The sequence below is a fragment of the Pseudophryne corroboree genome, chromosome 2, assembly GCF_028390025.1.
Source record: "Pseudophryne corroboree isolate aPseCor3 chromosome 2, aPseCor3.hap2, whole genome shotgun sequence".
Classification (NCBI taxonomy): Eukaryota; Metazoa; Chordata; class Amphibia; order Anura; family Myobatrachidae; genus Pseudophryne; species Pseudophryne corroboree.
The window spans coordinates 610,735,429-610,807,517 of NC_086445.1; positions in this window are offsets into that span (position 1 = coordinate 610,735,429).

Sequence of the window (72,089 nt, forward strand, 5' to 3'; positions counted from 1 at the left end):
GAAATTGTGGGAGTCTGGGGGAGCGGTAGAAGAACCTTGTAAAGACCCTGGACATTAATGTATACTGTATGGAATACAGTATTATTATTAAACACTGTAGATGGTCTATATAGTATAGGCTGTATCACACATTTAAATAATATAAATAAGTGGTCAGGAAAAAGATTAAACATACCAGAATAAATAAATAAATAAATAAATACACAAACATAACAGAACCAGTCCTGAACTTTTTAAGCACACATTCTCCCACCTCATGGTAGGTTCCTGTCTTTTATTCCTGGTAGCTACTCTCTTGTCCAGTGTACTGATTGAGAATTCACACAGCAAACTTGGTAGAAGAAGATGCTACCACTGGGCATGTGCAGCAACTCTGCTCTGTCCCTTAAACTGCATTATGTGGTGATAGCTCTAGTTATCGTATTATATACCATTGCTATTGTTTTCATAATTTGATCCACTTGCCAAGAGGAGGGGGGTTTCTGGGCAACCGGAAACCCGCCCTGCGTTTGCCTATGCACATGCGACAGCCCCACTGTGACCCCCGGTTTTGGACAGGGAGATCCAATCTGCAGATGTGCATAATGTAACATTTAAATATTTCAAAAAAATTTTTTTTTAAAACCATATTAAATAGAAAACAATTTTGAAGGGAAAATGGTCAGTTAAGTGGTTAAAGTATTTCTTCATCTTGCTAAACCTGTTTGTTCTGTGATTCACAACAGAGGGAGATAGATTAAGCCTAAAATAAACCAGTTAGCTAACTATTTCTAAGTCTTATGTCACAGCGCCATCTACTGCTAGCAGTAGCTAGATACATTACATACTATTCCATTGTACGCAGCAGTGAAACACCTGAGATAGCTGCTTGTTCTGAATATTCCTGCTCTGTATGGCCTTAGTTACAGTAATGTGCAAGAAAGGTGCCTCATGGTGCCAGAATCCAAGATATTGCAGGTTTATTAATCATTAAAAAAAAAAGTATTTTATTCTCATATTTTATTTTTCATAAACAAATATTGTGGGCGATTCAGACCTGATCGCTACTGAGCGTTTTTGCACAGCGGCCGATCGGTGTTTAACTGCTCATGCATATGCACCGCAATGCGCACGTGCATTGACAAAAAACAACAGGCATCACCGGTCAGCGACAGGCTGGTGTGAAAATTCTAATCGCACAGCCATTTGCATGCTGATTGACAGGAGGAAGCCGTTTGTGGGTGGTAACTGACCATTTTCTGGGAGTGTCAGGAAAAACGCAGTAATGCCCCTGCGTTTTCAGAGAGGGTGTGTGACATCAGCTCCGGCCCCGATCAGCCCGTTCTGATTGCACTGTAGGAGACAGTCCTGGGCTGCGCACAGACTGCATACACTGGTAAAATTAATTCACTGGTAAGGGAGGTGCGAAAAGATTTGCAGCTGTCCGCTGACTGAGGGAATTTTAGCAGCTCGGCGTTAACATGCGATCGCACACTTGCACAGCGAATATACACTCCCCTTTGGGTGGCGACTATTTGATCGCAGGACAACAATTTTAGCAGCTCAGCGATCAGGTCTGAATTAGGCCCATAGTACATTGGGGATAATTCAGATCTGATCGCTCCTGTGCGTTTTCGTATGGCAGGCGATCAGATCTGAACTGCATATGCACCGCACTGCGCCGGCGCATCGCACAGCTACAACGGGCTTCACTGGTCAGTGATGGGATGGTGCAAAGGATCCATTTGCACGGGCGTTCACAAGGAGATTGACAGAAAAAGGCCGTTCGTGTGTGGCAACTGACCGTTTTCAGGGAGTGTCCGGAAACACGCAGACGGGCTCAGGCGTTTTCAGGGAGGGTGTCTGATGTCAGCTCCGGCCCCGATCAGCACAAAATTAGTTTGTGCAGCTCTGCTACACATGCGTTTGCACACTTGCACATCAATTTAACCCTCCCCCTGTAGACGGCGACTATCTGATCGCAGGGCAGCCAAAAACGCAACCCAGCGATCAGATCTGAATTAGGCCCATTGTTATGATGTAGTGTAGCAATTGCCACTGATGAAAGTTTGATGTGAAATACTGTATTACTCATTTGCAAACCACCTTGGTTTTGAATTGCTCCTTGACATTAAATCTCTGCAGGTTCATTATGCAAAAATGAAGAATGAACACATCTATTTCTGTCTACCCTTTCCAAACTCATTTCAGTAAAATTTACCCCTCCATCCTCAGTATACTTCATGTAACCATGCATAAGGCGAGTAAAAAAAAAACAGTGGTGGATTTCCCACTAGACACGTGCCTAGGGGTGGCACTTGCTGGAGGGCGGCACACCAGGCTGACAAGGCCAGGTGATTCTTTTTTTCAGACAGATAATATGGTGTGTCATACATTAGGCGCTGTTCTGTGTGAGCCACTGGGTGCATGTGCATGTGTCATTTTAATGATATTTATGGTATATGCTGTAATATTCAAATAATACATTTATTTATTGCATAAAACTTTATCATGACTAGAGATGTGCGGCTGGGACTTTTCGTGTTTTGGTTTTGGTTCTAATTCCACTTTCATGTTTTGGTTTTGGCTTGGTTTTGCCAAAACCACCTTTTCGTGTTTTGGTTTTGGTTTTAGATCTGGATGATTTTTGAAAATAAACCCCATAAAAACAGCTAAAATCACAGAATTTGGGATAATTTTGCTCCTACGGTATTATTAACCTCAATAACAATCATTTCCACTCATTTCCAGTCTATTCTGAACCCCTTACAAATCACAATATTGTTTTTAGGCCAAAAGGTTGCACCGAGGTGGCTGTATGACTAAGCTAAGCGACACAACCACCTGGCCCATCTTGTAGTGTCACGCAGTGGCTGAATGTCGAGAGTGTGCCGCAAAAAGAATTGCAATGAGGTAGTTGTATGACTAAGCCAAGCGACACAAACAATTGGCCCATCTAGGTGTGGCACTGCAGTGGCAGACAGGAGGGCAGATATAAAAAAAAGGCCCATAACAGCATATGATGCAAAGAAGAAAAAAAGGTGCACTGCCTCGTCACTGGAATGACTAATGGCCAGGACACTACCACTGTTCTGATGCAGCACAACACAGCACCACTGAAAGGGACTTATACGGCTACACTGGATATATGGCAGCAGAGGACACCACCACTGTGACTGGTCACTGGACTGATGCTGCACAAGACACTTCCCCTGGTCTAATGCAGGACAACACAGCACCACTGAAAGGGACTTATACAGCTACACTGGATATATGGCAGCAGAGGACACCACCACTGTGACTGGTCACTGGACTGATGCTGCACAAGAGACTTCCCCTGGTCTAATGCAGGACAACACAGCACCACTGTGACATTGGATATATGGCAGCAGAGGACACCACCACTGTGACTGGTCACTGGACTGATGCTGCACAAGAGGCTTCCCCTGGTCTAATGCAGGACAACACAGCACCACTGAAAGGGACTTATACAGCTACACTGGATATATGGCAGCAGAGGACACCACCACTGTGACTGGTCACTGGACTGATGCTGCACAAGAGAGACACTACCCCTGGTCTGATGCAAGACAACTCAGCAAAAATGCAAGGGACTTATACAGCAGTCAGCAGCACTGGGGACATTTAGCAGCAGAGGACACCAACACTGCGACTGGCTGGACTGATGCAGCACAATACACTGACTACACTGGACTGGACTGAGCAGCACAACACAGCACAAGACTCACCACCCCACTTTCCCGCCCACACAGACACTGAGGACACGTCCTCTCACTACACTCTCCGAGACTGGAGTGAAAATGTCCAAGACGCGCGGCTCCTTATATGAAATCCAAATCCCGCGAAAATCCGACAGCGGGATGATGACATTTTGCCTCATTCTGGTTTCCGAGTCAGGCGGTAAAACCCGAACCTGACTCGGATCCGGGCTCGGAGCGTGAGGTCCGGTAGGGTTCGGTTCTCAGAGAACCGAACCCGCTCATCTCTAATCATGACATAACATGAATGAAAATAAAACTATAGGATATAAAAAGACAAAAAAGATGAAAAAAGATAGAAAAGGAGATAAAAAAAGAACGCTTCCCAACATTAAAGTTCATACCCTGTGTAGGGGAGAGGTTCTGAAATAAACCAGTTTCTTTTAAACAAGTAGAATTGCAGAAAAACTTTCAGAACAAAATAGATTTAGTTAATAAAAAAGTAATGTATTGAATAAGTGTTCCAGAATGGATGAATTGTACCTAAAGAGGAAGATGGGAGCCTCATGTGTGAGTGAAATACAGGGTGCCCAGTATACCCTGCACCTTGCAATCAAGTGCTGTATCTTGTGGTGGACGAGATGTTCAACCGCACGGGGCACCTGCCGTGGCACTTTGTCCCCTTGCCACTCCCCCTCCTCCCTCCTCTCAGGGGTTGTCATTTCGCAGAATGACGCGGTTGCGTCGTGACGTCACGACACAACCCGTCATTCTGCGAAACTCCGCACCCCGAATGAACTACTAGTGAGTAGGGGGAGCATGATATCAATGAATCCCTTGGCAATGAGCATTCCCTTTGCCAACGAGCATTCCTCCTGGCAACAAGCATGGATCCCAGAACATGAAACCCCTGGCAATGAGCATGACACCCAGTTCTTGAACCCCTGGTAACAAGTATGACACCCAGCGCATGAGACCCCTGTCAACGAGAATGACACCCAGCGCATGAAACCCCTGTCAATGAGTATGACACCCAGCGCATGAAACTCTTGGCGATGAGCATGAGACCCAGCGCATTAAACCTCTGGCAATGGGCATGGCACCCAGCACATGAAACCCCTGGCAATGAGCATAGCATCCAGTCTTGAAACCTCTGGCAACGAGCAGATAATTTAAAAGTAATTAGAAGCTTTACTGTAGGGCATTATGTATCACGGGCATTGCGGTGTATGGCAAAATATGGTGCAGAGGGATAATATGGTGCAAGAGGCATTACTATGTGGAGCTTTTTATTCCTGGTGACCAAGAACTGTTGTTGCATGGTCAAAAACTAGTCTTTTCCTGCGAGGCCATGCCCTTTTTAAAGTGAGACCACATCCATTTTAATGAGGCCACGCCTCTTCACAGGGAGCGCACAATATAGTTTTTTTATGTCTATGGATGAGGGGGGGGCATTTTGACTGTCTATGAGGGAGGGGGCGCATTTTTTACTGTTCGCACTGGAAGCCAAATTGTCTAGAAATGGCACGTTGAGCTTTTACCAGGTGTGGTTGGTTCCAGTGTTCGGTATGATACAAGTTCAGATGATGCAGGTAAGTTGGGCAAACACGTTTTGAGACCTCCAGGGTCTCTTCTTCAAGGCTTGTCCACAAGTTTTTGTATCTTTTCTCGTCTTTATTGTCTTTTAATATCCTATATTTTTATCTTTATTCATGAGATGTCATGATAAAATTTTATGCACTAAATAAATGCATTATTATTACAGCATGTACCATAAATATAATTAAATGGACACATGCACATGCACCCAGTGGCTCACCGTAACAGCGCCTAACGTATGACACACCATATTATCTGTCTGCATCCATTTGGTTACTAGGGCACCATATTGTCATATTGGGCTTGAATAGTTCAGCAAAGTGCCTGTACACATCCCATACCTACAGCACTTTGCAATAGAGTCTTTTTTTTTTTGACATTGCGACTTATTATTAACATAGTTTTATTTAGCAGCTGACAGGAGTGGGACAATGGGCAGCAAGTTTTGGTCCAGGAGGTGGTAGTGGAATGAGGATGGGCTAGTTTGGTGGTCTTGAGGCATCTCAAATGGCCATGAAATGAAGGGGTCAGTGATGGGGAGGGGGCAATAATGTGTCTAGGGGCAGCCTGAGCCATAAATCTACCCCTGCTAGAAATGTGTGATATTGCACAGAACTCTTCTAGTTTATTTTTCCTTTTAGGAAGGTACAGTATTCATGTAACAGGTTGGGTACTGTACTGTTGACAGTCATGTTTACATGAAAATGTCAATATAGTCAGAATGTCAGCGTTGACTATATCGAGATTCATCATGAAGACAGTGATGAAATGTCAAAATGATAGAATTGTGAAATATCTTCCCTGGTGGCCCAGTGGTGACTTACCTGCTTCGGACAACTGCAGTGGTTCCAGTGCATCTTCTGGGTCCCAGCAGTCATGTTACTGTGACTTCTGGGTCAGATCGCCGATTCTTCAGAGTTCGGATGACTATTTCTCCCCTATCCCTAACCCTGATCCCTACACCTAACCCTATCTCCCATTTTAGCAATGACAAGATTTCACCTGTTGACATTCTGAGAATACAAGGAAAAGGCTACAAGAAGACTTTACTTGGGGGCACTATTTTACAAAGAGTGCTCCAAAAAAAGAGTCTTCTTTTCTGCATTTCCTTGTACAGTATGACCAATTTATTGACTCTTGGGAGTAACACCAACTGGGTAATGGTAGGGAAATAATTGTCCCAATATAAACAAATGTATATGTTGGTTACACGCATCCTTTGATACATAGAAAACTTGAGGGACTAGCTGGGCTGCTAAAATTGTTGTGCTGCGTTCAGATAGTTGCCGCCCAAGGGAAGTGTATATTCGCTCGCATGTGTACGCCGAGCTGCTAAAATTCCCTGTCAGCAAACAGCTGCAAATCCGTTCACACCTCACTCACAAGTAAAGGATTTTTCTACTGTGTGCAGTCTGTGCGCAGCCCAGGACTTACTCCTACAGTGCGATGAGAACAGGCTGATCAGGTCCGGAGCTGACGTCACATAACCTTCCTGAAAATGCCTGTGGAAACGCCTGCGTTTTCCCTGACACTCCCAGAAAATGGTCAGGTATCACCCACAAACGGCCTCTTCCTGTCAATTGGTATGCGAATGGCTGTGCGATTGCATTTTTTGCACCAGCCTGTTGCTGACCGACGATGCCTGTTGTTTGCCGACACACGCGCGCATTACGGTGCATATACGCATGCGCAGTCTATTGAAGATCGTCGCGCTGTGTGAAAACGCACAGCAGCAAACAGATCTGAATCACCCCCTAGGTCTGTGCAGAATCTCACCTAATTTGGCTAGTCATTATGAGAATGTCATTGTCAACCTTTTGACTACACAGTATATCCCACATGTGGTACATGACATGAGGTGCTGCTGGCTACAAGTAAAGGTGTGACCGTAGGTAGGACTGCAATAATTACATCAGATAATGATACCACATCAGCCATATTATTATTCACCGATTTTAGAAAAGACTGGTATCTGCATAGATGTCTGTGCTCTTTAGCAGTGGCTAACCTACCTATTGGGGCTAATTCCAAGTTGATCGCAGCAGGTTGTTTTTTAGCAGTCGGGCAAAACCATGGCCCTCATTCCGAGTTGTTCGCTCGTTGCCGAGTTTCACTATATTGCGATTAGTCGCTTACTGCGCATGCGCAAGGTTTGCAGAGCGCATGCGCTTAGTTATTTTACTCAAAAGTTAGGTATTTTACTCACGGCATAACGAGGATTTTTCATCGTTCTGGTGATCGGAGTGCGATTGACAGGAAGTGGGTGTTTCTGGGCGGAAACTGGCCGTTTTATGGGAGTGTGCGAAAAAACGCTGCCATTTCTGGGAAAAACGCGGGAGTGTCTGAAGAAACGGGGGAGTGTCTGGGCGAACGCTGGGTGTGTTTGTGACGTCAAACCAGGAACGAAACTGACTGAACTGATCGCAATGGCTGAGTAAGTCTGGAGCTACTCAGAAACTGCTAAGAAATTTTTATTCGCAATTGTGCTAATCTTTCGTTCGCAATTCTAAGCTAAGATACACTCCCAGAGGGCGGCGGATTAGCGTGTGCAATGCTGCTAAAAGCAGCTAGCGAGCGAACAACTCGGAATGAGGGCCCATGTGCACTGCAGGGGAGGCAGATATAACATGTGCAGAGAGAGTTAGATTTTGGTGTGGTGAGTTCAATCTGCAATCTAAATTGCAGTGTAAAAATAAAGCAGCCAGTATTTACCCTGCACAGAAACAAAATAACCCACCCAAATTTAACTCTCTCTGCAAATGTTATATCTGCCCCCCCTGCAGTGCACATGGTTTTGCCCAACTGCTAAAAAATTTCCTGCTGCGATCAACTTGGAATTACCCCCATTATACTAGCATTTGCTGTAGAAAGCAAACATTGCCATTTCCTCATTTGTCTGATTATGTCATTATTCTTCCTGGATTGTGTGGTCATACATGCTATTTCAGTACATTGAAACACTACAGTTGAATCTGCTTTCTCTAGTGCAGGATAATTGAGGAGGACTGGGCAGTAAAAGGCGCACCCTCTTGTTTTGGTGTCAAAGAGCTTCCTGCATGCACAGCAAGGCAGAAAAATTCTTCTTCTTGCTACTGAACAGGCTGAACATACAGTATGGGCATTCTATTGGAAAGCCAAAGTGTTAACCTAGGTACAGACTTGTACAATCACACTTCAGATGCGCTTTTACACTACTTTCAATTTCACTTACGTTCAGCAGTCTCAATCACAGTACCAAATCGTGTGTACACCTTTACATTCTAACTTGTGATCTTCGACCCTCATCCTTATAAAATATCAGAGAAAAAGACACAAAGACAGCAGCAGCATAGCACTGGCAGAATGGTTGGCAGTGCCCACACATTTTATTTTTAAAACCTGATCTACAGCTGCAACCTGTTTTCTGCCGTAAAACATGATTGAAGCATACTTGCCTACTTTTGAAAAAGCATATCAGGGAGATTGTGAAAGTAACACCTATAAGGGTGGACGTGTACTGATACATCTGAGGCGTGTCATAAAAATGAATTACATCCAAATGTAAAATGAGCCCCAAACGTAGTAAGATCTACTTGTTGAAGAAAATACACTGATATTTTCGTGGATTTGTTTGTGTATTGTGTTTTACAAGAGGTTCCATAAACTGTAAGTGGCCATCAGAAAACCTTATTTAAAATGTATGTAGTCATCGGGATCATTGTGCTTTATAACAAATGCAGTAAAATGTCACTGATGATCCAATTTAAATGTATGTATCTGTTTATTTTTTTCCCCAAGAATGTAATAGCTGCATAATGGGGGTAAGGTGCAATCAGGGAGATTACTGGTCTATTCAGGGAGTCAGGGAGATTGCTGCTATTTCACGGAGTCTCCTGCAGAATGAGGGAGGGTAGGCAACTAGGGATTGAAGGTGTGTACACACAAACTTAAGGTATTGCATGAACGGGTAGGAAATTAAAAGAACAACCCGACCATTGTACCCAGCTTAAGTGTTTGTGAAACAGTGTGATGTTTACAAAATATAACATACTCATTCTGCTGTTCCGGAGAATAATACTTATCACTCATTGAAATCAATCCAGTCAGCCATGATTTACTCATAGGTGTGAGTAAATGCGACTATATTTCACACTTTTGGTACCACCAGATTTATGGATTTTTGTTCGCACCCAAGCAAGGCTGCATACAAAAATCCATGAATCTAGGAGCTAGATAGGCAATTAGAGCTGAGTTCTGATGCCATTGCTGACGTTTTCATGCAGTTAATTGAACCGAGCCCAAAGAGTGAAACAACATGTCTTGCTAAATGTCCATATTTAAAAATAAAATGTAATGAATTAATAAAGATATTTATATCCGTTCATAAAAAAAAGTATGACAACAATTTAACAACCCAAAACATTGTTAAAAAACATTGTACAACAATAACACCATACAATAACCTTATTATGGGAGCAGCAGCATATTGTGCTTCCCTTAAAGCTGACAAATTCACCTACTGTAGCCCATAATTGGTGTTTCTGTCTGAATGATGTTTTGTCTGCGTGGCTTCCTAATATGAGGTCACTGAATGAATATTCTTCAACACTCGCCAATCGGCTTATAGTGTTTTTTTTTTGGCAAAAACTTTCCCACCTAACTTCACACCTCAAGCAGGTCAGCTAGTTCCATCATTGCTAAGTAATTTTGCAATTTGGGGTGTGTATAAGGTTATTGAGATGTCAGGAGTGCATGTAGTATAAGGAAACCAAATAGAAAAGCAGCAGGAAGTGTGTGTCGCTTTCTGTCAAATTTTAGGTTATTTCTGCCACTTTTGCAGCATCCTTTGATGATGGGTTCCATTGGAAATTATTCAACGGTGCTTTAGATACCAGTGAGCATCAATAATGGCTTTTATTTGGCAACCTCAAACCACCCATAATGTCCATCAGCTTGTAAATGAGCTAAACCTACCTGCATCGTCAGAGGCGGATTGGCCATAGGGTTTACAGGGAAGATTCCCGGTGGGCCGACGCACCCGTGGGGCCTGTTTTGTTTGAGGACATGTGGTCCTTTTTATAGACAAAATGAATAAGATGCAAAATAATTTGCATATATGAAAATTACTTTGCCACTTAGCCTGTGATTGCAGATGATCTAGTGTATGCTCTGTCTGCCTGCTTGGCTGACGTATAAGATTGAGTGAATAGTGATTGGGATGCGGTTGGTGTAATAAGCAAGAAAATATATCTGTCTAAAGAATGATATAGTTTCCTAAATTCTGAAGGTGTATCATATAATGTGCTCATAATATTTAATTTTATTTCTTTTTAACTTCCCCCTTGATGCTGGACATGCCCACTATCTGGAAAGTCTTGGGGGGGGGGAGGGTGCTGCTGCCATGGCCCATGGCTAGACCTTACACCTCTGGAGCTGCCCATGTGGGGCCACTAGTACAAATTTTTCCAGGGCCGCTGTTTGGGGGTGATTCTGAGTTGATCGCAGCAGGATTTTTGTTAGCAATTGGGCAAAACCATGTGCACTGCAGGGGAGGCTGATTTAACATGTGCAGAGAGAGTTAGATTTGGGTGGGGTGTGTTCAATCTGCAATCTAATTTGCAGTGTAACAATAAAGCAGCCAGTATTTACCCTACACAGAAACACTATAACCCACCCAAATCTAACTCTTTCTGCAAATTTTATATCTGTCCCCCCTGCAGTGCACATGGTTTTGCCCAACTGCTAAAAAATTTCCTGCTGCGATCAACTTGGAATTACCCCCTTTGTTCCCAATCCGCCCCTGTGCATAGTACATGTATCCCTCTATCTTGTCACCTGCAGGGGGTTATTCAAGTTTGTAAGCAAAAAAAAACACACAAAAAAAACACACATATGGGCAAAACCATATTGCACTGCAGGTGGGGCAGATGTAACATGTGCAGAGAGAGTAAGATTTGGGTGGGTTATATTGTTTCTGTACAGGGTAAATACTGGCTGATTTATTTTTACACTGCAGTTTAAATTTCAATTTGAACACACCCCACCCAAATCTAACTCTCTATGTCATGTTACATCTACCCCACCTGCAGTGCAACATGGTTTTGCCCAGTAGTGTGCTTTTTTGAATTAAACCTTATAGCTCCATTTGTCATTTTCAGTCAATTTGTACCACCTAGATAATTAAGGACAGAAAAGAAGACTCTTTATCTGGGGCACTCTTTAGTATATTAATTTTTTTAAATGTTATTGCTTTGTATTAGAAGTTACAAAGCGCCGTATCTGAGTTCACACAAGACAGATAAAACAAATCAGTACAATTTAGAAAAACATGTTTTGCTGGCAAAACAAAAACAATGTAAACAAATGTGCTAAGTTTATAAGACAACCAATTTAGTTAAAATATGTGCATGTATCAGCCAGTGATGTTAGTGGTTTACAATATTGGACAATAGAAACACAGAAACATAGAATTTGATGGCAAATAAGAACCACTTGGCCCATCTAGTCTGCCCCCCCCCCCTTTTTTTTTTTACAATATTTTTATCTCAAACCTTATTTGATCCTTATTTCTTTGTAAGGATATCCTTATGTCTATCCCATGTATGTTGAAATTGCTCTACTGTCTTAGCCTCTACCACCTCTGATGGGAGGCTATTCCACTTGCCTACTACCTTTTCTGTGAAGTAATTTTTCCTCAAAATTCCCCCAAACCTACCTCCCTCCAATCTCAGTGCATTTCTTCGTGTCCTATTGCTTCTCCTCATTTGAAGAATGTTTTCCTCCTGGACTGTGTTAAACCCCTTGATATATTTGAAAGTTTCTATCATGTCCCCCCACCAGATCCCACCTCCTTCTCTGCTCCAAACTATACATATTGAGATTTTTTTTTTATACAATATAATTGTCCTGTTAATCACATATTGTTTGTGGCTGTAAATATTGAGAAAGTGAAACAAATTATAGAACAAGACATAATAGATTCTTGTACATATCAAATGGAGTCATGGTAGGGGTGTCTCATCCTCATCACCCCACAGGGTCTCTGGGAAAATGTTAGTTTATTTCCTGGCAGCAGCCGCAGCACTAGCACTTGCTGCTCTTACTCTTCTATGGGCATTTCCATCCTGAGAAAATGAAATTTGGATTACCATATTCACAATTTATCCGAGCTGTACAGAATTGTAATGATGCCAATATAGCCAGTACTCATATTGACAATATGATACATGGATTTTTGGCGAGGGATTATGATCTTGAGTCTTTGATGAAAGCTAAAGATAGGGCTATGAATGTACCCAGAGAACAACTATTGTTGAGAACAGAGAATAAGGCATGTTTACCATGGGTAAATCATTATAATGTTGCTAGCTGGGATTTCTCTCCTAGAGGATGCTGGGGACTCCGTAAGGACCATGGGGTATAGACGGGCTCTGCAGGAGATAGGGCACCTAAAAAGAACTTTGACTATGGGTGTGCACTGGCTCCTCCCTCTATGCCCCTCCTCCAGACCTCAGTTAGATATTGTGCCCAGAGGAGAATGGGTGCACTGCAGAGAGCTCTCCAGAGTTTTCTGTGGAAAAAGAATTTTGTTAGGTTTTTTATTTTCAGGGAGTCCTGTTGGCAACAGGCTCCCTGCATCGTGGGACCGAGGAGAGAGAAGCAGAGCTGGCTTGTCAAGTTGGGCACTGCTTCTAAGGCTACTGGACACCATTAGCTCCAGAGGGAGCCGGAACACAGGTCTCACCTGGGGTTCGTCCCGGAGCCGCGCCGCCGTCCTCCTCACAGATGCCGAAGATAGAAGCTGGAGAGAGAAGGCAGAAGACATCTTAGGCGGCAGAAGACATCAGATCTTCATGAGGTAAGGCGCCATTGCTCCTAGTCACACACACACAGAGCAACACTGAAGGGTGCAGGGCGCAGGAGGGGGGGGCGCCCTGGGCAGCAATAAACCTCACATTTTGGCACAAATACAGTGGATTAGACTGCGGAGGCAGTAAATCTATGATCCCCCGCCATTTTATTGAAAAATCACTGGGACCGAAGCCCGCCGTCGGGTGGGCGGGGCTTGATCCTCAGCACTAACCAGCGCCATTTTCTCCACAGAAGCTGCATGAGAGAAAATGCTGGCTCCCTGGTCTCTCCCCTGCTGAACAGAGGCTGGAAAAAAGAGGAGGGGGGCACATCAGTGATGCAGTGAGTGGGAATTGGCATAATATATATATATATATATATATAAAAAAAGCGCTATCTGGACATATTTTTTCCAGTGTTTTAAGCGCTGGTGTGTGCTGGCATACTCTCTCTCTGTCTCTCCTTAGGACCTGGTTGGGGTTTTGTCCCCTTATAGGTTAATCCCTGTGTGTGTGGGGTGTCGGCGGTACGTGTGTGTCGACATGTCTGAGGCGGAAGGCTTCTCCAAGGAGGAGGTGGAGCAAATGAGTGGTGTGTCCCCGTCGGTTGTGCCGACTCCAGATTGGATGGACATGTGGCATATGTTGAATGCAAGTGTGGCATCTTTACATAAAAGGCTTGATAAGGCTGGTTTAGGGGGGACATCATGGGGTCAATCCTCAGATTGGACCGACTCACAGGGCCCGTCGGGGTCTCAAAAGCGTCCCTTAACAAAAGACACTAATACCGACACGGATTCCAGTGTCGACTATGACGAAATAAAATTGCACCCTAGGGTGACTAAAACCATTCAGTGTATGATTGTGGCAATAAGGGATGTGTTGCATATTGTGGATGAACCCTCAGTCCCCGACACAAGGGTACACATGTTAAGAAACAGATTATTAACTTTCCCACATCTCATGAATTAAATGAATTCTTTGGAAAAGCTTGGGAGACTCCGGATAAGAGACCGCAGATCCCCAAAAGAATTTATATGGCATACCCTTTCCCTAAGCAGGACAGGGAGATTTGGGAATCACCCCCCACTGTGGACAAGGCCCTGACGCGCTTGTCCAAGAAAGTGGCGCTACCGTCTCCGGACACAGCGGCCCTTAAGGACCCTGCAGACCGCAGGCAAGAAACTACCTTAAAGTGTATTTATTCTCATATGGGTCCTGTGTTAAGACCGACAATTGCGTCGGCATGGGTGTGTAGCGCAATTGCAGCTTGGACAGATGAGCTGACAGATCAATTTGATAATATGGATAAGGATACTATATTCCTAACTCTAGCCCATATTAAAGACGCAGTTTAATTTATGAGGGATGCTCAAAGGGACATTGGATTGCTAGCTTCTAGGGCCAATGCCATGTCTATCTCAGCGAGAAGATCCTTATGGACTCGCCAATGGACGGGTGATGCGGATTCCAAGAAACATATGGAAGTACTACTCTATAAGGGGGATGTATTGTTTGAGGATGGGCTGACGGACCTGGTTTCCACAGCTACAGCAGGTAAATCAAATTTTTTACCATATATTCCCCAACAGCAAAAGAAAGTTACACCCTATCAGATGCAGTCCTTTCGGTCGCACAAGTCCAAAAGAGGTCGGGGATCCTCTTTCCTCGCCAGAGGTAAGGGCAGAGGCAAGAGAGCACCTGCTGCGGCAGGTGCCCAGGAACAAAAGTCCTCCCCGGCTGCTCCAAAACCCACAGCATGACGCTGGGGCTCCCCTGAGGGAGTCCGCGCCGGTGGGGGCACGTCTTCGACTTTTCAGTCAGGCCTGGGTCAGTTCGGACCTGAATCCCTGGGTGTTGGAAATAGTTTCCCAGGGTTACAAATTGGAATTCGAGGAGGTGCCCCCGAGCCGTTTTTTTAAATCGGCCCTACCGGCTTCCACATCGGAAAGGGATGTAGTGTTAGCTGCAATTCAAACGCTGTGTATACAGCAAGTGATAATCAAGGTTCCCCTGCACCAGCAGGGAAGAGGTTACTATTCAACCCTATTTGTGGTCCCGAAACCGGACGGTTCGGTCAGACCTATTTTGAATCTGAAATCCCTTAACCTGTACATAAAAAGATTCAAATTCAAAATGGAATCTCCCAGAGCGATAATAGCCAACATGGAGGAGGGGGAGTTTATGGTGTCTCTGGACATAAAGGATGCGTACCTTTATGTCCCCATATATGCCCCCCATCAGGAATACCTGAGATTCGCTGTACAGGATTGTCATTACCAATTTCAGATGTTGCCGTTTGGACTTTCCACGGCCCCGAGGATTTTCACCAAGATAATGGCGGAAATGATGGTGGTCCTGCGCAAGCATGGAGTCACAATTATCCCATACTTGGATGATCTCCTGATAAAAGCGAGATCAAGGGAGAAATTGCTGAGCAGTGTGGCGCTCTCTCTGAGAGTGCTCCAGCAACACGGTTGGATTCTAAATCTACCGAAGTCACAGTTGATTACGACAACTCGACTACCGTTCCTAGGTATGATACTGGATACGGAACAAATGAAGGTCTTCCTCCCAATAGAGAAGGCCCAAGACATCCAGAACATGGTCAGAGACCTGCTAAAACCGAAAAGGGTGTCAGTTCACCAATGCACTCGAGTTCTGGGGAAAATGGTGGCGGCCTACGAGGCCATTCCCTTCGGAAGGTTCCATGCAAGGACTTTTCAATGGGACCTTCTGGACAAGTGGTCCGGGTCCCATCTGCACTTACATCGGAAAATAACTCTGTCCTCAGGGACCAGAGTGTCCCTCCTGTGGTGGTTGCAAAGTGCTCACCTCCTGGAGGGTCGCAGGTTCAGAATTCAGGATTTGATCCTGGTTACCACGGACGCGAGCCTCCGAGGATGGGGAGCTGTCACACAAGGAAAGACCTTTCAGGGGCCTTGGTCAGACCAGGAGTCCTGTCTACACATCAATGTGTTAGAACTCAGGGCCATTTACAACGGCCTTCGACAAGCGGAGAGTTTTCTTCGAAACCTACCGGTTCTGATTCAATCAGACAATGTCACAGCAGTGGCTCATGTGAACCGCCAAGGCGGGACAAGAAGCAGACTTGCGATGGCGGAAGCCACTAGGATCCTCCGCTGGGCGGAAAATCATGTAAGCGCTCTGTCGGCTGTCTTCATTCCGGGAGTGGACAACTGGGAAGCAGACTTCCTCAGCAGACACGATCTCCATCCAGGAGAGTGGGGATTTCATCAAGAAGTCTTTGCAGACGTAACACGTCTTTGGGGAACTCCTCAAATAGACATGATGGCGTCACGCCTCAACAAAAAACTTGAGGTATTGTGCCAGGTCTCGGGACCCTCAGGCAGTAGCAGTAGACGCACTGGTAACACCGTGGGTGTTCGAATAGGTCTACGTGTTTCCTCCTCTTCCTCTCATCACGAAAGTGTTGAGGATCATAAGACGAAGAAGAGTACAGACGATACTCGTTGTCCCAGGCTGGCCTCGAAGGGCCTGGTACTCGGTTCTACAAGAGATGCTCACAGGAGATCCCTGGGCTCTTCCTCTGAGGGAAGACCTGTTGCAGCAGGGGCCCTGTGTATTTCAAGACTTACCGCGGTTACGTTTGACGGCATGGCGGTTGAACGCCGAATCCTAGCGAAAAAGGGGATTCCGGAAGAGGTCATCCCTACTTTAATAAAAGCTAGGAAGGAGGTGACGGTAAAACATTATCACCGTATCTGGCGAAAGTATGTGTCTTGGTGTGAGACCAAGAATGCACCTACGGAAGATTTTCATCTGGGTCGTCTTCTCCACTTCCTACAGACAGGAGTGGATATGGGCCTGAAATTAGGCTCGGTTAAGGTACAGATTTCGGCCCTCTCGGTTTTCTTTCAGAAGGAATTGGCTTCTCTTCCAGAAGTCCAGACGTTTGTAAAGGGAGTGCTGCACATCCAGCCTCCTTTTGTGCCTCCAGTGGCACCATGGGACCTGAACGTGGTGTTGCAGTTCCTAAAATCACACTGGTTTGAACCGCTTAACAGGGTTGAGTTGAAAGTTCTTACCTGGAAGGTGGTCATGTTGTTGGCCTTAGCATCAGCAAGGCGAGTGTCAGAATTGGCGGCTTTGTCACACAAGAGCCCCTACTTGATTTTACATGTGGATCGAGCTGAATTGAGGACACGTCTGCAATTTTTGCCTAAAGTGGTTTCTTCGTTCCATATGAATCAACCTATTGTGGTGCCTGTGGCTACAAGTGACCTGGAGGATTCCAGATCCCTGGACGTAGTCAGGGCCTTAAAAATGTATGTAGCCAGGACGGCAGGAATTAGGAAAACAGAGGCTCTGTTTGTCCTGTATGCGGCCAATAAGATTGGCGCTCCTGCTTCGAAGCAGACTATTGCTCGCTGGATCTGTAATACGATTCAGCAGGCTCACTCTACGGCTGGATTGCCGGTACCAAATTCGGTTAAGGCCCATTCCACTAGGAAAGTGGGCTATTCTTGGGCGGCTGCCCGAGGCGTCTCAGCATTACAACTTTGCCGAGCGGCGACTTGGTCGGGGTCAAACACTTTTGCTAAATTCTACAAGTTTGATACCCTGGCTGATGAGGACCTAGCGTTTGCTCAGTCGGTGCTGCAGAGTCATACGCACTCTCCCGCCCGATTGGATGCTTTGGTATAAACCCCATGGTCCTTACGGAGTCCCCAGCATCCTCTAGGATGTAAGAGAAAATAAGATTTTAAACCTACCGGTAAATCTATTTCTCCTAGTCCGTAGAGGATGCTGGGCGCCCGTCCCAGTGCGGAAACTCTGCAAGACTTGTATATAGTTGTTGCTTACATAAGGGTTATGTTACAGTTGACATCGGTCTTGGACCGTTACTGTCGTTTGTTCATACTGTTAACTGGTTATGTATGTTCCAGGTTACATGGTATGATTGGTGTGGGCTGGTATGAATCTTGCCCTTGGATTGCTAAATCCTGCCTTGTATTGTCCATCTCCTCTGGGCACAGTTCTCTAACTGAGGTCTGGAGGAGGGGCATAGAGGGAGGAGCCAGTGCACACCCATAGTCAAAGTTCTTTTTAGGTGCCCTATCTCCTGCGGAGCCCGTCTATACCCGATGGTCCTTACGGAGTCCCCAGCATCCTCTACGGACTAGGAGAAATAGATTTACCGGTAGGTTTAAAATCTTATTATTACCAAAACTGCCAAAAAATTCTAGCTGATTGTGGTGGTCATTCCGAGTTGTTCGCTCGCAAGCTGCTTTTAGCAGCTTTGCACACGCTAAGCCGCCGCCTACTGGGAGTGAATCTTAGCATAGTAAAATTGCGAACGAAAGATTAGCAGAATTGCGAATAGACACTTCTTAGCAGTTTCTGAGTAGCTCCACACTTACTCGGCAACTGCGATCAGTTCAGTCAGTTTCGTTCCTGGTTTGACGTCACAAACACTCCCAGCGTTCGCCCAGACACTCCCCCGTTTCTTCAGACACTCCCGCGTTTTTCTCAGAAATGGCAGCGTTTTTTCACACACACCCATAAAACGGCCAGTTTCCGCCCAGAAACACCCACTTCCTGTCAATCACATTACGATCACCAGAACGAAGAAAAAACCTCGTAATGCCGTGAGTAAAATTCCTAACTGCATAGCAAATTTACTTGGTGCAGTCGCAGTGCGAGCATTGCGCATGCGCAATTATTGGAAAATCGCTGCGATGCAAAGAAAATTACCGAGCGAACAACTCGGAATGACCACCTGTGAGCAGTGATGTCGGTCTCAGCCTTACTAATACATGTATCATGCCCTGTTTTACACGAGGAAGAAATATCAGGTATTGGTTTATGAGAACTGACATCATTGGTTTACAGTCGTCATAGAGTGAACAGTGTCATTTTTTAAATCTCAACAAAAAGTTTGTTACAAATGTTTAAATTGTGCAACATGCAGAGCATTAATGGTGGGGAGATTTTTGCGACATCCACACAGTGGCAGAAAATATGAGATGAAACACAGGGTGACCTTTACCACTAAGTTTATTATTTACATGATTTGCTGCCCCTGTGGCCTTACATATGTTGGGAAGACAGACCGGACACTGCGGGAGTGGATCGCCAATCACAAATCTTCCATTAGATCTGCTATCGCCATGGGACAGAATGATCAACCAATGGAACATCACTTTTTGAGAGCCCGACATAGCCTGGCGACATTGCGATATATGATCATTGATCACGTGCCTGCTGCCTTACGTGGTGGTAATAGATCATTAAACCTACTAAAAAGGAGTGCAGATGGATACATGAACTTAGTACCTTATCCCCTGGTGGTCTTAATAAAACACTTGGTTTACATTGCTTTCTATAGCTATTTTATCATTATGCATTTTCATCTTGCTGGGATACATAGATTCTTTACAATATTTGTTTGATGTACTACTTTTTGAATTGAATCTTAGATTATTGCAGTACATGCTTATTTCCTTTGATTTGGTGCATTACTGTCATAATATTTGCATAGGATTATGGAGGTAATTCTGAGTTGATCGCAGCAGCAAGTTTGTTAGCAATTGGGCAAAACCATGTGCACTGCAGGGGGGGGGCAGATATAACATTTGCAGAGAGAGTTAAGGCGGGTACTCACGGAGCGATCGCTGCTTAAAATCTAAGCAATCTGACTAGATTGCTTAGATTTTAAGCAGGATCGCTCTGTGTGTAGCCCCCACAGCGATAGATAGTGAGTACCGGCCTTTAGATTTGGGTGGGTTATTTCGTTTCTGTGCAGGGTAAATACTGGCTGCTTTATTTTTACACTGCAATTTAGATTTCAGTTTGAATACACCCCACCCAAATCTAACTCTCTCTGCACATGTTATATCGTTATATCTGCCCCCCCTGCACTGCACATGGTTTTGTCCAACTGCTAACAAATTTGCTGCTGCGATCAACTCAGAATTAGGCCCTATGTCTGTACCCAGATATACAAATGATATAAAATAGCCTCCTGTTCTTGTTTTATATGCTTTACTTGTTTTATATGAGTGGAGTATAGGAGTGTTATTATGTATTACTAGTATTTCTGCCCTCATATCACTGTGTATGTGTACTGTATATGCTATTTTGGATCCTTTGCACCTGTCTAATGCACTTTTTTGTTTATGTGTAACTAGTCATCCATGGTAATGGGCGAGTGAAGGTGATGCCATCTGTGGGCATCTACATATGGGGATTCGCCCTATGAAATAGCAGGGCTGTTTTTTGCCGAGGCGAAACATTCAGCAGGAGCAAAAAACACGTGGATAATTGAATCCATGTGTTTTCGCTCCTGCGCCGGCAAAAACGCAGGCCATTTTTTGACGATTTTTTGCCATTTTTCACCAATGCCTTTTCACTAAAAAAGAAGTGAAAAGGCATTGGCAGAAATGCCTTAAAAACAGGCATAAGTAGCCCACAATTGAATATGTAGGGGGGTAAATTTGATAGCTCCAAAAATGCCGGATCTAATGGAATACCTCCCCAACTGTCTTTAATATGTTAATAAAGGTAATAAACCAAGTTTAAAGTGATCAGACAAATTCAGAATTGGAAAAGGGTGTTCTCTAGTTCAGTTCTAAACGTGAGTGTAACAGCAAAACTGTCCAGCATTTGTGGTACAATCAAAAGCAGCCTGTATTTTTACAGCATGCAAAATAAATACATTTGCACCCTGTGCATTGCTACATGGCTTGCCCTAAAGCAAATTTGGGGGCTGTGTTCTTAGCTCCATATGAGGTTTTATGTCTGGTTTATATTTATTTATTTTTGAGAAAAGAATAGTTCTAAATCTCGCTGACTCATCGCCCGATTTGTGATTTACCAATTTTGCAACTGAAGCTGAATTAGGCCCATAGTGCAGAATTTCTATACAAAGTTATTCTACCTTTTTAATTAAATATTGTGTCATAATTCCATACGAAGATCTTGTGAACAACTATTTCAGTATATATATATATGAGTCATTGATGAACTGACATTTTCTATATATAACTTATAGGAAAGTACAATTGCTTATTTCAGTGGTTCCCAAACTTTTTTGAATCAAGGCGCCCTAAAGTATCTAGTATAAAAGTTTTTTACTGATAAATGTAAAAAAAAATATTTCATTAATAAAACCGTGCCTACCTATCATTCTTAGGTTCTGTTATGTAGTGGTGTACAGTTTTTGCTTCTGATTGTCCACATGTATTATGATTGGCAGCCACCAGCTCTGGTTTTACCTTGACCATAAATAATTTGATTTGGTCCTGGACCACCAATCAAAGGCTTCTAAGCAAGAGCCTTGCAGCACCCCAGGATGCCACGGCACACAGTTTGAGAACCACTGGCTTATTCCCTTTATTTGCTTAAAAACTCATATTTTGTAAATAAGTGCATTGTAAAATCTATAAACATTACCTGGTTAGCTTTCTTTTCTGTAAATGAAATGTAGCGTGGGTATTTTGTAAGCTACATCCTTGAAAATGCAGATATTGGAAACTGAGCACACTGGATTTACAAAAAATGCACATATTGCTTACATATGTACGTCAGCAAATTCACATATATGTCATGCTTATTGATAAAATATGGATTTAGGTTACTTCCATGTTTTGTACAGTCAATAATCTAAAGTAGCAAGGCATGCCAGAATGCGAGGTAGCTGTACTTTCACAGAAACCTATAAATAACTGCCACTGTCCAAAGTTACATGGATGATTGACAGAGTCATGCACTGCAGCTACAGTGCAATAGGCAGGCGACACCGTCATGCCCTGCACCTACAGTACAATGGGCAAATACCGGGAAATATTTAATATAGAAGAAAACATACCTTCTTCACAAATGCTTGTATTAGTCATTACATTAGTCTATATTGTACTTTATTTTTTTTTTAAATGGGTAGATCATGGTATGTACTGTCAGTTGCTGTTTGTTACAACAAAAGTAACCCGCTCCTAAAGTATTTCTGAGGCATAGATCTTTAGGCTGTTGACAGGTAAACAGTAGCTATAAAATGTTTCCACCCTTTTTCGCATTTTTCACAGTCTATTTTCATACATCTCAAAATGAAATATGTTTATTGGACATATTGCCACAAATCAACATAAACTCCTTTGTAATGTCAATTAAATTTAAACAACTTTAAAGCTATTTTTTTTATTACTTACAATTAAAATTATGCTTGGTCTACCGGATATTTTGTTTTGCTTATTCATTGAACCATTGGACCATTTTGACCATTTCCAGTTAGTCACTCATGTTATCTACAGTTAGTCAATAATGCAGAGTACAGTACATCTACCAAAGGGGCTAAAACTATCCAATGATGTTCAATCCATACCTTAGATGTGTTGATATCTTCACCCCTCCATGCAGTGGGCCCTTGTCCTTTTTAAAGACTGCAAATGCACAGAAAGCAGAAAAGGCTCTGACACTGTGTTGCATTTCCGTATGCACAACATGGGGTTTTGTCACACAATTCACATTTGTACCCTAACTACTACACTAGAAAATGGAGCTTCTTATGTCATCTATCTATCTATCTATCTATCTTCAACATCAAATATTAAAACTGATTAAAGTAGAATAAAATACAACATTTTGCATAACTGTAGGTTCATATTTAGACTTGTTTTAATCAGCATATGATGATATGCATTGTTTTGTGAAAATGCCACATATCTACAGCTCTACAGCACACATAAATGTAATACAGTCAAACCTGGATAAGTAGGAAACCTCTTTTACTGGGACTAATTGTGAGGTCCCAGCATTTTTTCACCCAAAAATCTCTGTTAGTGAGACTGTCAAACCTCTTTAACTGTGACAGATTTTTCTTGATTATCAGGAATAATCGACTCTATAACTGAGATGATTGCTGTTAGGACCTCTTTAATACCCCTTTCAGACCACTTAATGTGGGTCACATCTGGGAGCCCATATACAGGTGCTTCCTGGGTGCAAGCCCGCTTGAGGCTCCATTCAGATGGCGTCCCCAGCCCAGCAGGCATCAGTGGTGACAGGTGCGGAGGTGGCACTTGGAGCAGTATAGCCAGGGTTAACTAGTATTAGGGACCGCAATAAGAGGAGTAAAATACTGCACCCCAAATTGCAGCATTTTAAAAGCTTAAAAGGTCGCAACAGGAGAAGCGAAAGTACTGCATTTCAGGAGTGGCATTTAATAACTTTGACACCTAGGTGCCGGATTATAGTAGTTCTCTTCAGATGATAGGGATTAGTCTGGTTATCTTCAAAGACGTTCTGTTTGTTAATATACTCCAAACAAATTTAAGAAAATGCAATTACATAACAACGTTTTACACAATAAGAATTTGTACAATTCATAACATTTCCAGATAACTGGCATACAGTACACACAGAGATATAATAATGTATTTCACAGAAACAGGATGAGATCTACTGACTCCTCTGTACTTGGTAAGTATGATGCACCTGGATTGTAAACCCCAATTTAATATTGCTGCAGGAGTGTAAGTAGGTAACTTTTCATATGTCAACGTTTTCACATTTGCCAATTACAGTTTTATAACAATTTAGATCCAAGCTAACATATTACAGATGGAGCCATGCTCACTGAGCGTGGCTACATCGCAGACAGGGGCGAGGGGCGCGCCTCGGCCCTCCGTTGAGCGTACACAGATGTTCCCATTGAAAGTAAATAGGGCGCCTGCGCGTCTCATTCATTCCCGGCTGTGTGTCTGGCAGGGCGCATCTAGCTGCAGACGGAGCCACGATTAGCATGGCTCCATCTGTAATTCAAGTTTACAACATTAGCTACATTTGTCTCATGGACAATCTTCTATTTAGTCCGTTAAATATAACTATGGGTTAAAATAGTTTCTATTTCAGCTTTCCTATATCAAATCTGATAAATAAATTACTACTTCCAAAGAATAGCTGGCTGGATAAATCTGTACAAGTGATGCACATACAGTCGATTTAAAGTTTCCTTGTGATGTCATCTGTATTATTAAACCAGAGACAATAGTTTCCAGCCTTATAATTGAGTTATGCAACCTGTGGAAATATTCCCTTTAGCAAATGAACAGCTTGTAATTTTAATTCATTAGTATCCTAGACACAGATGCACTTTCTGCCGTTGAATGGTTTTTAGCAGCAATGTTGTTGGTTAGGTAACTGTTACAGTGTAGCCACTCCTAGAACTGTCATGTTTCTTTTGAAGTGTCAAGGATGATGATATGCAGAATACAATAACATACAGTAGAATTTAGTCTCGGGAAGCTGATGACCACAACTCAAATGAATCTGGGTGTGCCTTGTGAATAATTATAGGGCACTGCATCAGTAATTATAATTCACTCTAGAATGAGGTAACTCCTACAGTATACACTCAATAAGGTCCAGGACTAAATAGTCACTCACTGACAGCTGCACTTGTGTGTCCTCACTAAAAATCCCAGTTTTCAGGGATATTTCAATCCCAGCTGAACCCTGCACTTCATGGGTAAACAGTTCTCCAGCTGCAAGCGTATACTGTAGCTGCAAGAGTATACTGTATATTAACACACTTTTCATACAATATTGCTGCAAAGTAGGTTGAGGGCAAATTTATAGCCTGTGACAATCCTGTGCCTTACATTTTCTCAGCGACAGAGCTCCATTTACAATATTCTTGAGTACAACACTGGGAGCAGGACTGTCAATAGAGAGGGAGCCCAGACCTAATATAAAGGGTCTGTTAAGTTCACTTTAAGTGGGTGGCTCTAATTATTATTCCTCTCCCCTGAGTTTGCCCTGCCTGCTTGCAGTCTCTGTGTCCATTTTACTCAGCTGCTGGGAGGAATTATGGGTCTTACTGCCTGCCTGTTGGATAGGGGAGTCTGCCTCCCGGTCCACCTCTTTTAGTAAAGCAGTGCCTTTGACAATGCCTGCAGGGACACGTAAGAGACCAGGTACAAGGACATCTAAGGTAATATTCTCGGAATTATTACCCATGCCAAGCGCTAGTCCAGGGAGGCAGAGGGAGATTAGGGAGGTAAATGTGTGGCTTAGGGATTGGTGCAGGAAAGAGGGGGTTGTGTTCCTGGAACACTGGGCGGACTTCTCAGTCAGGTGCCATCTCTTTTGTCGTGACGGATTGCACCTGAATGAGGAGGGGGCAGCGGTGCTGGGGGGAAGGATGGTTAGAAGGTTGGAGGAGATTTTAAACTAGGAGCCTGGGGGGAGGGTTTAGCTAGAAACTACGGGTCATGCAGTGAGAATAGTGGGGATGGCGGTAGTAAACGAAATGGGGGAGAAGTTGGGGGGAGGGTAAGAGCAGGCGGTAAGGTTACTAACATGGGTACTAAAAGAGATTTTACCAAAGCACTAACCAATGACGATTACAGGTCATCATTGCTACATCAGGTGAAAGATGTCCCTAACGCAAGGAAAAATACTTATCTTAGTTGTATGTATGTAAACGCCAGAAGCATTACTGGTAAAAAGGGCAAACTAGAAATACTTGCAGCAAGCAAACAGTGTGATATTATAGGCATTACTGAAACTTGGTGGGACGAATCTCATGATTGGACAGTCAATCTAGAGGGCTATACACTGTTTAGGAGAGACAGACTAAATAAAAAGGGTGGAGGGGTGTGTCTTTACATAAAGCCGTTTTTAAAACCTGATATACGGGAAGATATTCAGGAGGGGACTGTAGACACTGTTGAGACATAATGGGTAGAAATTGCATGCGGGGAAAAAGGAATAAAAAAGTTAGTATTGGGTGTATACTATAGGCCACCTGGTATCAACGTATCTGATGAGGAATTGTTACTAAAGCAAATTGAAAGAGCAGCAGGAGTAGGAGACATAGTAGTGATGGGAGATTTTAACTATCCAGAGATAAACTGGAAAAACGATTCATGTGATACTGCTAGGGGCAATATGTTTTTAAACACACTTAATGATAACTACTTAGTTCAACTAATTGAGGAACCAACTAGGTACAATGCAATCTTAGACCTGGTATTAACAAACAATGGGGATTTGGTATCAGGTATTATAGTAGGGGAACCCATAGGAAACAGCGACCACAATATGGTCACATTCAATATCAGTTTTCATAAACAGCCCTATACTGGCTCAACTAGGACTCTAAACTTTAGCAAAGCGAATTTTGAAAAGATGAGGGTATTTTTCTGGGATATTGAATGGGAAGGTTTGTTTTTAGGAAAAAATACTACGGAGAAATGGGAGGTACTAAAATTCTTGCTAGCTAAAAATACACTCAAATTTATTCCTACGAGCAGCAAAAAAAGGAATAAAAATCATAAACCGATGTGGCTTAACAAAAAGATAAAGGAACTTATGGGCAAGAAAAGGAGAGCATTTAAAAAATACAAATCTGACGGGGAAGCAGAGTCATTTCAGCACTATAAGGAATGTAACAAAATATGCAAAAAGGAAATAAGAGCGGCTAAAGTAGAAACTGAAAAACTAGTAGCAAGGGAAAGCAAAGCGAATCCCAAAAAATTATTTAAATACATTAATAGCAAGAGATTAAAGAAGGAGAGTATAGGCCCTTTAAAAGACAAGTTGGGAGTCTTAAGTAAAAATGATAATGACATAGCGGACACACTAAATGAGTTTTTTTCAACAGTATTACTAGAGAGGACCCAATTCAGGGCCTAACACATAATCTCAATAATGAGAATATCCCACTGATAGGTACTTATTTATGCGAGGAAGTAGTCTGTGACCGATTAAAACATTTAAAGATTAATAAGTCACCAGGTCCCGATGGTATTCACCCAAGGGTTCTAATGGAGCTTCACTCTGAACTTGCAAAACCGCTATTTTTGATCTTTAAGGATTCAGTAATATCAGGTATGGTTCCCAAAGACTGGCGTATAGCGGAGTAGTGCCTATATTCAAAAAGGGAAGTAAAGCTGAACCAGGTAATTATAGACCAGTTAGTCTTACATCTATAGTGGGGCAAGTATTGGAAGGTATTCTAAGAGATAGTATTCAGAAGTTCCTTGAAGTCAATAAGGTCATTAAAAGGAATCAACATGGGTTCATGAAGGACAGATCCTGTCAAACCAATTTACTTGGCTTTTATGAAACAGTAAGCGCAAACCTAGATCAGGGTAAAGAGGTGGATGTAATCTTTTTAGATTTTGCCAAAGCATTCGACACTGTACCACACATGAGACTTATCTACAAGTTACAAGAATCAGGGCTAGGAAGCACAATATGCACTTGGGTCAAAAACTGGTTAGATAATAGGGAGCAGCGCGTTGTGGTTAATGGATCTTTTTCAAATTGGACTGAAGCTAAGTGGTGTGCCGCAAGGCTCAGTATTAGGACCGCTATTGTTCAATATTTTTATTAATGACCTAACAGAAGGTCTAGAGAGCATGGTGTCAATTTTTGCAGATGATACCAAATTGTGTAAAGTTATAAATGCGGAGGGGGATGCTGAGTCGCTTCAGAACGACTTAGTTAAATTAGAAGCTTGGGCAGCGAAATGGAGAATGTGCTTCAATACAGACAAGTGTAAGGTAATGCACTGTGGTAACAAGAACAAAAATAACACCTACCGTACCTACTAAATGGGGTAAAATTAGGGGATTCTGTACTGGAAAAGGACTTAGGTGTCCTCATAGATAGCAAACTAAGCAGTAGTACCCAAAGTAGGACTGCAGCAAAGAAGGCTAATAAGATATTAGCATGCATAAAACGGGGAATTGATGCTAGGGACGAGAGTATTATACTCCTATTATATAAATCACTTGTGAGGCCATACCTTAAATTCTGTGTACAATTCTGGGCACCTTACTACAAAAAGGATATCCTGGTGCTAGAAAAGGTTCAAAGATGGGCGACCAAACTAATTAAGGGTATGGAGACGCTGGAATACGAGGAAAGGCTTGCAAGACTAGGCATGTTTACACTGGAAAAGAGGAGATTAAGAGGGGACATGATCAACATTTACAAATATATAAGGGGACATTATACAGATCTTGCGCAGGACCTGTTTTTGGTTAGATCAACACAGAGAACTCGTGGACACTCGCTCAGGTTAGAGGAGAGGAGATTCCGCACAATACGGCGTAAAGGCTTTTTTACGGTAAGGACGATACGTGTTTGGAATTCCCTGCCTGAGGGATTTGTAATGGCGGACTCAGTCAACACCTTTAAGAATGGGTTAGATAAATTCCTAATAGATAAGGATATCCAAGGTTATGGGGCATAGTCACGCACTATGGTTATTATAAAAAAGAGGTGTAAAACGTAACGGCAGTCATCAACTTCAGTCAAAATTTTCTACAAAATAATCGTGCATAGGAGACCACAAATAGGTTGAACTCGATGGACAATTGTCTTTTTTCAACCTTAGATACTATGTTACTATGTTACTATGTTACACCACCGGAGACCTCCACAGACGATTTCAGTACACTAAGCCTCCTGTTTAACACCGCAAGTCCCCAGAGACCAGGGGACACCTTGCATGCAGCTCCACTTTCCTTCTCCATAGTCCAATTGCCACTTATGGTCAGTGCAGCACTTTTTATCTCCTTCTCTCCCATGAGCCTCCACTGCTGCCAGGGACCTCAAGGTGTTGACACTGCCCACTGTCACCAATGTAAATGAAGCATGCAGTACAGGCCACTTTATACACTATCACTTTAAATGAATATACATGAACTGATGTTACCCTTAGTGAGGTGCCACATAAGTGTGAGACTATTGTAATTCAATCAGCAAAATAGTGTTTATTAGGAGGTGAATGTGCATGTACCTCCTCTAATTTTAATGGTACTTAGCGAGTGCAAAATTGTGTGTAGACAAATTGTAAGGACAATTGGTCAGTCATGGGTTGGCCCCACTAGGCCAAGTGGTCAGTCATGGTGGGGCTTTGCTGACAATAAGCTGCAGATATGTCTGTCTTACACTGGTGTATTTATAGTGAGTGTAGTGTGTGCAGTGCACACAGACTCCCTGGGTCCACGAAGGCCCACGCCGCACACCCTGCACCCATTTTATTCAATACTTACCCTCCGGAGTTCCGTGTTGGCAGCAGCAGCGTGTTCAGTAAGACAATCACTGGAAAAATTGGCACCCTAGACTTTGGGGTAGCCCTAGGGTTCCCTAGTGACCCTAGTGCTCAGAGTCTGCTGGCTAGAGAAGAGGGGCCCCAGACGGACAAGGCACACAGGCCTCCTCCTCTCTTGATGTGCCCCTGCTGTGTTGATCTTAATATACCTACCTGTGTATTGAGGACACCATTAGAATAGACAACATGGGAGCCAATCACAGTTTGGAGCCAATAATGTACAGAAATGGATGTCAGGAAGGGTCTATGGACAGTTAACAACAATTTCCGGGACAATGCAGACAGTTTATTGCAGGGACTAAATGTGATGTGAACGCAACTAAAAATATTATCAAAGAATGTGTGAGATATTTTCCTGCTGTGGTACCTTTGACAAAGATGTCTTGAAAAATGTTAGTGATAACATCTGTAGAATAAGCTCATGCAAATAATGGTTTGTGAATGTTTAGACTTTTAGCAATATAAAAATGAGGAGCAGGTGAGTTGCGCATGCAAACAGTGTGCCTCCGGAGGGTCTCCATATAATATACACAAGTGTACCGTTAATATTGAATTTTTTTAATTATCTTTTATTGTCTGGTAATATTTGTGTTAATATGGTTGAAGTACAATATTTTAGATTAATAACATCTGCTTTAGTTAATGTGTTTGTGGTCAATCATAATAATTCCTCATGGCAGTGACTGTTACAATAATAGTTAATTGTTCCCCACACTAGCTATAAAGAATCTCTGCATATCTCTTAATACATCTCTTTATGTATTGCTCACTTCTCGCACAGAAATACATAACCCACTATCACTACATAACCACAAAAACAATTATATATATATGTATATATACAGAAAAGAGATGTGTACACGGTGCGCTGGTGATTAGTTAGGCTCAGTCCACAGGTATAAGCACAACACTGGGCTGTAGCACCGGAGTATATTTACAACGCAGCAGTTCTCCTCATATAGCTCTGACTCTCAAGAGCAAAGTATCTGGAAATGGCAAAAGAAGGAGATGCGCTCATAGTGCAAATCAATTTAATTCATAAACCACATATATGCACAGGATAGGTCAAATGAATAGCAGTGGACTTGTACCCTGATAGCCCACTCTGTGGGCTGTGTATCACATGAAAAGTAAAACCACAAGGCAAAAGCTGCAGCCCGCTGCACCTGGATCTGGGACCACGCACCGCACCAGCTTCAGCGACCGATCCGTCAGGACACCTGTACCGGGTGAAGTCGGGGATGACCGCTCATGTGGAACAAGAAGCGCCTGGTAAGCCCCACCTCAATGCATTTTGTAATCACTTTGTCAGGAGGTTGGTTTACCAGACATCAGCACGAGCTTTATATAACAGTTACATATCAATAATGGTACCATTAATTGTTAATTACCATCAGCCGCTCTAATTCTCAGCAGCAGCAGCAGCCTCACTTAAAAGTGCTAGACAGCAATCATTAATACAATCTGATAAAAAAATAATAATCAGTAAATAGTCGGCTAATTTCATAAAAACTACGCTAGAGCTACAAAACTAGTGGCTCGTCAGCGACAATTTTCAAAGCTAATAAGCACACACAATTTAACACAATACATAAATACAAAATACAAATAGACTTATTTAAAAATGCAATAAAAAAATTAATTAATGCACACCGATATAAGCATTTTGTTTAAAAAGCACCGATATAGACATTTTGTTTAGAAAACAGCAATGTAGTATCATCTCAGCGGTAGTACATCCGATATTCCGATATACAGTGCATTAATACACATACTAGATAACATGCATATTAACTATAAAGTCCATGTCATACCATAAATGCTACAAGCACTATTTAAAGTGACATGAGCATATAACAAAAAAAATAAAATAAAAGACCTGCATATAAGAAAACCTCCAGTACCCTATGTATTTATATAACCATCTTCACAGAGAAAAGAACGATCCTCAAGTATGTAAAAGTTACACAGGGATTCTACATTAGCTCAGAACGAATAGTATGAGACCCCCACTCATCTCTCCCTAATAAAGGGGGTGATCTCATAATTCTCATTAAGCCCATGGGGTATAAGTGTATTAAGAGAGAGTATCCAGAAAGTTTCTCTTCTAAGGAGTTGTTCTTCCCTATTTCCACCATTAGTAGGCACTGTAACATGTTCTATTCCCACAAACTTCAGGAGAGAGGGATCCGCATTATGTAGCTCAGAAAAATGACGCGAGATACTATGATTCATAACCCGATTTTTTATGTTACGAGTGTGCTCTAGAATTCTAATTTTCAGTACCCTTTTAGTTTTTCCGACATATCTTAAGCCACAAGGGCATGTTAGAATATATATACAGAAATTTGTATTGCAATTGATGAAGGATCAAATGATATTAGGACGTGGGTTATTACAACCAATAAAAGATTTTACATTTCTTTCTGCCAGAGTACATATCTTACAATTTCCACAGTGATATAACCCTTTAGGTGGGATCAAAAAGTGGTTGGTCTTCTCACTCTGTACTGTGGTTAGTTTGCTTTTAGAAATGATTGATTTGACAGTCCTAGCTTTCCTATAAATAATGTCTGGTTTATTGGGAAGTTCTGGACCAAGAATCGGATCTAACTGCAGGATATGCCAGTTCTTCTTGGCAATTTTTTCTAATTCTCTGAAGCCAGTACTGAACTGTGTAACTAGTGGGCAGAACATTTTTTTCCCCTGTTCATCCTTTTTCTTATAATTCACAAGTTCATCTCTCTCCTTATTCCTGGCCCTTACCATTGCTTTATGTGTTAATTCCTCAGGGTACCCTCTCTGTAGAAATCTATTAGTATAGATTTCTGCCTGTTCGTCAAACTTCGTCAAACTGGTACAGTTTCTCCTTAGCCTTATATATTGAGAGTAAGGAATATTTTCCTTCCACCTAGGAAGGTGGCAGCTACTAAACTATTAGAATCTACTTGCTTGAAGAATGTAGATATTTCAATCCCCGCTGTGTTGTCAAAGTTCTCAGTAGACAGTACTAGATCTAAAAACTCCAGTCGGTTAGGATGAAAAGTGCCAGTAAATTTTACATTGAAGGTATTTACATTAATTTTGGCGAGGAACTCGTTCCACTACTGTTCACTTCCATTCCACACAATCAGTACATCATCTATATATCTTTTATATAGGACAATGTTAGACCTGAGCTCATGAATGAGAGTCTCAGTCTCCCACTGTCCCATATAGATGTTGGCAAGGCTTGGAGCACAGATACTGCCCATCGCTGAGCCACATATCTGTTGATACCAGTCATCCAGGAATGTAAAATAATTGTATTTAAGCACGAAACCCAAACATTGACAAATGAACCTACATTTAGTCTCACTTATACTCAAATCCTCCTTGAGTTTAAGTTCAATGGATAGAATCCCTTTATCATGTGGTATAGATGTATATAGTGATTGCACGTCTATTGAACACCATTTGTATGACTCTTGCCACTGTATAGCCTTCAAGACTTGCAAAACTGCTGTAGAGTCTTGGATATATGACTGTAAATTTGAAACATATTTCTTAATATAGCTGTCAACAAACTCAGAAATCCTCAAGGTGAGTGATCCAATCCCACTAATGATGGGTCATCCTGGGGGGTGGGATAGACTCTTATGGATCTTGGGAATATGATAAAACGTAGCTATACGTGGATGTTGATTAAACAAATAATTGAATTCATTTCAAGGAGAAACTTTTAGAGAATAAACCTTCTTTTAGCAGATTTTCAAGAATGACAATGAAACCCGCTGTAGGATCTCCCTGAAGTTTAATATATGATTCTTCATCCTTAAGCAATCTATGTGCCTCCCAACATAATATTCCCGATCCATAAGCACTATCCCACCCCGCTTGTCAGCATTCTTAATGACCACATCAGTATTCGAAGCCAACTTTCTAAGAGTCTGATTTTCAGCCCTAGTTAGATTAGAAGTTCTCTTACCAACTGATAGGGTGTCTAAATCTTTCTTCTGATAATGAAGAAAGATTTAGACACCCTATCAGTGCAGCTGACCTCTTGTATATCTATCTATCTATCTATCTATCTATCTCTCTATATATATTCCTATTATTTTTATATTTTAAACACAAATGGTGTTAACGGAATTATTCCCATATTTTTAAGTTCCAGCACTCTCTCTGCTGGTTATCCTTTTAAACAGAGAGTTGTCGCATGAATACTTGCTAATTCTATCTTTATCTAGGGATAGTCAATATAAAATTTCTTCCCGGAGAGTGAGTGTGCATGTATAATGGGAAGTGGTTAATTAAAACAATTGAGAAAATTTGTTAAACTTGTAAAGGTCTGGGTCTATGTTTATCAAGATTCCTGCATATGCATTCTGCTGTCCCTGGATCAAGCTGTCCTCCTCCCTGTTGTATTAAAACATTGCAGGGAAAATGGGCAGCATTTATGGATGAGAGAGCCACTTAGAAATACCTTGGTTACCAGGGAGAAGCTGCAAGTGCCGTGGTGCTACCAAGAGATCTCCAGAAAGTCTGCATAGAGGCCCTCATTACGAGTTGTTCGCTCACTATCTGCTTTTAGCAGCATTGCAAACGCTAGGCCGCCGCCCTCTGGGAGTGTATCTTATCTTAGCAGAATAGCGAACAAAAGATTAGCAGAATTGCTACTAAAAATTTTCAAGTAGTTTCTGAGTAGCTCCAGACCTACTCCTAAATTGCGATCACCTCGGTCTGTTTAGTTCCTGGTTTGACATCACAAACACGCCCTGCATTCGTCCAGCCACTCCCCTGTTTCTCCAGACACTCCCGCGTTTTTCCCTGACATGCCTGCATTTTTTAGCACACTCCCGGAAAACGCTCAGTTACCACCCAGAAATGCCCCTTTCCTGTCAATCACTCACCGATCAGCAGTGCGACTGAAAAGCATCGCACGAACAACAGCAAAACTGCTAAGTTTTTAGTTAAATAACTAAGCGCATGCGTGCTGCGTACCATGCGCATGCGCATTTAGCAACAAATCGCAGCATAGCGAAAATCGGCAATGAGCGAACAACTCAGAATGACCACCAGAGTTGCTTGCTTGCTGGGCGCTGTGTTGCATGTGCACTTTGCGGACCCGGAAGTGACGCCTGCCTAAGGTCCGATGACGTACGTTTCACAGTCTTACAAGCCTACCTCCAAAAGTACAGAGGGACCTATGATGGTGGATTCCAGCAGGGACAAATTAATAGTCTGTGAAGAAGAGGATGTACACACTGATGGGGGAAAGGATTCAGATGCTGATGACGACATTGCTCCTATTTAAAGTACTAAAGCCAGTTTGTGCACTGCCCATTGCCAGCTTGTTCTGTGGGGGTCCAAACAAAACAATCTTTTCAGCCACAAGTGACAGTCCCTGTCGCTGAAATGATTGGTTTGTTAAACTTTGAACATAAGGGTGGGTGGGAGTGCCCAAGGACAATTCCATCTTGCTCCTCTTTTCTTTGCATTATGCGCTCTTTGGAGCATTTTTTGGGCATAGTTTATAAAATTGATATCCTGTCTGCCACTGCAGTGCCACTCCTAGTTGTGCCACATGTTTGTGCCGCTCACCTCTGTCGGTTAGCTTAGTCATCCAGCTACCTCGGTGCAACCTTTTGGCCTAAATTGGATGAAAACAATATTGTGAGCTTTGAGCTGTTAAAAATAGACTGGAAATGAGTGGAAATTAATGTTATTGAGGTTAATAATACTGCAGGAACAAAAACAACCCCAAATTCTGTTATTTTAGTTGTTTTTATGATTTAAAAAAAAAATACAGAACCAAAACCAACACCCACAAGGGTGGTTTTGGCAAAACCAATACAGATCCAAAACACGAAGGAGAGTCAGATCCAAAACCAAAACACCAAACCTGAAAAATGGCCCGGCGCACACCCCTAGTTTAAAACAGCTAACACTGGTCATATCAGGCACTGTCATGATATTGTACCTGGAAAAGAACAAAATGGTCAATAAATTTCTTGAGATCTGGATGATTAACAGATCATTGGGAAGGACAGTACTAGATGTTGATGGCCACTACTACTGTACATCATTGAGAGTTGCTGAAAGAGATACCTGGATCCATTTAGATCAGTGCAAGATCGTATCCAAACAAAAGGAGAATCAAGAACAAGAAAAGGGAGAAGTGCTTCCACAATTTGAGATTTTTTTTCAGGAAACCTAAAGCTGCATGAGGACAAAGCAACTGAACTAAAGATGAAGAATAACCAATACAATTTGAAAGTCACTTGTCTCTTCTTTGCACTCTCTTTTGTTTTTGTTTTTATAGCTGGACCTATTTTTGATCTGACATGAAAGTGGAACTCCAGTGCTGTCATGAGATATAGATGGAGAGACCCAAGCAGGGTAGGACTGGGGCCACTTTTTGGCCCTGGCATCCATTCTGCGCACGTGAAAGGGGGCTCACATGATGTAAAAGAGGAATGCTGACACTGCCCATGGGGGCATGCGTGGGTCTAGGAGGTGTGGACTCACAGCACGCCCCCATATTGCTTAGCAATGGGATGCATGTGACAGAAAAGGGACTGCATATGGCATTCCCGGCTCTCTGTTGACCAGACCGATGTACCAGCCCAAAGGTTCATAAATCAGAGGATTATTGGTAAACAAAATGTAGAAAATGTTTGGTTTTGGGAGCATAGGACACATGAGGGTTACGAGGAAGAAACCAGTGGGACAGGTGCAATCAAAGTAATGATATACTATATAACTTTTTGCACCCATATTAAATATATGAAAAATATATGAAAAAAAATAGAAAAATTAGATTTTAGGTAAAGATATAGTACTACATCAATTCATGTAAGAGAATATTAAGCAGAAAGACTTTTATGGTTAGACCCCAGGGGTAATTCTAGAGGTTTTTTTTTAAATGAAATCCACAATCTCCTGCTCTGCGGAACATTGGAGCAAGTGCAAGAGTCTGGTAAGGCAGTAGAGGGACCTAGTACAGACACTGAGCATATATATACACATTGGTCTTTTTATACAGTGTATGAAACACAGTATTAATAATTAACACCATAGATGGTCTATAATATAGGTTATAGAAAACACATTGAACTAAAAAAAATTACGTAAGTGGTCAGGAAAAGGTTAGACATCCCATAATAAAATAAATACACAAACATAGTTGAACTAGTTGGAGACAAAGCTGCACACATTCTCCCACCTCATGGTAAGGCACCTGTCTCTTCTTCTTGGCAGCTACTCTCTGGTCCACTGATTGAGCACTCAGATTCACACACACACACACACACACACACACACACACACACACACACACACACACACACACACACACACACACCAAACCTGGTAATAGAAGCAACTACCACCAGCATCTCCACTCTATCCCTTAAACTGCATGTTATGGTGGCAGATCTAATAATCAGATTATATACTGTTGCTATTGTGGTCATAATTTGAGCACCTGGCCAAGTGGAGGGGGTTTCTGCGACCCACCCCTGCTTTCGCCTATGGATCCTGAGAAATAGTTTTTAAAATTCAGTAAACGGATGATGTATGTACTGGGATGGTTTCTGCCAAATAGTGCTAGTAGTCATAGTTGGAATATACATTTATACTAGTTACCAGCCCATCAAATGATGGAACAACATAACAGTTATGTCAGCGCTGGCAGCTGTGCATGCTCAAATAGAAGCAACAGCTGAACTGCTCCGCTGGCGCAAAAAGCACTTGAACTCCACCGCATAGAGGAGAGGAGTAGTGTTAGCCTTTTATTATACTGTATAGGATGCTTTCTGTTTAAATTCTACCTCTAAGTGTTCAATGTTCAAACCAATCATCCAGGTGTGGAAATTAATACCATGGTTTCAAGAAATTACTTTTCATAATATGTGTATTTATCTTTTTTTTTATAATTTTGCATAACTGTATGCTCACGTTTAGTGTGTTGGGTAAATACCACTTATCTACTGCATATACAGTATAAATGTAATAGTATAAATGGAATTAAAGATATATATAAAATGTAAAACAATAGTTTACCAAGAGGCGCTGCTTGTCTGAATTTGCTTGATGTACTATAACAGACAAATTTATACAAAAAATAAATAAATATGAAATTAGTTTATTACCACAAGCACATATGGCCATATGAATAAAAAATGACATCACACATAAATAATCAATTAAAAAACAAAATAATATATATTAGAGATGAGCAGGTTTGGTTCCCTGAGAACCGAACCCCCCCTGAACTTCCCGTCATACTCGAAAACCAGAATGAGGCAAAATGTCATAATCCCACTGTCAGATTCTTGCGGGATTTGGATCCCATATAAACAGCCACGTATCGCCGCCATTTTCACTGCGGACTTGGAGAGTGCCTCTGTCTCTCTCTGTGGGTGGTGGCTTCGGGTGGGGTTAGTGTGTGCTCTGTTGGGGTGCTGCTGCAGTCACTGTGGTGTACCTGTGCTGTGTTAGGGGTGCTGTCCTGGCTGTCCCTGCTGTCCTGGCTGTCACTGGTGTTTCATGTGCTGCAGCTGTACATGGGTGTTACTGTCCTGGCTGCCACTGTGTTGTACAGGGGGCAGGGGCACTTAAAATATAGGGGTGCTGATGTATTAGTAACATTACACTGGCTCTGTCTGCTATAAAAATTTGGGTGCAGATCTTAAAAATTAAAAGCACACTGCTCCTGTATGCTGTCAAATATAGGGGTGCTAATGTCTTAATAACATTACACTGGCCCTGTATGCTATAAAAATTCAGGGGTGCAGTGAAAATCAATGAACACTGGCCCTGTCTTGTATGCTGTAATAATTCTAGGGTGCAGTGAAATTCATTGTACACTGGCCCTGTCTTGTATGCTGTAAAATTACAGGGGTGGTGTGAAAATACAGCGGTGCTGGCACTGTCTGCAATTGCGATGTCTAGGCCTCACCTTCACAACACTGTATGGGAAGAGGAGGCTCCTACCACCATTTGCATGCCCCCTGCAAGTGCTGGGAGGAGCACCGCCAGGCCAATTGCTGATATTGAGATTGAGGATGTCACTGTAGAAGTACACCAGGATGAGGAGGATTTGGGTGTAGCTGTCGCTGCGGAGGAAGTTGACAATGAGGATTCTGATGGTGTTGTGGTTTGTTTGAATAAGGCACCAGTGGAGACAGTTGTTGTCCATGGGATGAAGAAGCCCATTGTCATGCCTGGGCAAAATACCAAAAAGCCACCTCTTCGGTGTGGAATTATTTCTCCACAAATCCGGAAAACAGGTGTCAAGCCATCTGTTGCCTTTGCCAATCCATAATACTGTGACAAATTACATGGCCCTGCTTGTGTGCGAGAGGCATTGAATGGGAGCAGTATTTGGAAGGCATGCTGTTCCTTGTAGTGCCAGTGGGAGATCCTGGGGGTGGCTCCTGGGTAAGTAAGCTCTCTGTCTGGATGTGTTTTAGTAATTGCCTTTATCATGAGGCCTACTGTGACAAATTACATGGCCCTATATGGGCACTGCTATTATGTAGTGTTAGGACTGCTGATATCGGAGAAGCCGCGAAGTGGCTCATCAGCTTAACATGTGTTTACAAACATGTGTAACTAATTCTCTGAATTTCTATTACCAGGTAGGTTCAGGTATGGTTACAGGTAATTTTTAATGTGCTGAAGGGAAATTTAGGGGTGGGATTTGCAACCCCCCCTCTGTCTGTTTGTCTGTGACCCCTCCCCCTTTCCAGCACCTGATACATAATTATCTCCAGGAATGACCGAGCAACTACCATTGTTTGTCTGCCTCCTAGACTGGCCAGGTGTTTGTGCCGCACACTTGTGTTACTTACCTTAGTCACCCAGCGACCTCGGTGCACCTCTTTTTTTTCTTTGCATGATGTGCTCTTTTGGGCCTAGTTTTTAAAACTGCCATCCTGTCTGCCACTGCAGTGCCACTCCTAGATGGGCCAGGTGTTTGTGCCGCACACTTGTGTCACTTTGCTTAGTCATCCAGTCAACCTTTTGGCCTAAAAACAATATTGTGAGGTGTGAGGTGTTCAGAATAGACTGGAAATGAGTGGAAATTAATGTTATTGAGGTTAATAATACTGTAGGATCAAAATTACCCCCAAATTCTGTGATTTTAGCTGTTTTTATGTTTTTTTCAAAAGTCATCCAGCTCCAAAATCAAAACCAGAAAGGGTGGTTTTGGCAATACTAATCCAGATCCAAAACACGAGCGGGGATCCAGATCCAAAACCAAAACACGAAAGTGCCCGCCGCACATCTCTAATATATGTCATGATGACGGGGTGTTAGAGCCCCGAAACGTAGACTGTATGGATTAAATTGCACCGTTTGCCACCTTATTTGAAGTCTCGTGAGTGCCGCCCTTGTGACCATAGAATATATATATATATCTCCTATATATTAGGCCAAATCTGTGCTTCTGTGCCTGGCCGTAATGCTGGGTGGAGTCACAGCGGTGGGCGGAGTCAGCAAGTCTCTGCTCCTGCTGCCTGTCCATCTCTCTCTCTCCCCTCCCCCCACCCATCAGCAGCTCTGACTCCCCGGCCGCGGCACGGGCGAACAACAACGGCTGATGCCGCCCCCGGCATACACATTAGGAGGGACGGGTGGCACAGGAGAAGGCTTTCATAGCCCTCCCTGCGCCGTGTACACACACCCGCCGCCTCCTCCACACACATCCAGCTGTCAGCTCTCCTGCTGTGACAGGACACTCCTGCAGCACTCTCCTCCTGTCACAGAGAAAAGCCGGCACACACACTCCAGTCTCCGGGGGCTGCCAGCATCAACAGGCAAGCAGGAAACACCCTCGGAGCGAGAGAGAACATACCAGTGAGGCCACGCCCCTTTTACAGAAGGCAACGCCCCCTTTTCATCCGCTGGGGGGGTGTTGAGAGATGTGTGTAATAGAACAGACTGCGCTCCGACATCCAGTGACGCCTCTGGACACTACTGTTTACCAGCCTGCAGCAGCCGCCCACAGCCTCAACGGTGAGACCCTCCGGCCATCTTCACCACTGATTCTATGTCTGGTCGCCACTTTACACAAGTCTCCGCTTCTGGTGCCCTCCCTCTCCACTACTTTCCCCCTCTATTCATCAGCTTCCTCACTGGGGACCCTCCCTGCCGCCCTGCATCTCTGTATCCCCTCCCTACCGCCCCGCTTCTCTCTATCCCCTCCCTACCACCCCACGTCTCTCTATCCCCTCCCTACCGCCAAGCTTCTCTCTATCCCCTCCCTACCGGCCCGCTTCTCTCTATCCCCTTCCTACCACCCCACGTCTCTCTATACCCTCCCTACCGCCCCGCGTCTCTCTATCCCCTCCCAGCCGCCCCGCCTCTCTGTATCTACCTGCTGCCCCGCGTCTCTATATCCCCTCCCTAACACCCTGCATCTCTGTATCCCCTCCCTACCACCCCACGTCTCTCTATCCCCTCCCTACCACCCCACGTCTCTCTATCCCCTCCCTACCGCCCCGCGTCTCTCTATCCCCTCCCAGCCGCCCCGCCTCTCTGTATCTACCTGCTGCCCCGCGTCTCTATATCCCCTCCCTAACACCCTGCATCTCTGTATCCCCTCCCTACCACCCCACGTCTCTCTATCCCCTCCCTACCGCCCCGCGTCTCTGTATCTCCTCCCTGCCGCCCGCGTCTCTCTGTATCCCCTCCTCCCTACGCCTCTGTATCCCCACCCTACCACCCCGCGTCTCTCTATCCCCTCCTTACCGCCCACGTCTCTCTATCCCCTCCCTGCCACCCTGCGTCTCTCTATCCCCTCCCTACCGCCCTGCGTCTCTCTATCCCCCTCTACCGCCCTGCGTCTCTCTATCCCCTCCCTGTTAGGCGCCGGGGTCCGCTCGTCGGTGCGGCCCGGCGCCTAGCAACCAGGGACGCCGTGCGCGTACAGCCGCCGGCTCCCTGGCAACGCTAGACGCCGGGCGCACGGAGCCGCTCTGACCCTAGCAACGGGGACGCCACGTTCGGGCCGCGTTCCCCGTTGCTGGGTCTGTTCTAATTATTTTATGGTGTGCTGGCCGTGCAGCTTGCAAGCTGCACGGCATTCATTGTGATTACCCAGTCTGGCTCCTGATTGGGGAGCTCTCTGTTATAAGCACCCTTTGGACTTCCCACAGACGCCGGTGATAGCTTCCTGTTTGCCTGTGTCTGTTGCAGAGAGTTCCAGTCTTGCTCAATCCGGTTGTTCCTGTCCTCAGTGGTCCTGTACTCGGAAAGTTGTCATCATTCCTGGAGTCTGACCGAGCACCTTTAACATCCTGTGGTGTTCGTGAGTCGCGGCGCAGCCGTGTGTTGCGGCTTGTCCGCTTACTGTTTATTATTTAGTATATTTGTGTTCTGGAGCTTTTGCGGAGGATTCCGCTCCCACAGATCCACTCTGGTATCCAGCGGTGCTGGATAGGAGTACGGATCGGTGGATCCTTGGTTGTCCTTTTCCCTGGCGGCTAGTCCGCACATACCTTTGGTTTAAGTTAGTTAGCTTGTAACCCCTGGCCTGGTTGCTTAGTCAGAGGGCCCCTTGTTATCACCCTGTCTCGGATTTCCCTTTGTCTCCCATTAAGACCTGAGGGGGCATCGGGGTTGGGCAGACATAATCCGCCCTTCGAACGCGGCTGCCATGGGCTCAAGCAACCATAGTCTCGCAGGGGATTTCTGATAACACGGGCGAGACAACGGAGTTAGGGCGCCAGGGGTTACTAGGCTCTCCTGCTACCACTACCAGCAGATCTTCCCTGTACTCAGACCTCTGCCATAAGATCTCCTCTGGTCTGGAGTTCGGGAATCATAACATTATCACCGGCCAGACAAAAAAAAAAAAAAATTAAAAGGAGTTAATTTTTTTTCACTTATTCAGTTGGGAGATTTTGTCGGCCTCATGAATCCCACCGGTGTTGGGCCAAATCCTGGCCAACTTCTAGTTAGTCAGATTCAAGAACTTACTCAGATGGTTCAGGATCTGTCTCTCCGGGTGAGGTCACAGGAAGATCTGTTACGGACTTCCCCGAGGGTCATCCCTGAACCAAAAATGCATCTGCCTGACCGTTTTTCTGGGGATAGAAAACAGTTTTTTAATTTTAAAGAGTCTTGTAAACTTTATTTTCGTTTAAGACCAGTCTCCTCAGGTACGGAGGCTCAGCGGGTTGGAATTATTATTTCTCTGCTTCAGGGGGATCCTCAGACCTGGGCTTTTGGTTTAAAGAAAGACGATCCGGCCTTATTGTCTGTAGACGCCTTTTTAAAATCTTTAGGGCTATTGTATGACGACCCTGATAGAGAGGCGTCCGCTGAGAGTCAGTTGCATGCTCTCAGACAGGGTAGGAATCCCGCAGAGATTTATTGTACGGAGTTTCGCCGTTGGTCGAACGACTGTGGATGGAATGACCCAGCCTTACGCAGTCAGTTTCGCCTCGGCTTATCTGAATCTATAAAAGACAGTCTCCTTCAGTATCCCGCTCCTGAGACTCTCGATAAACTCATGGAGCTCTCTATTAAGATAGATCGTCGGCTCAGAGAGCGGAGGGCTGAAAAAGGAGCATCTGTCGGATCTACTCCTTGTGTTTTTTCCATTCCTGTGGACATGGAGGAGCCTATGCAGATAGGTCTCTCCAAATTGTCTCCTGAAGAAAGAACCAGGAGGCAAAATTCTGGTCTTTGTTTATACTGTGGAGGTAAGGGACATTTTGCCCGTAGTTGTCCGAACAAGTCGGGAAACTTCCCGACCAAGTGAGTTGTGAGGGGGTTCACTTTGGTCTGCAGCTTATCTCCTCAAATAATTCACTGTTAGTTCCTGCTAAAGTTTCCTTTGGCAGCCTCTGTTCCTCGGTCTCTGCTTTTGTGGACAGTGGAGCTGCAGGGAACTTTATGGATTTAACATGGGCCAAGGCCTTAGGTATTCCTCAGTTAACCTTGGGTAGGTGTGTCACCATGCATGGTTTAGATGGGAGTCCCTTGTCCAATGGGGTTATTTCTCTCTGTACACCTCCTGTTTTACTTTCGGTAGGAGCTCTGCATTCTGAAAAGATTGAGTTTTTCCTTACCCATTGTCCAGCAGTTCCTGTGGTTCTGGGTCACCCTTGGCTGGCCTTTCATAATCCCATCATTGATTGGCAGTCGGGGGAGATCTTACAATGGGGTACCATCTGTAATAAAGAATGTATTACGCTTCCTATCCGAGTAGCTGCCGCCGTTCCCGCACCCATTCCTGTGGAATACCAGGATTTTGTTGATGTATTTTCCAAGGGCAATGCGGATATTCTGCCTCCCCATAGGCCTTATGATTGTGCCATTGAGCTAATTCCTGGTGCCACGTTGCCTAAAGGAAGGTTATATGCATTGTCTGGTCCTGAAACTGTGGCCATGAATGAGTATGTGAAAGAAAGCCTTGGGAAAGGATTTATCAGGCCATCTAAATCCCCTTTAAGTGCAGGTTTCTTCTTCGTAGAGAAGAAGGATGGTTCACTTAGACCCTGCATTGACTTTAGAGCTTTGAATAAAATCTCAGTAAAGAATACTTACCCTCTGCCGCTGATCTCTGTCCTCTTTGATCAGCTACGTTCGGCTGTGATTTTTTCTAAGATTGACCTGAGAGGAGCATATAACCTCATCAGAATCAAGTCAGGGGATGAGTGGAAAACGGCATTCAGTACTCAGTCAGGCCACTATGAGTATCTGGTTATGCCATTTGGCCTGTCTAACGCTCCGGCAGTTTTCCAGGATCTCATTAACGATGTGCTCCGTGAGTTTCTTGGAAGGTTCGTTGTAGTCTACTTAGACGATATTTTGATTTATTCTGACTCTGTAGAACAACATGTTACCCAGGTGCGTCAGGTTCTAAAAAAATTACGTGAAAATCACCTATATGCCAAGCTTGAGAAGTGTGAATTTCATGTCACGGAGGTATCCTTTTTAGGGTACATTATTTCCCCTCGGGGATTCTGTATGGAACCAAAGAAGCTCCAAGCCATCCTTAGTTGGGCGCAACCCACCAACTTAAAAGCAATTCAGCGCTTTTTAGGGTTTGCGAACTACTATAGAAGATTTATTCACTCCTTCTCTGACCTAGTTGCTCCCATTGTGGCACTGACTAAGAAGGGAGCAGATCCTACCAATTGGTCACGTGAAGCTGAGTTATCTTTTCAGGCCTTGAAACAAGCCTTTGTCTCAGCCCCTGTCCTCAGACATCCCAACCCAGAATTGCCTTTCATTGTTGAGGCTGATGCCTCGGAGGTTGGAGTAGGGGCTATCCTATCTCAGAAGGATCCGGATTCCCTCGAATTACATCCTTGTGCCTTTATGTCCAGGAAATTCTCATCTGCAGAATCCAACTACGATGTTGGTAACCGGGAATTGCTGGCTATTAAATGGGCTTTCGAGGAGTGGAGGCATTGGCTTGAAGGAGCGACTCATACCATTTCAGTTTTGACTGATCACAAAAATCTTCAATACATTGAATCAGCTAAACGACTGAATGCCCGGCAGGCTCGTTGGGCTTTATTTTTTACTCGTTTCAAATTTATTATCACCTTCAGGCCAGGTTCCAAGAATACTAAGGCAGATGCCCTGTCACGCAGTTTTCTTCCAGTTCAAGACAACAGTCCTGTTACTCCCATACTTCCGTCTTCAGTCATTCGGGCAGGCCTCACACAGGATGTATTTACCCAGTTAAAGCTGCTTCAACATCAAGCTCCTGGAAATACTCCTGCTGGTCGTCTTTTTGTCCCTGAGTTTTTGAGAGCAACTGTTTTGACGGAGTTTCATGATAGCAAAGTTGCCGGGCATCCGGGAATCGCTAAGACTTTGGAATTAGTCTCCCGCTCTGTATGGTGGCCTGGTCTTTCCAAAGACATTAAAGAGTTTGTTTTTTCGTGTCAGGTCTGTGCACAGCATAAAGTTCCTCGTTCTTTGCCTATCGGTCAACTTATGCCCTTGAATGTTCCTCTTAGGCCATGGTCGCATATCTCCATGGATTTTGTGGTGGACCTCCCTCTGTCAGCCGGATGCCGAGTCATATGGGTGGTAGTGGACCGTTTTAGCAAAATGGCCCATTTCATTGCTCTTCCCCGATTGCCATCTGCCCAGGGATTGGCAGTCTTGTTCCTCCGCCATGTTTTCAGACTCCATGGCTTACCCACTGATATTGTTTCTGATCGGGGTCCACAATTCATTGCACAATTTTGGAAGTCTTTTTGTGCTTCATTAAAGATGAAATTATCTTTAACGTCTGGCTATCATCCCCAATCCAATGGGCAGACTGAGCGAGTTAATCAATCTCTAAAACAATATTTGCGTTTGTACTCGGCCAAACTCCAAAATGACTGGTCTGAGTTTCTTCCATTGGCGGAGTTTGCTTATAATAATGCCTGTCATTCTTCCACCAATGTGTCTCCATTTTTTTCAGTTTTTGGTTTTCACCCCAGGGCTAATTCATTTTTTCAACATTCCTCTGTCTCCTCACTGGCCCTGACCTCTCATCTTAGACTCATTTGGAGAAAAGTACACCTGGCTCTCAGAAAAGCGGCATTCCGGGAAAAAAGATTTTCTGACAGGCTCCGGCGGCCGTGCACTTTTAAAGTAGGAGATAGGGTGTGGTTGTCGACTCGCAACATTAAACTTCGACAAACCTCAGCCAGATTGGGTCCTAAATTTATTGGACCATTTCACATTATCAAAAAAGTCAATCCAGTTGCTTTCCGGTTACGTTTACCAAAAACTTTACGGATCGGAAATACCTTCCATTGCTCATTGCTGAAACCATATGTTTCGTCCAGTAGATTTCCTCGTAAAATATCTCAGGGGAGATCACCAATAAATGTACAGGGTCAGCAGGAGTTCCTGGTTGAGAAGGTTCTCGATTCCAAGTTTTCCCGGGGTCGGCTTTATTTTTTGGTACATTGGAGAGGTTATGGGCCAGAGGAAAGGTCTTGGGTCCTGGATGAGGATCTTCATGCCCCGAGGCTCAAAAGGGCATTTTTTCGAGAATTTCCTCAGAAACCTGGCTTTAGGGGTTCCTTGACCCCTCCTCAAGGGGGGGGTACTGTTAGGCGCCGGGGTCCGCTCGTCGGTGCGGCCCGGCGCCTAGCAACCAGGGACGCCGTGCGCGTACAGCCGCCGGCTCCCTGGCAACGCTAGACGCCGGGCGCACGGAGCCGCTCTGACCCTAGCAACGGGGACGCCACGTTCGGGCCGCGTTCCCCGTTGCTGGGTCTGTTCTAATTATTTTATGGTGTGCTGGCCGTGCAGCTTGCAAGCTGCACGGCATTCATTGTGATTACCCAGTCTGGCTCCTGATTGGGGAGCTCTCTGTTATAAGCACCCTTTGGACTTCCCACAGACGCCGGTGATAGCTTCCTGTTTGCCTGTGTCTGTTGCAGAGAGTTCCAGTCTTGCTCAATCCGGTTGTTCCTGTCCTCAGTGGTCCTGTACTCGGAAAGTTGTCATCATTCCTGGAGTCTGACCGAGCACCTTTAACATCCTGTGGTGTTCGTGAGTCGCGGCGCAGCCGTGTGTTGCGGCTTGTCCGCTTACTGTTTATTATTTAGTATATTTGTGTTCTGGAGCTTTTGCGGAGGATTCCGCTCCCACAGATCCACTCTGGTATCCAGCGGTGCTGGATAGGAGTACGGATCGGTGGATCCTTGGTTGTCCTTTTCCCTGGCGGCTAGTCCGCACATACCTTTGGTTTAAGTTAGTTAGCTTGTAACCCCTGGCCTGGTTGCTTAGTCAGAGGGCCCCTTGTTATCACCCTGTCTCGGATTTCCCTTTGTCTCCCATTAAGACCTGAGGGGGCATCGGGGTTGGGCAGACATAATCCGCCCTTCGAACGCGGCTGCCATGGGCTCAAGCAACCATAGTCTCGCAGGGGATTTCTGATAACACGGGCGAGACAACGGAGTTAGGGCGCCAGGGATTACTAGGCTCTCCTGCTCCCACTACCAGCAGATCTTCCCTGTACTCAGACCTCTGCCATAAGATCTCCTCTGGTCTGGAGTTCGGGAATCATAACACTCCCTACCGCCCTGCATCTGTCTATCCCCTCCCTACCGCCCGCATCTCTCTATCCCCTCCCTACCACCCCACGTCTCTATCCCCTCCCTGCCACCCTGCGTCTCTATCCCCTCCCTACCGCCCTGCGTCTCTCTATCCTCTCTCTACCACCCTGCGTCTTTCTATCCCCTCCCTACCGCCCCGCGTCTCTCTATCCCCTCCCAGACGCCCCGCCTCTCTGTATCCTCTACCTGCTGCCCCGCGTCTCTGTATCCCCTCCCCAACACCCTGCATCTCTGTATCCCCTCCCTACCGCCCACGTCTCTCTATCCCCTCCCTGCCACCCTGCATCTCTCTATCCCCTCCCAGCCACCCCGCCTCTCTGTATCCTCTACCTGCTGCCCCGCATCTCTGTATCCCCTCCCTAACACCCTGCATCTCTGTATACCCTCCCTACCGCCCCGCATCTCTCTATCCCCTCCCTACCGCCCTGCATCTCTCTATCCCCTCCCTACCATCCCACGTCTCTGTATCCCCTCCTCCCTACGCCTCTGTATCCCCACCCTACCACCCCGCTTCTCTCTATCCCCTCCCTACCGCCCTGCGTCTCTCTATCCCCTCCCTACCGCCCTGCGTCTCTCTATCCTTTCCCTACCGCCCTGCTTCTCTCTATCCCCTCCCTACCGCCCCCCTTCTCTCTATCCCCTCCCTACCGCCCCGCGTCTCTGTTTCCCCTCCCTACCGCCCTGCGTTTCTGTATCCCCTCCCTACCGCTCTGCGTCTCTGTATCCCCTCCCTACCGCTCTGCGTCTCTGTATCCCCTCCCTACCGCCCTGCGTATCGGTATCCCCTCCCTACCGCCCTGTGTCTCTGCATCCCCTCCCTACCGCTCTGCGTTTCTGTATCCCCTCCCTACCGCCCTGTGTCTCTGTATCCCCTCCCTACCGCTCTGCGTCTTTGTATCACCTCCCTACCGCTCTGCGTCTCTGTATCCCCTCCCTACCGCCCCGCGTCTCTGTTTCCACTCCCTACCGCCCTGCGTTTCTGTATCCCCTCCCTACCGCCCTGCGTCTCTCTATCCCCTCCCTACCGCCCTGCGTCTCTCTATCCCCTCCCTACCGCCCCGCGTCTCTCCCCTCCCTACCGCCCTGCGTCTCTGTATCACCTCCCTACCGCTCTGCATCTCTGTATCCCCTCCCTACCGATCTGCGTCTCTGTTTCCCCTCCCTACCGCCCTGCATTTCTGTATCCCCTCCCTACCGCTCTGCGTCTCTGTATCCCCTCCCTACCGCCCTGTGTCTCTGTATTCCCTCCCTACCACTTTGCGTCTCTGTATCACCTCCCTACCGCTCTGCGTTTCTGTATCCCCTCCCTACGGCCCTGCGTTTCTGTATCCCCTCTCTACCGCCCCGCGTCTCTGTTTCCCCTCCCTACCCCCCTGTATCCCATACACGGTCCATACCACTGGCTCCTTGATACCTCCCTGACAAACCCTCACCAGGAGGACAGGAGCCATAACCCCCTGCGGTGCCCCCCATAGTTACCGGTATATCGGTGATGCTCCGCTCTGCGCCTCCTCCCTATCCCTCACACAGCAAGCGCAGGGCGCAAGCCCAGCACCGAGCACATGACCGCGCTGTCCATGCCCATTGGCCCTGGTACCAGCTCCAGCCTTCGCCCCCTCCTCCTACTGCACATGAGGGGGGCGCGCACATAGCGCATGCAGAGGGGACTGGTGCACCTGCGGCCGCGTGGAGACCTTGCGTGCGCAACATGTCCGTGTTGCTACACCTGAAGGATGGTACGGTGTAGAGAGAGGACACAGCTGCCCCTGCTCCGCATTGTACCAGCACTCCCCTCTGTGTCTAATGACACCATATACCTCTTCATGCGGGTATGTCTATATCACATACATCCTTATCCGTGTCCTATATATTGTTACAAATAAAATGACATAGGTATAGGTCCCACACCCCCTCCCACCCACACCTGCATCCACCTCCCCCTCCACCCGCAGCATCTACATACTCCCTGCCTCATCCGCGGTCCCCCCCGCACCCGCTACATTCTGTACATCGTGCCCTGCAGGCACTGTTCACACCGTCACAAGGGGCTACGCCCCCTTCACCATTGGAAGCACTTTCGTCGTGCAATATTTAACCACTAACAAACCTAGGAATGCAGGTAATACTCATACAAATATTGAACCGCAGCAAGGTGTGCAGGGGTTAAGGAGGCGTAGCCCCTTTCGACGGTGTGAAGAGCGCCCATAGGGCGCGATGAAGCACCTAGTATATATATATATATATATATATATACACATACTACTATAGTAGTTAGTAGTCGTTTTGAGTATTAGTGTAATTCAGCACATCATGCCATTTAAATGGACATTGACTTTTCAATTGTGTTAGTATGGTCAATCACAATTTAAATACAGTTGAGTACATTCTGTGGCTGTAATGATATCGGGCCTCCTACCTCCCTGCACAAACTAGGTGCTACACATTTATGGAGTGCGGTAAGTAATCCAGCCAAACTCAGAGTGTCTTTTCCAGCATGCTATCAGGAGCAATAAAAATTGAGACTCGCATAACGTGTTTCCCCATCTCAGTACTGAGTGTTCAGCGGCTTCCTCAACGATTTCATTTGTAATATTATAACTGTAATGTTTTTAGATCCATTTATTAGAAATTTAGCCATGTAACGTTTATACTGTCTCTGCACCTGCAACTCCTTCCCCCCCTCACCCGTAATACTGCAATACAAAACAAATTCAGCATAGGATATTATTTGGCAGGACTCTCAGGCTTTATCAAGATCCAGCCACTCAGACAAAGAATAAGTTCCTGACCTATCCGACGTTGAGTATACACACATCCCTGTCTGTACTTAATGACTGTATTCCCTAAGGACTATTTGAATATTAGCTTATACGTTTTATGACACTGATCCTTGGAAGTTAATGCATTCAGAATTGAAGCATTGTGTTTGTGCCAACCATGCATGTGCATTACTGTATGCTGGTGGTAATCTTTGGTGGTATTTCTTTTGGGCTTTGGACCCCTTCCCCTTCCCCCTCCCCTTAGTAGAAACCTAGGCAGGTGGCTGTATTGTAGGGAAGCAGCACAGGAAGTGGTGGGGTTCATTTGTTCTTTGAAATATTGTAGCAATAGAGGGATAAGGTTTTAGAGGTAGGCTTTTAAGCACTCTTCTCTTAGCCAAGGATAAGGCAAGACTGTGCCTCTTTGTTCCTTTGTCTTGGAACAGGCTTGTGCATTGCATTGTGTGCTCTCCATCTTTCTAAACTTTCTAGTTTTCTCTCTTTGGTCTGTATTGGTCTGTTTCTTTTCTTCTGGCTTTACAAACTGTGACTTTTTCTCCTGAACTAGTTTTTTACTTTCTTTACCCTTCTCCCTGCATTGCTAAGTAAGATCTGCCCCTGTCGCACTGCACCTGTCCCTGTTTGGTACCTTGCCATCCGAGAGACCACCCGTCGATGGGCGAATGCCTGTATAGCAACATTGGGGGATGCACCAAATTCTGTGGTGCCTGGGAGCTCCATCCCGGTGCTGCCTCCTGCTCTTATGTTCCAGCTTTGGCTGCTACTGGTATTGCTGGGGAACACCAGCGGGGGAGACATCAGCAGGTGCCGACTACTTTCCTCCAAGCTGGCAAGTCTCACGGTGAACGGCCAGTGGGCGGTGTGGTCCAAGGCCCATGTTGGGGGGTGGGGGGGGGGAGGGCAGGCAACATGGCCCAGAAGTGAAAAGGGGTTCTAGGTCATTGCTGAAACTCAGTCTAACAGTTTGCAGCTGGTTAAATGCCGTAGGCTTCTTACAGGGCCTGGGGAGTCCTCTAGCCCTGGGGGTGGGTGGGGGGGGGGGGGGTGACACTGGGTCAAGTTTTGTATCGACAGTTGTGATGGTGTTTACAATGGTGGCCAAGGAGGTGGAGTCATCCAGTTTATGTGCCCATTGCTGCAGTTATCTGTACATGGGGACAATATTGATATAGGCATGGTAGCGTGGCTACTGATATTGGTTGTTAGTGAACTGATCCACGCACTGTCACTCTGCACTGTCACTGTCAGGCAATGGGGTTTCTGCTAGAAGGGGCTCTTCAGGGGTCCTTGGGGGCAACATGTGAGTGCAATTGGTCCCATTCGTGTTTCAGCTCAATGCCCTGTGTGGCCTACCCGCCTCAGTGCCTTCTGCATTGCTCCCTGTTGCTCTAGAACCACCTGCTCTATCTGTAGCTCCCTCACTTGCTGGTGTCTGTCACCAGTCTTCTGTTACATGTGCCTGCTCAACTGGGCATGCTTCTGGCCCTGCTGTGCTTGTGGCAGATATGGCTTCCTCCTCTTCTTGGCGTGGTTCAGTTGACTCCGTGTCCAGTATTGGGACAGTCTGCGGGTGTCTCTGGTTTATGTATGTTTGCCACGCTTTTCTTGTGACTGCACAGTCATCATGTCTTTACAAGAAGCTTTTTAGGTAAAGGCTGGCCACAGTGGGTGCCAGTTCCTGATAATTTACAACAACCCATAACATTGAGTTTGTTGAGTCAATTGGTCTTGGCTCTCCCCTTGGTGTGCCACTCCTCTTGCGATAGTTTATTGTATCAACTCACCTTTCAATGGCCTTTCATGACAGCAAGCTCACCCACTGCTGTGGTTCTATGTCCTTGTATCAGATCGGTTTCTATTAAAGATACTGTGCTCAAAAACTGATCGATTGCAAAGGGGTCGCTGGTTGTTGTTGGGCCATGTGATCTGTTCAGTGGCATTAACCAGGTAATATCTGACATGCCAGCCTGCTCAAGCAGGTGTTCGGCTGATGCATGTTGATGGTTCCCCTTTGATGGTGTTTTAATTTGGGAAGATTTTTCAGTGATATACTGTAGCTTGTCACTCATCTTGCCCCTGGGTGAGTACGGCACCATTCCTTTAGGATTAGAGTTGATACTACCGCTGCGCATGCAGGTTTTTCAAGCTCTTGGGCACTGGACTTCCAATGCTTGGAAGTGAAACGTCAAATAACCCAGTACTTGGCTTGTGTTAGTTTTGTTTTGTAGATCATTTATCTTAACTTGGGAGTGTTTCCCATTCGTCACCATTGTCAGTGGGGTCCTGAGGGATTTTGCCTGTTTTTATCATGAAGTCAGAGTATGATTTGCTCTTGTACTTCGTGCAGGTTTTTACCTCAGGCCAAATTGATCCCCTTCCTCTCTCTTAACACCATCTTTACCTTGTTTTACAGGAGGTCATTTGGATGTCTGTCTCATCTGATTTGGGGGTATCTCCTATGTGCTTTGGGCTTTACAGCTTGCCAGTGCACAAGACTCAAGGCTGTTCATGGTGGTTCACCGCATTCCTTGGCTTGGGCAGTGTGGTATACTTTGGAGCTTACTCCTCAATTGCCTATCTGAGGCAGCCACTAAGTTTGGGCCACCTGTCTTTTTGGTTGTGCATCTAGGGGGAAATTACTTAAGCATTAGTTCTTCTTTGGCTCTTCAGTATGCAAAGGTACAGAACATAGAGACGATTTATAATGGTGGCTCTGCTGTACATTTGTTTGGTTGGCAATTATTCCTAGATGGTCCTGGAAAAGGTCTGTCCTAGGGGGTGTCATGGACAAGGCTAGGTGAAAGGTGAATTTGTGGGTGTCTTGGAAGGTCGTGGATTTCGGCAGTTTGGTTGTTGATCACTCTTCAATTCATTTTCAAGATATGCATTTGGTTCAGCCTGTTTGTGATTTCTTGTTCTTTCAAAGTGTCTTTAAGGTTGGTCACAGGCCCATCTTGGGGGAAGGGGGGGGGGGAGGAGAGGGTGTGGCGGGAAAAAGTGTCAGGAGAATGGCTATTTGACTGCATGTACACCTGGGGTGCACTTTTCTTCAATACACTGGGTAAGCAGATTTTACCATATTATGGCCAGCAGCACTGACTTTCTGACTAGGCATTTGCATGTATTGGTAGGAGATGTGGAGACTATAGTTTTACTTGCCACTGAAAAGGGCAAGTAGCACTGCGAGTATTGTGGAGGATAGTTGCTTGTCATAAGTCGTGGTAGCCACTTGTCAACTGCCGTTATTTCTCTTCGCCACCAGTATGTAAATTTTTGGTATCTACAGTATACTGTATATAGGAAGTCAGTAAGAGAAGAATGGTAGGGCTCTAGAGTGCCTCACAATGGGCAGTTTTTTTGCAATAGAGCTATAGGTAGTCCATATACTATAGGGGAGTAGCTACCATGGGTGCTCTGAGTACAGTTGCTATAGGGCCCAGGGCCTGCCTCCCCCCTGAATCCAACTCACTACAGGGGACATGACAATGATGACAGTGAGAGAACGAAATGGCTGTTGCAACTTGCCAATTACAGACAGCTGCGTCCTCCCACTTCTGGTTACTCCCACTATGTAACTATGGGGTGTGGCTTCATGGGGGTGGGGCCACACGGGGTACTGCTGGAGGCAACATTTAGTGTGGGACAATGAGTGGTCTGTGATATTAGGACTGTATGAGTGATGATCACTCCTACAAACTGCTTCTTTAGTCATGAGTAGACTTCAATCTGTGGCTAGTAAGAACTTTGCTGCAGGGATCAACAGCACTAAAGCCCCCTGTCAAACTAATAAGCAGCAGCTCTTTGTCTATCCTCCCTCTCATAGAAGGCTTCTCTGGAACTCTGCACTGGGAAAGAAATCATCACAGCTCATCATTCACATTTCTCATACGTTCTAGAGGATGCTGGGGTCCACTTCATGACCATGAGGTAAAGACGGTTCCGCAGGAGCCATGGGCACTCTTAAGACTTTTCAATGGGTGTGAACTGGCTCCTCCCTCTATGCCCCTCCTCCAGACCTCCGTTTTAGAAATGTGCCCAGGCAGACTGGATGCACTCTGGGGAGCTCTACTGAGCTTCTCTGAAAAGACTTATGTTAGGTTTTTTGTTTTCAGGGAGAACTGCTGGCAACAGTCTCCCTGCTTCGTGGGACTGAAGGGGCAGAAGTAGGAACCAACTTCCTGAAGAGTTTCATGGCTCTGCTTCTGGCTGACAGGACACCATTAGCCCCTGAAGGGTACTGAACGCTAGCCGTGTCTAGATGCTCACACCCACAGCACGCCGACACCCCCCTCACAGAGCCAGAAGTCAGAAGACAGGTGAGTAGAAGAAGACAGATCTTCTATCAAGAAAAGTGACGGCTGAGGTACAGCGCGGCATTGCTGCCCACACACAGGCACTGCAGGGTGCAGGGCGCGCAGGGGGGGGGGGCGCCCTGGGAAGCAAAAACACCTCTATAAACTGGCAAAAAGGGGGCATAAGATGCCCAGGCACAGCCCTACCCCCGCCAGTATAAATATTATGAAAAGTTTCTGAGGTAAAAAGGGCGGAGCTTCTTCCTTTGGCAGCCAGCACACTGCTCAGTGCCATTTTCTCTCTCCTCCGGTTGCAGAGACATCGCTGGTCCTCCTTCACTTCTGACTACAAGTATCAGGGTGCAAACCGGGGGGGGCGGGGGCACAAGCGAATTTGGTGCTTTACAAGTGTGTTCTACTGTATAAAAAGCGCTGCATGTCAGTGGGGCTTCTGTGTTCACAGGCATTAGATACTGGCGCTGGGGTTGTGAACTGGCTGCTCCTAAACTGTGTCCCTCTGACAGATTTTACTGTGGGTCTGTCCCCTATAAGTCCCAGTGTGTCTGTGTGTGTGTTTTGTACACGTGTGTAAGACATGTCAGAGGCAGGGAGTTCCTCCCCGGAGGAAACCATTTTAGGGACACAGAAGTGTAATGTGGTGGTGCTGCCGGCACACCAAGAGCCTGCATGGGTGAAAGAAATATGTGATAGTATGCATCATATCAATAGGAGATTAGATAAATCTGAATCTCATGCTGAGTGCTGGAGAAAATCTGTGGAGGATGTGATTTTTCAGGGCTCTGTTCTTCCATCCGCAGGCGACCCCTCTGGGTCACATAAGAGACCATTGCGAATATTGTGAATACTGATACCGACACGGACACTGATTCTTGTGTCGACGATAGTGACTCCAGAGAAATAGATCATAAATTGGCAAAAAATATACAATATATGATTGTGGCTATAAGGGAAGCTCTGGAAGTCATGGAAGCCACTCCTGTGCCTCAGGAGAAGGCTTATTTATATAAAGAAAATAAATCTAAGGTCACTTTCCCTCCTTCCCACAAGCTTAATACACTCTTTGAAGGGATGTTGGTGAATCCCAAAAATAAATTTTGTGTTCCCAAGAGAATTCATATAGCTTATCCTTTCCCGGTGGAGGACAGGAAAACATGGGAGTCACCCCCTGTGTTAGACAGTGCACTGTCCAGGTTGACAAAGAAGGTAATTCTCACTGCACATGGCACGGCTTCACTAAAAGAGCCGGCAGACCGAAAGATGGAAACTACATTGAAATCCATTTATGTTGCCAATGGTACGCTGCTCAGGCCCACAATTGCTTGCGTGTGGGTGAGTCGCGCTATTGAAAAATGGTAGGAAAGCGTGTCATCATAAATTGACACGATTGATAAAGATGAGTTACTTTTTAAATTAGGGAATATCAAAGACGCGGCCGCATACATGCTAGAAGCGATAAACGATATTGGACTCTTGAGTTCACAAGCTGCTACCATGGCAGTATCGGCTCGGCGGGCGTTGTGGATTCGCCAGTGGAACGCGGATGCAGATTCCAAAAGAAATAGGGAGGCTCTCCCATATAAAGGTGAGGCATTATTTGGCGATGGACTGGATGTGTTAGTCTCGGCGGCTACCGCAGGTAAGTCGACATTTTTGCCCTCTGCGCCTGCACCGGCAAAAAAGACATATCACCCGCACATGCAGTCCTTTCGGCCCAATAACTACAAAAAAGCGAGAAGTTCCCCCTTCTTTGCGGGTAGGGGAAGGGGAAAGGGAAAGAAGTCCACAGCAGCTTCAGGTTCCCAGGAGCAGAAGTCTACCCCTACTTCTGCCAAATCTTCAGCATGACGCTGGGGCTCCTTTGCGAGAGGCCGCTCGGGTGGGGGCACGTCTCAAACTGTTCAGCCAAGGTTGGATTCTGTCTGGCCTGGATCTCTGGGTGTTGCAAATAGTGTCCCAGGGATACAAGCTGGAGTTTCAAGACGTTCCCCCATGCCGATTTTTTAAATCGACCCTGCCAGCTTCTCTTCCAGAAAGGGAAGCAGTAACAGCGGCAATCCAAAAATTATGTCAGGATCAGGTCATAGTCCTGGTACCTTTGTCACAACAAGGGGAGGAGTTTTATTCAAGCCTTTTAGTAGTTCTGAAGCCAGATGGCTCGGTCAGACCGATCCTAAACCTGAAAAATCTGAATCTCTACTTGAAACGATTCAAATTCAAAATGGAATCACTGAGGGCAGTGATTTCCAGTCTGGAGTAGGGGGACTACATGGTGTCTGTAGACATAAAAGATGCTTACCTGTATGTTCCCATTTATCCTCCTCACCAGGCTTTTCTGAGATTCGCGGTTCAGGATTGCCATTACCAATTCCAGACGTTACTTTTCGGTCTCTCCACGGCGCCGAGGGTATTCACCAAGGTGATGGCGGAGATGATGGTTCTCCTGCGTCAAAAAGGAGTCAATATAATTCCTTATCTAGACGATCTCCTGATAAAGGCGAGATCCAGGGAGCAGTTGTTACAAAACATCACACTCTCCCTGTCAATACTCCAACAACACGGTTGGATCATAAATTATCCAAAGTCACAGTTGGAACCGACGACAAGATTGTCTTTTCTCGGGATGATTCTGGACACAGAAGTTCAGAGAGTATTTCTTCCGGTGGAAAAGGTTCTGGAAATCCAGAAAATGGTAAAACAGATATTGAAACCATCGAGTGTGTCGGTCCATCAGTGCATTCGGTTGTTGGGGAAGATGGTGGCAGCCTACAAGGCCATACAGTTTGGCAGGTTCCATGCCAGGGTATTCCAGTGGGACCTGTTGGACAAGTGGTCGGGATCTCACCTACACATGCACCGGAAGATAATCCTGTCATCAAAAGCCAGGATTTCGCTCCTGTGGTGGCTACACAGTTCTCACCTACTAGAGGGAGACAGGTTCGGGATTCAGGACTTGGTCCTGGTAACCACAGATGCAAGTCTCCGAGGCTGGGGAGCTGTCACTCAGGGGGAAAGCTTCCAAGGAAAATGGTCAACTCAGGAAGCCTGCCTTCACATAAACGTGCTGGAATTGAGAGCCATTTTCAACAGCCTTCAACAAGCGGTCAATCTTCTTCAAGATCATTCCGTGCAGATCAAGTCGGACAATGAAAGAGCAGTCGCATGCATAAACAGGCAGGGTGGAACGAAAAGCAGAGCGGCAATGGCAGAGCTGACGAAGATCCTCCTCTGGGCAGAAAGACATGTAAAGGCTCTGTCGGCAATTTTCATTCCAGATGTAGACACTGGGAAGCAGACTTCCTCAGCAGACACGATCTCCATCCAGGAAAGTGGGGCCTCCACCAAGAAGTCTTTGCAGAGGTGACAAGTCTTTGGGGAGTTCCTCAAGTAGACATGATGGCATCTCGTCTCAACAAGAAGCTTCAGAAATATTGTTCCAGGTCGAGAGACCCTCAAGCAATAGCAGTGGATGCGCTAGTGGCCCAGTGGGTGTTCCGGTCGGTGTATGTCTTCCTTCCACTTCCGCTGATCCCAAAGGTGCTCATGATCATAAAGAGAACAAGAGTTCGAGCAATCTTCATTGCCTCAGACTGGCCAACGAGGGCTTGGTACCCAGATCTTCAGGAGTTGCTCATAGAAGATCCTCGGCCTCTTCCTCTTCGCGAGGACCTGCTGCAGCAGGGGGCGTGCGTGTATCAAGACTTACCGCGGCTACGTTTGACGGCATGGCTGTTGAGCGCCGGATCCTAGCCCGTAAGGGTATTCCCAAGGAATTCATCCCCACCCTTATTCAGGCCAGGAAAGGAGTAACGTTGAAACATTACCACCGTATTTGGAGAAAACATGTGTCTTGGTGTGAATCCAAGAAGGCTCCTACGGAAGAGTTTCAGTTGGGACGTTTTCTCCATTTTCTGCAGGCTGGTGTGGGGGCGGGCCTCCGATTGGGGTCAATCAAGGTCTAGATTTTGGCTTTGTCAGTTTTCTTCCAAAAACAATTGGCCTCTCTTCCAGAGGTTCAGACCTTCGTGAAAGGGGTTCTGCACATCCAGCCTCCATTTGTGCCTCCAGTGGCACCATGGGACCTTAATGTGGTGTTGCAGTTTTTTCAATCGGATTGGTTTGAGCCTCTACAAGAGATAGAGTTGAAGTTTCTCACTTGGAAAGTGGTGATGCTTTTGGCATTGGCATCCGCACGGCGGGTGTCTGAGTTGGGGGCCTTGTCTCACAAGAGCCCTTACCTGATCTTCCATGAAGATAGGGCAGAGTTGAGAACTCGTCAACATTTTCTTACAAAGGTGGTTTAATCTTTCCACATAAAGTGTATACAAAGGAAAGAGAACAGAGTTGCCTTTTTGTGATGCACACTACTAGTTCTAAAAATTAACTTTTAATTTGTATCAATAAAACCGTTGCGAAATATAAAGTAAAATATAAAGAGATGAAAGGATAGAAAGAATCTTTAAAATATATGACTTCCTGCACACAGGGCGTCCGCTAGGCTTAGGTTCTGTATGCCTGTATAGTGTACAAATAACTGTACGTCTCTCCGTATTTATAGGTAGACGTTATGTAATCTCCAGCAGTGATTCGAATCTTATTTCGTATTGATAAGCAGTTATGCAAATGCTAGCAATTCATATATTGTTTTCTATTGCCCTTACTGGTATATTGTGTACTTTCTAAGGATGTTTATATATTGTTTATTACTTTTATATTCTCAGTGTGACTATTATAGATCGTATATAGTAGAATAGACTGCCATTCAGTCCATGTGTAGGATAAACACTGTGCTGATCTCTAAAGAATCAATCTGCACGTAGAGAGAGCCCTAAAGTATCGGTCTCTTTATTTGTGTCACTAGAAAATCAAAAAGGATTCAATGTTGCATAACCGTTTAACTGTGATTAATAGATTTGCTCCTTATTATAATCAATTAGATGGGATTAGGTCCCTTTTACATAAGTACTTATTTGCAAATATGATCTCCCAAAGTGTGTGTCCTTTATTGTCAGTAGGAGGTGACACAGTCTAATTGTTGCTTATGTGTTGCTCAAAAAGTTACAATGGTCTAGCTGTTTTTCACAGATGCAGCTTCTATTGGCACACACAGTGTTATGGCTTGATGTTGTTATACTGTATCTATTCCCTTCATTGGTGACCAGGTTGTGGGATCTTGCTATGACTCATACAGTGCTGTACGTATTATAATTCTGCAACAGTTTCAATAGGAGTGCCTCTCATGCAAACAGCTTAGGCCTCCCTGCGCACAACGGCGTCCGCTATTAACTAAATGCCGGGGCAGTGAACTACACATTAAACACACTCCCGGAGGGGAGAGACTATTTAGACAGACAAATGTGTATGTAGACAGCAATGTGCAACATAGCAATTTAGACAGACAAATATGTATGTAGATAGCAGGGTGCAATGCAGCAATTCAGATAGATAAATGTGTATGTAGATAGCAATATGCAATACAGCAACTTAGATAGATAAATGTGTATGTAGATAGCAACGTGCAATACAGCAATCTAGCAATATAGCAAGAGAGCTATTTAGGTGGATATTGAAACATCACACCCCTTGAAGGGTGTACTCACACAGATATATAGTGTGTCTAGACAGCTGTGCCAGTGATCTAATATATCAGTACTTCAGACGGATACTGAGACATCACACCCGTCAAGGAGTGCTATCACACAGACAGAAAGTATGTTTAAACAGATAGTTTAGCAAACAATACATTCATTCAGGTGGAATACGTCCTGAACACAATACAATAACAGCAACCAATAGCTATCTATATTAACAAAAGCTCAGCTCACTAGAGACAGCAACGATACCAATTACTGAGCTATAATTATGATATATGATCTGTGCTGATAATAAAGGATAAACGTTACATAATACTAATAGGAACCGATTTAATTGGAAATAGCAACAATACTGGCCACTGAGCTATGGTCAGTGTGCATGATCTGTGTTGATAATAAAGGGTAAATGCTGTATAACCATATTTATTAACAGCAGCTGAGCTCATTTAAGACAGCAGCAATACTGATTACTGAGTTACGGTCAGAGTGTGTGTAACCCGTGTTGATAATGAAGGGCAAATGCAGTGCAATCATACTTATCAATAGGAGCCGAGTCCACTAGAGACAGTAACAATACTGACTAATGTCAGTGTTTATGATCTATGCTGATAATAAAGGACAATTAATAGTAGCCGATCTCCATAAACACAGTAACAACACTGACCACTGAGCTACGGCCAGAATGTGTGTGACTTGTGCTGATAATAAAAGATAGACGCTGTGCAATTACATATATTGAAAGCTGTCTGTGCTGACAGGAATCAATTCTATTGGATTAATTACAACATTCAAACACATGCGGGAGTCTATAAGTCACAACCAACCTATGTGATAGTACTGCAGATGAAGAACAGATACGTAAAACAGTAACATCCATTAGACTTGCAGTAATAAAAGAATTCAATCAGTGTATAGAGAGACGGAATGACAGTGATTCTCACTATCTATTACTGTCAGCACACTATAGTATGAGATTTAATACGTGATACAAAATATAATCAGAGAAGAACATGCACTGCGTCTCATGTCCTTATAGCTGTTTGCATGAGAGGCACTCCTATTGAAACTGTTGCAGAATTATAATACGTACAGCACTGTATGAGTCATAGCAAAATCCCACAACCTGGTCACCAATGAAGGGAATAGATACAGTATAACAACATCAAGCCATAACACTGTGTGTGCCAATAGAAGCTGCATCTGTGAAAAACAGCTAGACCATTGTAACTTTTTGAGCAACACATAAGCAACAATTAGACTGTGTCACCTCCTACTGACAATAAAGGACACACACTTTGGGAGATCATATTTGCAAATAAGTACTTATGTAAAAGGAACCTAATCCCATCTAATTGATTATAATAAGGAGCAAATCTATGAGTCACAGTTAAACGGTTATGCAACATTGAATCCTTTTTGATTTTCTAGTGACACAAATAAAGAGACCGATACTTTAGGGCTCTCTCTACGTGCAGATTGATTCTTTAGAGATCAGCACAGTGTTTATCCTACACATGGACTGAATGGCAGTCTATTCTACTATATACGATCTATAATAGTCACACTGAGTATATAAAAGTAATAAACAATATATAAACATCATTAGAAAGTACACAATATACCAGTAAAGGCAATAGAAAACAATATATGAATTGCTAGCATTTGCATAACTGCTTATCAATACGAAATAAGATTCGAATCACTGCTGGAGATTACATAACGTCTACCTATAAATACGGAGAGACGTACAGTTATTTGTACACTATACAGGCATACAGAACCTAAAGCCTAGCGGACGCCCTGTGTGCAGGAAGTCATATATTTTAAAGATTCTTTCTATCCTTTCATCTCTTTATATTTTACTTTATATTTCGCAACGGTTTTATTGATACAAATTAAAAGTTAATTTTTATAACTAGTAGTGTGCATCACAAAAAGGCAACTCTGTTCTCTTTCCTTTGTATACATATTACCCTATTTTGCCTGTGGTAGCACCCCCCAGTAAAGACAATTTACACGAATAAAATTTAAAAATTTAAGGGGGTCATTTAGAAGAAATAGAAACGACTTGTGCGACCTTTTCTCTTTGTGTTTAATCTTTCCACATAAACCAACCTATTGTGGTGCCAGTAGTTACTGACACATTCACTGAGTCAAAGTCTCTAGATGTTGTTAGAGTTTTGAAGATTTATGTCGCTAGAACAGCTCAAATACGGAAAACAGAGTCTTTGTTTGTCCTGTATGCTCCCAACAAGATTGGGTGTCCTGCTTCCAAACAGCCTATTGCGCGTTGGATCAGAAGTACGATTCAGCACGCTCATACTACGGCTGGATTGCCGTTACCGACATCGGTGAAGGCCCATTCCACTAGGAAGGTGGGCTCATCCTGGGCGGCTGCCCAGGGGGTCTCGGCATTGCAACTTTGCCGAGCAGCTACTTAGTCGGGGTCAAACACATTTTCAAAATTCTACAAGTTTGATACCCTGGCTGATGAGGACCTCGTGTTTGGTCAATCGGTGCTGCAGAGTCATCCGCACTCTCCCGCCCGTACTGGAGCTTTGGTATAAACCCCATGGTCATGAAGTGGACCCCAGCATCCTCTAGGACATATGAGAAAACAGGATTTTGATACCTACTGTTAAATCCTTTTCTCATACGTCCTAGAGGATGCTGGGGACACCATAAGAACCATGGGGTATAGACGCGATCTGCAGGAGACATGGGCACTTTAAGACTTTGAAAGGGGTGTGAACTGGCTCCTCCCTCTATGCCCCTCCTCCAGACTCCAGTTTTAGAATTGTGCCCAGGCAGACTGGATGCACTTAGAGGAGCTCTACTGAGTTTCTCTGAAAAGACTTTATGTTAGGTTTTTTATTTTCAGGGAGCACTACTGGGAACAGTCTCCCTGCATCGTGGGACTTAGGGGAGAGAAGTCAGACCTACTTCTAATGAGTTTAAAGGCTCTGCTTCTTGGCTACAGGACACCATTAGCTCCTGAGGGTTTGGAACACTAGGTACGCCTAGGGGTTCATTCCCAGAGCTCGCCGTCACCTCCCTTGCAGAGCCAGAAGTCAGAAGACAGGTGAGTAGAAGAAGATAGAAGACTTCAGTGACGGCTTCTGAGGTACCGCACAGCGATCGCGCTGCGCGCCATGCTCCCACACACAGCGGCACTACAGGGTGCAGGGCGCGGGGGTCCCTGGGCAGCATAAACCTCATCATTTAAGGCTGGCAAAGTGGATTGTAAGTGCCTAGGCACTGGATTCTAACCCCTGCCAGCATATGTATCTCAAAAATTAACGGGGCTGAAGTGCGCCATTAAGGGGGCGGGGCTTAGCCCTCACAGCTCTCATCAGCGCAATTTTCTGTTCACAGAGCTTCAGAGACACTGGTCCTTCCTCAACACTGCTGTACAAGTAACAGGGTGCACAGGGGGGGGGGGGGCACAGTTAATTTGGTGCAAATATAAGTTATTATACAAGCGCTACAGGTCTGAGGCTTTATATTAACATTTCAGATCCGAGATTGAGCGCTGGGTTGTGAGCTGGCAAACTCCCTCTGTGTTTCTCTGACAGGCTTTACTCTGGGTCTGTCCCCTATTTGCCCAGTGTGTCTGTAGGTGTCGGTACAGGTGTGTCGGCATGTCTGAGGCTGAGTGCTCTTCTTAGGAGGAGACTGTGTTAGGGACAGAAACGGCTGTGGGAGTGACCCTGTCGGCACCGCCGACTCCTGATTGGGTAAATGTGTTGAATGCCTTGAATGCTAATGTGGCTCTTATTAATAAGAGATTAGATAAATCTGAATCGCAGAACCAGGCATGGAAGAAATCTGTGGAGGATGTGTTATCACAGGTCCAGACGCCCTCGGGGGCACATAAACGTTTGTTTGCTCAGTTGGCAGACACAGATACTGACACGGACACTGACTCCAGTGTCGACTATAGTGATACCAGATTGGACCCAAAATTGGCGAAGAACATTCAGTACATGATTGTGGTGATAAAAGACGTGTTACATATCACTGAGGACCCGGCTGTTCCTGATACTAGGGTCTGTATGTATAAGGGGAAGAAACCTGAGGTAACGTTTGCTCCCTCTCATGAACTGAATACCCTCTTTGAAAAAATGTGGGAAAATCCTGACAAAAAGTTTCTGATTCCCAAAAGAATTCAGGAGGTGTATCCGTTCCCCTCTGGTTATAGAGGAAAGTGGGAGTCACCCCCCCATTGTGGACAAGGCTCTATCACGATTGTCTAAAAAGGTGGCTTTACCGTCTCCTGAGACGGCTGCCCTTAAGGATCCTGCGGATCGTAGACAGGAAAATACGTTAAAATCCATTTACGTCACCACAGGTACACTGCTCAGACCAACCATTGCATCTGCGTGGGTGAGTAGTGCTATCGAAAAGTGGGCAGATAACTTGTCATCTGATATAGATACCCTAGATAGGGATAGCATCCTTTTAACGCTGGGTTATATCAAGGACGCTGCAGCCTACCTAAAGGAAGCGGCGAGAGATATTGGCATTTTGGGTTCAAAAGCCAATGCCATGGCAGTCTCAGCTAGAAGGGCATTGTGGATTCATCAATGGAATGCTGATGCTGACTCTAAGAAAGCTATGGGGTCTCTTCCATATAAAGGTAGTGTCTTGTTTGGTGACGGTCTCGCTGATTTGGTATCTACGGCTACCGCGGGTAAGTCATCATTTTTGCCTTATGTTCCTCCACAACAAAAGAGAGCTCACCACGTTCAGATGCAGTCCTTTCGGCCAAATAAATACATAAAAGGCTGAGGTTATTCCTTCCTTGCCAATAGAGGAAGAGGAAAAGGTAAAAGATCTCAGGCCGTGGCAGGTTCCCAGTAGCAGAAGTCCTCCCCGTCTTCTGCCAAATCCACCGCATGACGCTGGGGCTCCTCTGTGGGAGTCCGCAACGGTGGGGGCACGTCTCAAACTCTTCAGTCAATTCTGGGCTCGTTCGGCCCTAGACCCATGGATTTTAGAAATAGTGTCCCAGGGGTACAAACTGAAGTTTCAAGACGTTCCCCCTCAACATTTTTTCAAATCAGCCTTACCAGCTTCTCTTCCGAACAGGGAGGTAGTATGCGATGCAATACAAAAGTTGTGTCTTAATCAAGTCATTGTCAGGGTTCCCCCATCACAACAGGGAGAAGGCTTTTATTCAAGCCTGTTTGTGGTCCTGAAACCGGACGGCTCGGTCAGACCAATTCTGAACCTAAAATCCATCAATCTTTACCTAAGAAAATTCAAATTCAAGATGGAATCTCTCCGAGCAGTGATCTCCAGTCTGGAGGAAGGGGATTTCATGGTGTTGGTCGACATAAAGGATGCCTACTTACACGTCCCCATATATCCTCCGCCTCAGGCTTACCTGAGGTTTGCTATTCAGGATTGTTATTACCAATTTCAGACATTGCCATTTGGTGTGTCCACAGCTCCGAGGATTTTCACCAAGATAATGGCGGAAATGATGGTTCTCCTTCGCAAGCAATGAGTCACAATTATCCCTTACCTGGACGATCTCCTGATAAAGGCAAGATCCAAAGACAAGCTGGAGCAGGACATTGCGCTCTCCCTGACAGTTCTGCAACAACATGGTTAGCTCCTAAACTTGCCGAAGTCACAGTTGAATCCGACGAAGCGGCTGTTGTTTTTGGGAATGATTCTGGACACGGAATTACAGAGAGTTTTTCTTCCAGAAGAGAAGGCTCTGGAAATTCAGAGTTTGGTCAAACAAATTCTGAAACCAGCGAGAATATCAATTCATCAATGCACTCGATTGCTGGGGAAGATGGTGGGGGCCTACGAGGCAATTCAGTTTGGCAGATTCCATGCCAGAGTATTTCAGTGGGACCAATTGGACAAGTGGTCCGAATCCCATCTGCACATGCACCGGAAAATAATCCTGTCCTCCAGGACCAGAATCTCACTCCTGTGGTGGCTGCACAGCTCTCACCTCCTAGAGGGACGCAGGTTCGGGATCCAGGACTGGATCCTAGTAACCACGAATGCGAGTCTCCGAGGCTGGGGAGCAATCACACTGGGGGAAACCTTCCAGGGAAAATGGTCAAGCCAGGAAGTTTGTCTACACATAAACGTCCCGGAGTTAAGGGCCATTTACAACGGCCTCCTTCAAGCGGAACGTCTTCTTCGCAACCTGCCCGTCCTAATACAGTCGGACAATATAACAGCAGTAGCGCACATAAACCGCCAGGGCGGAACAAAGAGCAGGGCGGCAATGGCAGAGACCACAAAAGTTCTCCGCTGGGCGGAAAGACATACAAGCACTCTGTCAGCGATCTTCATTCCAGGAGTGGACAACTGGGAAGCAGACTTCCTCAGCAGACACGATCTTCATCCAGGAGAGTGGGGTCTTCATCAAGAGGTCTTCACAGAAGTGACAAGTCTTTGGGAAATTCCTCAATTAGACATGATGGCGTCTGGCCTCAACAAGAAACTTCAGAGATATTGTTCCAGGTCGAGGGACCCTCAAGCAATAGCAGTGGACGCGCTGGTGACACCATGGGTGTTTCAGTCGGTGTATGTGTTCCCTCCGCTTCCACTCATCCCAAAGGTGCTAAAGATCATAAGAAGAACAAAGGTTCAGGCGATCCTCATTGTTCCGGACTGGCCAAGGAGGGCTTGGTATCCAGATCTTCAGGAATTACTCATAAGAGATCCCTGGCCTCTTCCTCTATGAGAGGATCTGTTACAGCAGGGGCCGTGCGTGTATCACGACTTACCGCAACTACATTTGACGGCTTGGCGGTTGAATGCTGGATCCTAGCTCGAAAGGGTATTCCCAGTGAAGTCATTCCCACACTTCTTCAGGCTAGAAAAGGAGTAACATCTAAACATTATCACCGTATTTGGAGAAAATGTGTGTCTTGGTGTGAATCCAAGAAGGCTCCTACGGAAGAATTTCACCTAGGGCATTTTCTCCATTTCCTGCAAGCAGGTGTGGATGGGGGCCTAAAGTTAGGCTCGATTAAAGTACAAATTTCGGCATTATCGTTTTTTTTTCACAAACAATTGGCCTCACTTCCAGAAGTTCAGACTTTCGTGAAAGGAGTTTTGCACATCCAACCTCCATTTGTGCCCCCAGTGGCACCATGGGATCTTAACGTGGTGTTGCATTTCCTTCAATCACATTGGTTTGAACCTTTACAGAAGGTAGAATTGAAATTTTTCTCTTGGAAAGTGGTCATGCTATTGGCCTTAGAATCCACAAGGCGGGTGTCTGAGTTTACGCCTTTGTATCACAAGAGTCCTTATTTAATCTTCCATGAAGATAGAGTGGAGTTGAGGACTCGTCAACAATTTCTGCCGAAGGTGGTTTCATCGTTCCCATGAACCAGCCTATTGTGGTACCGGTGGCTACTGACGCCTTCGCGGAGTCAAAATCTCTCGATGTTGTCAGGGCCTTAAAGATTTATATCACAAGAACGGCTCAACTTAGGAAAATGGAAGCTCTGTTTGTCCTGTATGCTGCCAACAAGATTGGGACGCCTGCTTCCAAGCAGACTATTGCGCACTGGATCTGTAATACGATTCAGCATGCTCATTCTATGGCTAGATTGCCGTTATCGAAATCAGTGAAGGCCCACTCTACCAGGAAGGTGGGCTTATCCTGGGCGGCTGCCCGGGGGGTCTCGGCATTAGGCATTACAACTCTGCCGAGCAGCTACCTGGTCGGGTTCAAACACTTTTGCGAAATTTTACAAGTTTGATACCCTGGCTGATGAGGACCTCGTGTTTGGTCAATAAGTGCTGCAGAGTCATCCGCACTCTCCCGCCCGTTCTAGAGCTTTGGTATAAACCCCATGGTTCTTATGGTGTCCCCAGCATCCTCTAGGACCAGAGCCGGCCACCATAGGCATAGGCAAACTAGGCAAATGCCTAGGGCATTTGGTATGCTTAGGGGCACCAGCAGCTTCTGCTGATTAAAAAGATATGCGGCATGCCTATATTCTGTGTGTAATCCTGGAAATCACTATAATGTAGCATTTCGTATACAGATACAGCCGCAGTCGCACACAGAATATAGGTATGCTGCATATCATTTTAATCAGCAGAAACTGCTTGTGCATCCTAGTCACATAGTAATGCAAATAAGATGCATTTTCATAAACAAAAGGCGCCCGATGTTAGCAGAGCTGCCAGCTGACTCATGCCAGGCTTCTCTTGCAGAACTAGCGGTGGTGCTAGGGGGCACCAGCCAAAATTTTGCCTAGGGCATCATATTGGTTAGGGCCGGCTCTGTCTAGGACGTATGAGAAAATAGGATTTTAATACCTACCGGTAAATCCTTTTCTCTTAGTCCGTAGAGGATGCTGGGCGCCCGTCACAGTGCGGACTCTGTCTGCAGTTATTAGTTATGTTTACACACGGGTTGTGTTATGTTATAGTCAGCCTGTTGCTGACGTTGTTCATGCCGTTGACTGGAGTACTGTTAAATGCCATGTTGTACGGCGTGTTTGAGGTGTGAGCTGGTATGTGTCTCACCTTGGTTAACAATAAATCCTTTTCCTCGAAATGTCCGTCTCCCTTGGCACAGTTCCTATAACTGGAGTCTGGAGGAGGGGCATAGAGGGAGGAGCCAGTTCACACCCCTTTCAAAGTCTTAAAGTGCCCATGTCTCCTGCGGATCCCGTCTATACCCCATTGTTCTTATGGTGTCACCAGCATACTCTATGGACTAAGAAAAAAGGATTTACCGGTAGGTATTAAAATCCTATTTTCTCCTAGTCCGTAGAGGATGCTGGGCACCCGTCCCAGTGCGTACTTTACCTGCAGTTTTGTTTACTAGAGTTACACATGTTGTGTTTTATTAGTTTCAGCATGTTTGCTGTAATTGGTTCATGCCTGTTGGCATGTGTTATGTTGCATGCCATGTTGTGCGGCATGGTTGAGGTGTGAGCTGGTATGTATCTCACCATTAGAATTACAGTAAATCCTTTCCTCGAAATGTCCGTCTCCCTGGGCACAGTTCCTATAACTGAGGTCTGGAGGAGGGGCATAGAGGGAGGAGCCAGTTCATACCCTTTGAAAAGTCTTAAGAGTGCCCATGGCTCCTGCGGAACCATCTATACCCCATGGTCATGAAGTGGACCCTAGCATCCTCTACGGACTAGGAGAAAAGGATTTACCGGTAGGTATCAAAATCCTGTTTTTTCCTGCCTCCATTTTTCCTTAATGCTCCTCCTCACTTTCTTTAATTACTGAGTTATCAATTATATACTGTATGCAAGTCTTTTACATTTTTTGGTATTTAAATAAATAAAATGCTGACCATTTTTAAATGCCACATCATTGTCCGTGTCATTATTTTTAGATAAGTTCAAGTTTTGTGTTTTACTGTACTTCTAACTATTCAATCTGACATCTGTCGATATGGCATTAACAATCTAGACCTGTTTATGTTTTATGTGTTTTGTGCTTGTGTATGCATGTGCTTATGTGGAATATAGATTGTTAGGACTACTGGGGCTCTATGTAAAGACTGTGTAATATCTAAGCACTATATAAATAAAAGTAATTAAATAATTAGCTCACATCCCAACCCTTTGCAATATATAAGGTACAGTAACAAGGAAAAAAGACCTGGTGCTGATAGCAGTGTTATAAAGCACGTTTTCCCAGAAGCTATCAATCAGGTAGTACTCAACCCTTGAAATAAAGCAGACATACAGAAGAACAGGTAGTTTGTTGCCACATAAAAATATACAAACTTCATTTACACTGGCCTGTACATAAACAAAATAAAATAACAATAAAAATATATTAAAAACCTGCAACATCCTCCATAAAAGTAATGACTTCATGAAGCACTGTATTATGTTAATGTATAGTCAGGTGTACTCAGCATTAATCTCCATTCTTCCCCACATCATAAATGCTCAGTGGCTTCCTCAGAAGATCATTTGAGAGAGTATTTATTAGGTGGAGATATGCGTCAAGAGACTTATTTACACCTGCTGGAATGATTTGCTTTGTCCCTGGACCTTGAGCCTAATTCAGACCTGATCGCTAGGGTGCGTTTTTTGCATCCCTGCAATCAGGTAGTCGCCGCCTACAGGGGGAGGATGAATTTGCTGTGCAGGTGTGCGGTTGTATGTGCAGTCTCTGCACAGCCCAGGACTTACTCAGCTGCTGCGATGATCGTGGCCGAAGCTGACATCACGAATCCTCCCACAAAACACCGGGTCCCTCCTGCATTTTTCCAAACACTCCATAGAAACGGTCATTTGCAACCCACAAATGCCCTCTTCCCGTCAATCTTCTTGCGATTTGTCGCACCAACCCATCGCTGCCCAGCGCTCCCCGGCGCTGCGGACCGTCACAACTGCGCATTGCGGTGCATACGCATGCGAAGTTCAGACCTGATTGCCCGCTGTGCAAAAACGTACAGCAGCAATCTGAATTAGCCCCTCATTTGGCTTCGGTCGCAGTTTTGCTAATTTAGCAAAACTGTAACTGCTAGCACTCACATGCTGGGTGCCACCCAGCACAGGGCAAGGGCCGCCCAGCATGCTAATTGCTGCCAGTGATGCAATCACAATGCAATTTGCAATCACATTGCAGACACGGCAAAATAAAGATAGCCCCCTGCCTGCGCGGCCTGGCTGCAAAGGCAGTCAGACAATCGGCATCTTACCTGTCGCAGCCCCAAAAATGACAATGACCTGCCCCCGTTTTTGCTGCCATGTCCCTGCAATGCCGCGTCGCCACCCCCGACCTTCCCGCGAACGCCCCTGCCTGTCAATCAAGTAGAGGCGTTCACATCAATGTGATGCGATCGCATTTACCAGCCCATGCGTGTGCAAAATTGGCCCTGCTCATGTGCACTGGTTTTAAAAGCGGGAAAATGTGATCGTATCGCAGATGCAATCCAAGCTAAATAAGGCCTTTAGACCATATCTCTGTGATAACTACACTCCAGAGAGGGCTGCAATTTAAGGATTGCACCAGCAGCTGGGAGGTGCACGCGACGGAGTAACAGAATGATTGGGCACAATGCAGTGTACTGAGTGCAGTGGGCTGCCTGTCATGTGGGGGATGGGGCCACATGACAACACACAAAACAGGCCCCACAGACATGTTGGCCGACCAGGAATCTTCCTGGTGAGCCTATGGCCAATCCGCCCCTGATCCTAACTCATCCATTTATGTTTACAAAGTGCCAATAATTGCCACTGAGCTAATAATGATTAATGGCTGCTTTAGTAATAACTGTATATGCATAATTGAAAAGCATGAATAACAAGTTCTAAGCCACTAAAACACTGACTGCTTGCCTAAATTGTTCATGTGCAGACTGGAGATAAATGCTGAGTGCACCTGACTGCATATTAACATAACACAGTGCTCATGAAGCAATTTCTTTTATTGTGGATGTTGCTGGTTTTTAATTTATTTTTATTTTATGTATTTGCCATCTGGTGTAAATGTGGGATGCGGTCAAGATTCCGCCGGACGGAATCCCGGCGGTCGGAATACCGACACCGGGATCCCGACCGGCACAATGCCGGCATATTCTCCCTGTCCACAACACCCATAGAGGGAGAATAAATTAGTGTGCCCGTAGCGTGCGAGCACAGCGAGCCCGCAAGAGGCTGCATTGCGCTCGCCCCCCCCTGTCGGGATTGTGCCGGTCAGGATCCCGGTGTCGGTATTCCGACCGCCGGGGTTCCATCTGGCGGTAATACGTACTGATCCCGTAAATGTAGTGTGTAGATTTTTTATGTAGAAAAAAATACCTGTTCTCTAGTGCTTCTCTCTTTTTCTGTATATCACAACTTAAATGCTTATTTGGACTAGAGTATTCTGTATTTTGTGATTCTCAAATATTTAAAAAGAAAAAAAAATACACCCAAATTATGTGTGAAATAGAATAAATAATTTTTTTCCAGCTAAAATGTGCTGAAGACTTAAATTTTTTTGACTGGTGATGTTTCATTCTTCAAAATATTTAAGATAAACTAGATGTTCATGTTCAAGAGGAGTCTATCTTCGTACCTGAGATCTGAGATCCGTCTTCCATGACGTACATGCAAGATGCCCGAAGGTA